This window comes from Onychostoma macrolepis, chromosome 04 (genome assembly GCF_012432095.1).
Source record: "Onychostoma macrolepis isolate SWU-2019 chromosome 04, ASM1243209v1, whole genome shotgun sequence".
In the NCBI taxonomy this organism is placed as follows: Eukaryota; Metazoa; Chordata; class Actinopteri; order Cypriniformes; family Cyprinidae; genus Onychostoma; species Onychostoma macrolepis.
The window spans coordinates 4,502,481-4,574,569 of record NC_081158.1 but is presented as its reverse complement, the minus strand read 5'-3'; the positions used below and the strand labels follow the sequence as shown (position 1 = coordinate 4,574,569).

General features: G+C 39.9%; 2 protein-coding genes across 3 annotated transcripts; one reads left to right on the top strand and one right to left on the bottom strand.

Moving 5' to 3' along the window:
• Window positions 1-18,821: 18,821 nt before the first annotated feature.
• Window positions 18,822-32,560, bottom strand: LOC131538373 (uncharacterized). Of its 2 annotated transcripts, XM_058772229.1 has the most exons (5): window positions 32,440-32,560; window positions 21,211-21,344; window positions 20,838-21,003; window positions 20,304-20,597; window positions 18,822-20,006 (listed from the first exon to the last, which is right to left on the bottom strand). In XM_058772229.1, the coding sequence occupies exons 2-5, from the start codon at window positions 21,332-21,334 to the stop codon at window positions 19,208-19,210; spliced, it is 1,383 nt and encodes a 460-aa protein (XP_058628212.1). In that variant the 5' UTR covers window positions 21,335-21,344; window positions 32,440-32,560; the 3' UTR covers window positions 18,822-19,207. The 2 variants fall into 2 exon arrangements, with proteins under 2 accessions (XP_058628212.1, XP_058628211.1); XM_058772228.1 differs by lacking the exon at window positions 32,440-32,560 and having other exon boundaries at window positions 21,211-21,570.
• A 740-nt stretch (window positions 32,561-33,300) lies between these two features.
• LOC131539246 (zinc finger protein 234-like) lies at window positions 33,301-66,506 on the top strand. Its single transcript, XM_058773687.1, has 6 exons — window positions 33,301-33,351; window positions 37,886-38,278; window positions 41,209-42,298; window positions 53,415-53,467; window positions 53,902-54,360; window positions 63,755-66,506. Exons 2-6 carry the CDS (start codon window positions 37,918-37,920, stop codon window positions 64,843-64,845), a joined length of 3,054 nt encoding a protein of 1,017 aa, XP_058629670.1. The 5' UTR covers window positions 33,301-33,351; window positions 37,886-37,917; the 3' UTR covers window positions 64,846-66,506.
• Window positions 66,507-72,089: the final 5,583 nt, after the last annotated feature.

Here is a 72,089-nt window from a genome sequence, read left to right as displayed (position 1 = left end):
GAAAGGATAAATTCACGTTGGTCTCGTCTTGTGTTCGACGGAGATGAAAAGAACTATGAACTGTGGGAGACAAAGTTTTTGGGCCATCTACGGTTGCAGAAATTGAAGGACACAATTTTGAATGGGCCCGCCGTGAGTGCGGATGCAGACGGACTGGCTGAGGATGCATCAAAGAATGCTGAAGCATATGCTGAACTGATCCAATTCCTTGATGACAAAAGTTTGTCCCTGGTCATGAGAGAGGCTGCGGATGACGGGCGTGGAGCACTTAAGATCTTGCGGGATTATTATGCTGGAAAGGGTAAGCCCCGCATTGTGAGTCTCTACACAGAATTGACTTCCCTGCAAAAGTTGAGTGGTGAGAGTGTGACTGACTATGTCATACGTGCCGAGACCTCAATCACAGCGCTGAGGAATGCTGGAGAAGTATTGAGTGATGGACTATTAGTTGCAATGGTTTTGAAGGGGCTGCCAGAATCATTCAAGCCTTTTTCCATTTTTGTCACTCAAAGGGATGAGACTCTTTCTTTTGCAGATTTTAAGACAAAATTGCGGAGTTACGAGAGCACTGAAGGTATGCGCACAGCTGTGGACGAAGACAATGTCATGGGGGCCCGGGCGCATTCAAGGAAGGCCAGTGCCCCAGCAGGCGTAAGGGTGCGAAGCACTGCTGAGCGCAATTGGAGAACCCTTTTTGATATGGCTAGATGTATGCTCTTAGAAAGTCAGTTACCCCAGGAGCTATGGCCGTATGCAGTCCAGACAGCAGCGGTGGTGAGGAATAGATGTTTTAATAACCGCACCAAACAAACACCTTATTTTACGCTGACAGGAAGGAGACCAAATATGTCCAGGATGCAGAAGTTTGGTACTGTGTGTTATACCTATAGACAGGACAAGAAGAAGCTAGACTCAAGGTCTGATAAAGGCATCTTCGTTGGTTATGATAAGAACAGCCCAGCATATATGGTCTACTATCCTGACAGTAGAAAGGTGATGAAACACAGACTGGTGAGGTTTATGTCCAATATTGAGGAACAGGAGACTGATGACGTGTCTGATGACGATGACGTTGATATGCGGTACAGCACAACCAGACCTGACCCTGATAATCAGTGTGACATTCCAGAGACTAGGCTAGGCCCAAGCCAGATAAGTCTACAGTCAGCTGAGGTCAAGCCAGAATCGTATTCTCCAGATACCCTGAGTAGAGAGAGGAGATATCCTGGTAGAGAGAGAAGGAGGCCAGATTTCTATGGGGTGGAAAGTGATCAGGTGCAGATCAGCATTGATTATTGCTATAAGATGGTTTCTAGTGTACCTCACACTTTCAGAGAAGTGGTGACTTCATCCAATTCAAGGGAGTGGGTAGATGCAATGGATGAAGAGATGAAATCACTGAGGGATAACACCACATTTACTTTGACCACCCTACCTGAGGGCAAGAAAGCAGTGGGGGGTAGATGGGTGTATGCTATCAAAACCAATGCTGATGGATAGGACAAGTATAAGGCTCGTTATGTTGCCAAGGGGTACAGTCAGGAGATGGGTGTAGATTATGGAGAGACTTTTTCTCCTACTGCCAACCTTACCAGTTCTTCTGCTTCCGGCTTCGCTACTGTTCGGACGCCCCTGCTTATTGCTCTGCGCTTCGCTCCATATTTATGCACTTTTCTCAGATTTCTCTAAGATTTTAACTTCAGCATATCAGCACAGTGCTCAAACAACACAGTTTTTAGAAAAGGAAGACTCTTTGCCTCCCACTGCCAGCAGTTTACATTCCGGAGACGGGAAAACACAGCTGCCTACATTCAAACAGACGGGAAAGAAAATGCCCCTTGTGGAATCTACTTGCTGCATGAACTGCCACAGACTTCTACAAAGGATTGCGGTTCTTGAAACAAAGTTACTTGCTGGACCGCCAAAACAGGTGGAACACACAGCAGATCGGCATCACAGACCCCCGCGGCATACAGCCGGTGAGTCCTATGAATCTAGTGAATCTCAACAGTTTATACAAAGTGTAGAAGAACAAGCTGATCGACAGACTAATCGATGGCACAAACAGGGAGCGAGACCCAAAGGCACTCGAGACATCAGATTGTCACGAGTATCTCGTATTGCTGCGGTAGCATCCTCTACCCCAGATACGGCTATGACAAGACTTGTAAACACTGGCATTTTACAACCCCCTATACATCTTGAGAACCGATTCGAAGCATTAATGAATGTGGGTGAGGAATCCCCAAATGTGACAAAACATGGATCGAATCAGCCAGCAGCTAACGTCGCTACTAACAGGCACTCGAGGTCGAGCAGACAGCGGCACTCAGCTCAGAGCGCAGCCGAGCCCAGGACTCTGATAGTGGGCGACTCTATTATCAGAAACATCAGTAGCAGGACTACAACTACATGCTGCTTTCCTCAAGCAACCATCTCTGATGTGAACAAGGAACTTCGGAACATTCTGATGAAGTACAAGACTGCAAATCGAATCATCATCCATGCGGGGAAGAACGATATTCGGAAAGAGCAGTCAGAACTGCTTAAGAAGGATTTCAGTGAACTCTTTGAAACACTTCAAAGACTTGAAGTTCAGTCGTTCATCAGTGGACCACTCCCAGCAAGGGGAACTAACATGTTTTCACGGCTGCTTGGGCTGAATACATGGCTACAAAGAACCTGCAGTACAAAAGGAGTCAACTTTATCGACAACTTCAATATTTTCTGGGGCCATAGACAACTGTTTAAACTGGACGGCTTCCACCCAAACAAACTTGGTGCGAGAGTGCTAAAGGACAATATCTATTTCTCCCTCCATCATCCTTCAGTGGTGTGTGCCAATCCACTCGGCCTCAATGGCACACACACACCTGGACAGAATATGAGTGACCACAGGACTTCATGTCAGCCTCAGAGTCATCTTATGGTTGACACATTCCACAAGGACACTGATAACACCACGCAGCCAAAACAAACTTTCCTCACAGAGACTATCCCGGCTGAGCCCTGCCCACACAGCTCATCACAAACAGACTGTGACGTACTACATCAGCTCCAAGACTCAGCACCCAAGGACAACTATCTGGAAAACAGCCAGGGAAGCCAGGACAACATATCACAGCCACCGGAAACACCAGAGCCAGAGCCCCGCTCGCCAGACACACTATCCCTCTCTCCAGAATCTCCACTTCTAAGCTTCTCACAGAAAATGGAGGAACTGGTGTATGCTGGGACCAAACTCTCCCACTCGTTCGCTGCAAGCCCCCAGATATCAACTAAAAAACGGCGGGCCCCACAACCACCAAAGACTTCATGCCCAGCTCTCCTCCTCCTCCTGTGAGAGCTCTCCGTCCGCTGCCACAACGCCAGGGCCCAAACCCTCCTCCATCGGCTGTAGGTGAACCAAAACAACTGATAACAGCTCTCAGTGATATGTGTCGGGTCCCGCTATATTAGCAGCAACACTCACAAATGTTCACAGAACAAGCGGGAACCCAGTGTGCCTGTAGCTTTTATATTTCTGTTTTATCACGTGATAGAAAGTCTAAGGCCTTCTCAAGCCGTCGGCTGACCCATCTAATCTGCGGCCTGTAATGCGTCAATCTAAGATTGCTGTAGAGACAAAATGTAATTCCATCAAGTTAGCATTTTTAAACATTCGCTCACTAAAAATAAATCATTTCTGATCAACGATTTTATAACCACAAACAACCTGGATTTTATGTTTCTAAATGAAACATGGCTTGAAGACAGCTGCAGTGCAACAGTCCTCAATGAAACAGACCCTCCTAACTTTAACTTTACAAGTGTCTGCAGGACTGTTAGGAGAGGTGGAGGTGTAGCTGCTCTATTTAAAGATGTTTATCAATGCAAGCAAGTGTCATTTGGTCAGTATTTGTCCTTTGAATATCTAGGTATTGTGCTGAAAGGTGCTCCACGCATTCTGTTTATCATTATTTACAGGCGTCCAAAATACTCTCCAGCCTTTGTTGAAGAGTTCACAGAACTGTTATCAATGATTTCCTCAGAGTTTGACTGTTTTACTATTGCAGGGGATTTTAATATTCACATAGATAATGCAGAAATCAAAACTGCAAAAGAAATTATTACTGTTTTAAACACTTTTGATCAGATCCAGCATGTGCATGAACCCACACACAATCGTGGACACACTCTAGATTTACTCATCAGTAAAGGTCTAAAAATTTAATCCATTGTTGTTAAGGATGTAGCACTATCTGATCACTTCTGTATTTTCTTTGATATATTGATCTCTGTTACCACTGAATCTAGATCTGTCTCTGTCAGAAAGAGATGCATTAATGAGAAAACTAGTGTGCTATTTATGAAGGCTATATCTTTAACACCAAGCATTTCTGCAGACTCTGTTGACCTTCTCCTGGATTCTTTTAACTCAAAAGTTAAGAATGTTATTGATGATATTGCTCCGACAAGGGTCTGCAAGAAGAATGGCAGACAAAAATCACCATGGAGAAAATCAACAGCAGTTCAGAGTATGAAAAGACAATGCAGAAAAGCTGAGCGGATGTGGCGGAAGACAAAACTTGAAATTCACTATAGCATCTATAAAGACAGCCTTCATGCTTTCAATGTGGAACTAGCCACAGCTAGACAGACCTACTTCTCAAACCTTATAAACAGTAACTTAAACAACTCTCGCACTCTTTTTGCTACTATTGAGAGACTAACAAACCCCCCAAGTCAGATTCCCAGTGAAATGCTCTCCGACAGTAAATGCAATGAGTTTGCTTCCTTCTTTTCTGAGAAGATCAATAATATCAGAAAGGAGATTGGCATATCTACTTTTGCAGAGGTCACACAGATTCGACCGCAATTTCAAAAAGAAGTGACTATGTCTGTTTTTGAAGCAATTGATTGCAAAATTTTGAAAGAAATAGTACAGCACCTTAAATCATCAACCTGCTATCTTGACACACTTCCCACATCTTTTTTCAAAAGTGTGCTTAACTGTTTAGAAGCAGATCTCTTAGAAGTGGTGAACGCCTCACTTCTTTCTGGGACTTTTCCAAACTCCTGAAAACTGCAGTTGTTAAGCCCCTTCTGAAAAAGTGCAATCTTGATAACACAATGTTGAACAACTATAGACCAATATCAAATCTTCCGTTCATAGGTAAGATTATTGAAAAGGTAGTTTTAATCAGCTGAACAACCACTTAAACTTAAATGGATACCTGGACAATTTTCAATCTGGTTTCCGAGCACATCATAGCACAGAGACAGCACTCATTAAGATAATAAATGATATTCGCTTCAATTCTGATTCAGGCAAAATATCAGTGCTGGTACTACTAGATCTTAGTGCTGCGTTTGACACTGTTGATCATAACATACTTCTAGAGAGACTGGAAAACTGGATCGGGCTTTCTGGGATGGTACTCAAATGGTTCAGGTCATACTTAGAAGGGAGAGGTTATTATGTGAGTATAGGAGAGCATAAGTCTAAGTGGACGTCCATGACATGCGGAGTCCCACAAGGCTCAATTCTGCATTTATTGAATGAGCACTGTGCTACGTCCGAACTGATTGCACTATGTATAATCACTTTCTATTCTTAAATGTTTTAAATTCTTTTAAAATCAATTTTTAAATCACTTTGTTTTTATTGTTGTGATTTTTATTATTTTTAATAATGACTATTTCACTTCCTTTTATGTAAAGCACTTTGAATTACCATTGTGTATGAAATGTGCTATATAAATAAACTTGCCTTGCCTTGCCTTGCCTTGCCTTACCAGTGTGAGAGTGTTAATGCAGAAAGCTGCTCAGGAGAATCTGATCCTCCATCAGATGGATGTTAAAACTGCTTACCTACATGCACCGATTGATTATGAAATTTACATGGAACAGCCAGAGGGGTATGAAGTAAAATCTCAGACAAATGAAAAAATGGTGTGTAAACTGGAGAAATCATTGTATGGGCTAAAGCAATCAGGTCGAAACTGGAACAAAATGTTACATAACTATCTGTGTGAAAATATCTTTGTACAAAATCCAGCTGATCATTGTGTTTACAAGAGAGAAACAGAACATGAGAAAGTGATAATATTGATATGGGTTGATGACTTGGTTATTGCTGCCAGTGATGAGAGAGCTTTAAAAACTGTCAAAGAGATGCTTACTGGGAAATTCCAGATGAAAGATTTGGGAAGACTGAAGAATTTTCTAGGTATCACTTTTGATCAGTGTGATGGGGGTGTGAATATGTCACAGCAGAGTTATGTTGGCAAACTGCTGGAAAGATTTGACATGCAAGATTGTAAACCCAGATCGACACCTTGTGAACCAAAGTTGAATTACACTGATAGCGATGAAAAGTTGATTGACCCCAGGAAATACAGAGAGGCAGTGGGTAGCCTAATCTACCTAGCCTCATGCACTAGACCTGATCTGAGTTATGTTGTTAGCAAATTGTCCCAGTATTTCAGTGAGTCAACAGAAGAGCAGTGGACAACTGTAAAGCATGTACTGAAATATCTGAAAGGTACAAATGACAAGATGCTCTGTTACAGGAAATGTGATGAAGGGTTAAGGTTGGTGACTTATAGTGATGCAGATTGGGCAGGTGATGCAAATGACCGACATAGTACATCTGGTTATTGTGTTAGCCTATGTAAGAATGGTCCTCTGATTTCTTGGAAGACTAAAAAGCAGCCAACTGTAGCATTATCAACATGTGAGGCTGAGTACATGGCATTAGCTGCCACTATACAAGAGTGTTTGTACTTGACACAATTGCTTGAACATCTTGATGATTATCAGTATGGTGTACCTATGATCTATGAAGACAACCAAGGTACAATTGCATTGGCAAAGAATCCTGTTAGCAGGCAGAGATGTAAGCATATTGAGATTAAATACCATTTTGTGAGATCAACTGTAAACAATGGTAAAGTGTGTTTGGAGTATTGCCCAACAGATCAGATGGTTGCTGACTTAATGACTAAACCAGCTACAAAAGTGAAGTTATTTGCCTTTTCCACGTTCTTGTTTGGGTTATAGCCAAGCCAAGATGTAATGTAGTTGTTTTCCATGATGTTTCTTTGTTTTTGTTTTCCTTTGTGAATAATGTGTGAGCAAGTGGGGGTCTTAATTGATTGATTGATTGAGTATGCTCCCAATTATTGTGGATTTCTTTCATGTGTGTTTGTCATGTGTCCATGTCATGTGATGTTCTATTTAAGCTGCACTTGTACTAATAAATAATTGATTCTTGTTTCCTCACTGTAACCTGTGTGAAGCATGTTTATTCTCTGTCTTTAACTGGTATCTAGTCAGCTCTGTTTAACATTGATTTAAAAGATTAACATTTTCTATTGCCATACTCTTTAACAAAAAAACACAAACAGAGTTTGACATTTACATGACTTTTCGTATGTTTTTATTAGACTGAATTGTTTTTCTCCAGAGTGAAATTTTTCCTTTTCTAAACCTCGTCACACTTCAGAAATAAGCAGTTTATTTCCAAAGTGAGTTTACACATGCCATTTCAGTTCTGTGTGATATGTGAAACTCTTTTCACACTGAAGACACTTGTAAGGTTTCTCTCCAGTGTGAACTTTAATGTGAATCTTGAGGTTTCCTTAAATTGTGAAGCTCTTTCCACACTTCGCAGGTGAAAGGTTTCTCTCCAGTGTGATTTCTCATGTGGGCATCGAGGTCTTTTTTCTGTTTAAAACTCTTTCCACACTGAGAGCAGATGAACAACTTCTCTCCAGCATGCATTTTAAAGTGGACTTTAAGGTTTTCTTTTCGACTGAAATGTTTTCCACACTGTTGACAGGTGAAAGGCTTCTCTCCAGTATGAATTCTCATGTGGACATTTAGGTTCGTCTTTTGACTGAAACTTTTTCCACACTGTTGGCAGGTGAAAGGGCTCTCTCGAGTGTGAACCTTCTCTTCCATTTCATCCAGTTCTTGACTCTCCTCTTTCAGAGGCATCAAGTCTAAGGTGAAACGAAACAAAAACAAGTTATCACTAGTTTAATGGCTCAAACCAACAAACATGAAAAAAAAAAGATGTAGAACATCATCAAATCCAACATGTATGCTAGATCCCATATCCTCAAACAAACTACAAAAGGTGTATCCTGTAATCTAAAAACCAAAACACAAGGTTATGAAACTGCATGTTAGATACAAACAATACTGGACAATCAATGAAATAAACTGAGAGACTTGCATACATAATGATAGCAAATACAGACAGCTGTGCTTGTTTTCTTAAGATTTGTTTTTGGCATTTTCACTTTTTTTATTGAGAGTTTAAAAAGGAAAGTAAGAAGTGGGACAGAAAGAAGGGAAAGGGATCGGGAAAGGTTCACGAGCCAAGACTCGAACTTTTGACACCCAAAGCGCAATAGCACTATATGTCAGTGTGCTGCCCATGAGGCTATCTGCGCCGACAGACAGCTGTGCTTGTTTAATAAATATCCATAACAACAGATTGGTGATGGGACACAAGAGCTAAGAAAGCAGGTAACTGAAGACAAACTAAACCTCCATGAAAATGAAACTAACACTGATAGAAGTGCCTCCAGGAAGGCACATCCAACTGAGGAGGGAGGGCAGATGCTCTGAAGGAGGATGAGGGCTTGGCCAAGAGATGGAGACTAGTGACGATGGTGAGAGGAACCAAGTTGATGATGATGATGGTGGGAGGAGCCAGGTGGTGACTCAGAGAGCAGCCAGAAACCTCACGGGGGAGATGAAAGAGGGAGGAGCCATGGTGGAGACTTGGCTGATAAGACTTGGCTGATGACACCCGGTGGATGACTGACAGAGATGGAGCCATCGGCAGATGGGACTAGGGTGCAGAGCTGATGGAACTGAACAACACTAGCTGCTTTGGCAAACAAGGCGAAGCCACCGCAATGAACATCTGAGGTGGAGGCAGAGTTGCAGAGCAATGAGGCAGAGTTGTTGTGACTGAGGACCAAGAGGGAGCCAGAGGGAGTGTGGAGATAAGAAGCTTAGCTGAAGGCCCATAACTCCATGACACTGGCAGGGTGATGTCTGACCAAGGTGGAGCCAGAGGAGCAGTAGGGATGAAGGTCTCTGGTGGAGCAGAGGGAGGGAGGAGCCAAGACAGAGCAGACCGGTCGAGATGGAATTATGGGCACAGAAGCTGGAGGCTGAGTCATGGGATCATCTCGACTGGGTGAAGCTGGATACTGGAAGACCTGAGGCTTATCACTCCCTATTACACATTCTGCACATTTTAAAATCTTGCTAATTACATATAAAGCCCTGAATGGTTTAGCTCCTCAGTACTTGAACGAGCTCTTATTGCATTATAGTCCCTCACGCCCGCTACGTTCTCAAAACTCTGACCATTTGATAATACCTAGAATATCAAAATCAACTGCGGGCGGCAGATCCTTTTCCTAATTAGCGCCCAATCTCTGGAACAATCTACCGAGCGATATTCGGGAGGCAGACACTCTGTTAGTTTAAATCTAGATTAAAGGATTGTTAGGCTGCATTAATTAGGTCAACCAGAACCAGGAACACTTTTCATAACACCCGATGTCCTTGTTACATCATAAGAAGAATGGCATCTATGCTAAAATTAGTCTATTTCGTTCTTATTCCGAGGTCACTGTAGCCACCTGGATCCAGTCCGTATCCAGATCACATGGTGGATCAGCATCTAGAGTTAACCTCTACAGCTCAATGTCAGAGGAGACCAGGACAACTAGATAAGCCCCAGAGACTGATCCCCAGTGAAGACCTCGTCGGTCATCGGCACAGACCACAGGAACCAGGCGAGTCCTCTGCTCAATTTGACCTGTGCTGCAGTCGGGAATTAAACCACATCATGCTCGTTTCGTCTGGCCAGAGGAGAACTGGCCCCTCGATTGAGCCTGGTTTCTCCAAAGGGTTTTTTTTCCCTCTCCATTTCTGTTTTGGTGGAGTATGATGGAGTTTTGGTTCCTTGCCAATGTCGCCTTTGGCTTGCTTAGTTGGGGACACTTAATTTCTGATTGCTTGATTGCACAGATCCTATTTGAACTGAACTATCTGAACGATGACATCACTGAATCATGACGAGCTGACTTTACGCTGTTACGCTGCTTTGACACAATCTGTATTGTATAACGTGCTATACAAAGGTGACTTGACTTAACACAGGATTGCATTGCAGGAAAAGTCCAGAGGTTGAAGGGAACCAGCGGCAGCAGGTCTGACGGAGATGCTGAATCTTGCAGTGGAGATGGGAGACAGGGGCTCAGAGGGAGTAGTGATGACACAAACTTGGTACAGGGCCAGGAAACCAGCTTAATGTATTTCTCATAGACTGGTTCGTTGCATTACAATTGCAAGCAGCATTGATTATGTCATGAATATGATGTGTAGTCAAATGTCTTTGTGTATGCTGTTTAAACAAGCATCCTCCCCAATACCCCTGTTGTGTTTAACAGGTTTGACGTGTTTTACAGACTCTGTATTAACATTGTGGTGACCATGTGCATCACAGGAAAATGTGACAAACAAAAACAGCATTCATTACATTTCTTTCTCAAAAGGAGAAAATGTTTTTGTTTTTCTTATTTTCTTTTAAAAGTTAGGATTTTGAGGAGTAAAGGCGTTTTATTCAGTATGTCTGGAAAGAAAGTAATGTTTACAAGACCCTGAATTAATAAAATCATTTTGAGAATGACAAAAAGAAAAATCGACTATACACAACAAATTTCACTCACGTTCACCGTTTGTTTTTTGCAAGTGTATTTGTAGATATTATCATGTTTATCATCATTAAATGTGTGACAGAATAATAACACAAATAACAGAGTTAAAGAGATTCATGACTAGGGATGGGTACCGAGAACCGGTATTATTTTGGACCGGTACGTGATTGGGTCAATACCGGACTACCGATAAGCTTCAGGATAAACGATACTGTTATCGATACTTGCGTTGTTTTATCTCAGTATACTTCAACGTTAATGACAAAATAGAAGCTGCCGCTTGTCATTTTCCTTCACTGAATGATGTGATTGGCGTTTGCTAGACGTGCGTGTGATATCCGTGCGCATGTGCGGTGTGTGTTTGCGTGCAATCAGTGGCGGCAAGTATGGAAAGCCAAATGGTTCAGAATTCGCCTACTTTTCACCGCCGTATCAATATTAAAACGCCGTTTTCATAACGCCGCCAGGCGTTAAATAAGCGCCATCAGGCGATAACTCTCGTCCTGCCCTGTCACGGCTATGGAGGCTGCCTGTGAATTCTCTGCATGTCCTGTCGCAAATAGAAGGGCTGTCACTGAACTTTTGCCCTGTCCTATCATGGCCAAGGAGGCCGTCTGTGAACTCTCGTCCTGTTCTGAATCAGGTTTTGAATTGTCTGTTGGTCCCATCTCCCCTAATGAGTCTGTTTTTGAACTGCCTGTCTTGCACGTTTCTGTCCCTAAACCGTCTGCTTCTGTCTCTGTCTATGCCCCAGATTTTGAGTTACCTATCAGTCCTGTCCCAGACTGCTCCACCTGTTCCATCTGCGCCGCCGTGGTGGTCTGCTGTCTGGCTCTGGTGGTCTTCTGCTCCGCCCTGGTGGGCTCCAGTCCCGTCGGCTCAGCCCTGGTGGGCTCCAGTTCCGTCGGCTCCGCCCTGGTGGGCTGCAGTCCCATCGGCTCCGCCCTGGTGGGCTTCAGTCCCGTCTGCGTCGCCCTGGTGGGCTCCTGCTCAGTCTGCTCTGCCCTGGAGGGCTCCTGTTCCGTCCTGGTCTCCGCCTGGGTTCTCTGCTTCGCCGGTTCTGCCTGGGTGTCCTGCTCTGCATCAGTCCCCGGTCTTCTCACTCCCACGTGGACCTGGCCCTCCGTCCCTCCCCCTGTTCCGCCTCCGCTCCACCACCCTCCTGGATTGGGTATGTTTGGAGCGTCTGGAAGCCGCTCCTTGGGGGGGTGCTCTGTCACGAATCTGGTCTGCACTTCCATTCACCCTCCACCAGAGGTCACTCGCTCACCACATTGACTCACACCATACATAACACTGGACTCCATTTCCCATCATTCATTGCACTGATTGCACACACGGCTGATTGCACTAATCACACGCACACCTGATCCCATGCACACACTGATCACACGCCTTATTATAAACCCTGGACTTTGTTTCCCTCTTGGCCGAGTATTGTATGCGTTTACCGCTCCCCTAGCCATAGCAACTCTACAGAGCCCCTGTTAGTTTTCCTAATTTTCCCCTGCCTGTCTTGGATTGTGTTTTCCCGTGTTTGTTCTAGCCCGTGTTCCCTGGATTATCTCTCTGCCTTGCCCACTGGATACTGTTCGCCGATCGTCGACCTTCGCTTGCCCTAGGATTACTATTTGTCTTGTCCCTGCCATACCTGTTTGCCATTGCTCGACCCTGCCTGTATTTATGACCATGCCTATAAATAAAAGCTTGCACTTGGATCCGCACGTCTCACATCTCGTCAGCCACGTTACAATATGTGAAGTAAATGCACATGAATTTTGTCCAATAAAATAAAACAAGAAAAAGTTGTATCTTAAGGTATGTCTTCCGGTGCACCACCGGATGTAGCGTCTGGCACGCTTTTCGATTATTATTATTAGGTCATTATTAATCTCTTTATCAACAAAGATGTCTGGAGTACCTAATCATTTTAGAAGACGTCTGAGTGGGATTAGGGATCGCATAAATGCCCAACTTGACAGTTTACTCGAATCATCACCACCAGAGCATGGAGAACAAAGTCTTGTAGACAGGTAAGGAACGGCGGTAAAGTTATTTTAATGTTGGGAATTTCGTGTTTAGAGCCCAGACCAACAAATGCCTTTTGCATAGCACAAAATGTAATTGAAAGAAAATATATTTATTAACCCATGACATATGACAATAAACTAATAGTAAAGTGTTCAGAAAAATATCCCTTTTATAGCATCAGGCTCTGTTTTTAAAATTAGCACTTTATACGTTCTTTAAACTAATAAACTTGTAGCGGTGGCGGGCCCTGAAAGAAATCCTACCAGATTAAGGAGAGAATATTAACTATTACAAAAAATTAATTTGTTAAATTTAACAGTCTATTCAGATAGTTCGGGCGCCAGACAAGCTCAGTCTTGTCAAATTTAACTGTTTTACCCAGAGTAGCTCTTTAAGCCACCGGTTACACAAATAATTTAAATGAAACTCCCACACCAAGTAAGTTCATGTTCTTAGTTTCAAAGTTGTATTTAACAAAAGATAAAAACAAAAAACAGGAAACAGAGAAAAACTTGGCATTCTGGCTTCAGTTTAAATGCATTTGCAGTTCACAGTGATATTTTCAACAAGCAATATGGAATCAAACAGAAAACTTAGTACTTTGGTTCAAGTTCAAATACATTCTTAGATTCACATTCATTTTTTCACCAAAGTCAAAAAACAAAAACACAAAACTAGCTTTATGGCCAAGTCCAATAAAGTTTCCTTTCTACTAATTGCGTAGTCCATCAAATGACAGAAAAAAATAAAACTTGAACGAAAATGGAAGAAGGTGCCTCTGAGGCAGCAGTTTCACTGATGCATGTAAACCTGCAGCAGATTCAACACCCCTTTGAGATCCCGCTCGCACTTGTCAGCATAAGAGACTTGCTTCGCTCTGCAGCGGGTGTTCGGAGGTGCAGCATGCACACTCAATCGCCTGGCAACTCACGCTCGTAGCGATCCACCCTGCCCAAACACAGCGAGGTCTCCGTAATGCAGCGACACCGTCTGATTCAATTCAAGTGATCTGCATCTCTCTGCTCAGTACTGCCGCGCTCTCCTGCAGCTCCACCCTAAATACACATTTCCTCACTTCCCGATAATTGATTTCCCTCCTCTGCTCGGCCATAACACTTTAAAAAATCCTTTTATATTTTCCCATACTGTCACAAACTAATAGTGAAATGTTCATAAAATTATGGCACACAGACTCAGTAGCCCCTCACTGCAGAACAAAAGATCCAGGGCGCGGAGTTGGATCCACATCCAGGGGGTGGAGATTGGTAGGTTTATGGGTGGAAATGGATTAGGTTTAGGGGTGGGGATGGGTGGGTTTATGGATCAGGGGGTGGAGACGGGTAGGTTTAGGTCTATGTAAGGTGGGAGGAGTTGGATCTAGATCCAACTCCACCCCCTGGATCTTGTCTTCTGCAGTGAGGACCATCTCCACAGACTGGCATAAAGTTGGCTTGACGTTGGACGTTCGATATTCACATGTTTAGGGACCGTCTCTAAAGTTACATGCCATATTGGGATACACTTTTCTAATTTCAATACCATATGAGCAGAATGACTTAAGAGTCATAAAGCAACTGTAAAGTGTTCATCTGGGTGTCAACTATAATGCACACCTTGTATATTTATATTTATTAAAATAAAATGTAAATCATTTGTTTTTATGACAGTAAGCCATTCTGCTCATGTGGTATTGGAAGTTAGAACAACCAATATTGCATGTAACTTTAGAGACGGTCCCTAAATATGCGAATATCGAATGCCATCAAGCCAACTTAATTTATACCATTGGCACATAGCTGTTTTTTTTAATTGGGTCCTCATATGTCTGTCTGTCTATCTATATGTAAATACTTTAAATAAAATATAGTAATTAGCTCTATATATGAATTGGATGAGTTAATTACACAATTTAAATCATGACATTATAAGTGATGTGATGTGACATATGGCCAAGTATGGTATTCCATACTCGGAATTTGTGCTCTGCATTTAACCATCCAAAGTGCACACACAAAGCAGCGAACACACACACACACACACACACCGTGAACATACACCCGGAGCAGTGGGAATAACAAATTATAATAAATTAATAGTACAATGTTCAGAAAAGAAATATCCCTGTTATAACACAGCTGATTTTTGAATTGGGACATATGTCTTTAATAGATTTACAATCACCTAAATTTAAAGCAGTAAAATTATTATAAGACATATGAAGTGCGGATTCAAAAAAATGTTTTTTTTTGTTGTTGTTTTTTTCAAATTAAGTCTTGTGCTATGCAAAAGGCATTATTTTATGTATATCTGAGTTGGTTTGGGCTCAAAACATGATGTTTAATAAGTATGACACTTACTTTATCTCAGATCATTAATTAGTTAATAACAAATTATTAATTTCGTAGTAGCCTAATGTGTAAATGTTCTCTGAAAGGTTTGAGATGTTCCGCAACGAACAGACGTTGCATGGTCCTGGTCGTCCCAGAAGGGCAAGGAGGAGAAATGTAACGTGCACATTTAGAGTAACTCTTCTCCGGACTGGTGTCGATCGATTAACATCTTTGAGAGGTAAGTCCTCTGCTTATAATGCTATTCATGAAATTGTCATGTTGGTTGTAAACAGTATGTATGTTGGCTACATTTAGATTAAACTGACTGCATTGCACACTGTTGCCCAATAGATGCCATTGCCAGTCAGAGACTTGTTGTACAGAGAGAGCAGAGTGAGACTCAGTTTGCAGAAATTCTCAGAAGCACGTTTTCACAGCTTCAAGGGAGGGAGTTTGAGCTGTGCAGTGTTGATGCACAGAGGCAGGTTTCACGTTTGAATCTGGAGTCAAAAATCCCAGCAGCCATAATTGCTAGTGGGCAGCTGGGAAGATCAGCACTTTATGTACTGGAGAAGGTAATCTAATATTCAAAGGCCTCTTTGTGTCTGCTGTATTGTGTAGAAACTGCGTTCCTAGTGTTTGATCTATTCCATATCAGTCTTCAAATGTTGGACAGCATCCTATTTATTGCTTCCAATGTATACAAACAATAGTGCTACAAGTATTGCATGAACAATAGTACATTTGCTCACTTGCACACTTGCACAAGTGAGCTCCTCTCCAGCTCCAGCTTTGGCTTCCTATCCAGTTCCAGCTCCAGCTCCAGCTCTATCCGTGGCCTCCTATCCAGCTCCAGCTTCAGCTCCAGCCGTGGCCTCCTATCCAGCTCCAGCTCCAGCCGTGGCCTCCTTTCCAGCTCCAGCTCCAGCTACAGCTGCACCCATTTCCAACCAAATCAATGCAACCCGATGCAACATCCTAGACAGTGGTATCAGAGCCTTCCGATGCCAACGTTTTAACCCTGAGGCAAAACTAGACGTTGTTTTCAGAGATGCTGATGGGATTGGTGAGGGAGCAGCTGATGAGGGTGGACCTACAAGAGAATTTTTAACTTTGCTGATGAGGGAAATCCACTCATGTGAAATATTTGATGGAGAGGACTGGAAAAAAACACTTGCCTGCAATTCCAAAGGTAACCTATTGTCTAATGTTTTTGTGTGTGTGTGTTTACATTAAGCATCGTGGAAAAAGTGTTTGCCTCATTTATAATTTTCTGTAATTCTACACATTTTCACATTTAATGTCATCAGGTCTTTAAACAAAGCATCTTTACTTATTAAAGTTAACACCTAGTGTCTATGAGAAAAAAGAGTGATTAATTTGTTTACAAAACATTAGAAGCACACAATGTTGTTTATAGACATAATAATGCATTTCCCATGTGTTACAGCACTGTACAATGGAATGTACAAGCTAGTTGGACGGATGATAGCTGTGTGCCTGGTGCATGGTGGTGTGGAGCCACATTTTTTTTTTCGGAAAGAATGTTTTGTCAGGTGTGCAACCTTCAGCCCCCAGTACCAGACCTTCAAGAGATTGTGGACTACGACTTCAGAACAAAGATGACCAAGGTTAGTTTATGTATTACAAATTTTCATTTAGGCCAGCTGTTGCTTTGTTAGTAATGGTAATTTGGTGATAGTTGTAATATCTTAGAATGTTGAAATTGTTAACCTTAACCTTAAAAAGCTCTTACTTAAGGCTTTGTGTGTGCATTACATTTTTTAAAGTATTTTGTTTCTCGTATTTAAAGGCTAATTTTGTGTTAAATTCATTGTCAATTTAGATCCATTCGGCACAGAATGTAAATGACGCACAGTGTGCTATAATGGAGGCATCTGACCAATTAAGTATGCTGGGGTCACATCCAGACGTTAGAGGACAGAGACAACTTGGTGGAATCGGCTACCAAGTTTTTCACTGAGAACAGGTTGAGGGATTCCTTGGAACAGTGAGTATAAAAATGTACAGATATTTTCACCTGACAAATTAACACTAATATTTTGTCATTGTTTCACATTGTGTACATGTTTTGTTTATCTAGATTTAAAGAGGGCCTGGAGTGTCTTGGGCTTTTGCCTTTGATGCAAAAGCATCCTGAGCTCTTCAAAGAGGTATTTATGTACGAGGAGAAGCCCCTTTTGGCCGAAGACATATCAGCTTTGTTTAAAGCAGAACTTTCTACAGTTGGCAGAAACAGGAGAGTAGTGGAGAGTAGAACGATCTGTTTCTGGAGGGACTGGCTCATAGAAGTGGAAGGTATGACATTAAAATGAAGCTATGTTGGATCTCTCTCACTCTCACTCTCTCACTCATCATCTGTCACTTCTGTCTCTATCTATCCATCCCTCCTTCCTCCCTCCCACTTATAAAACACTTGTATATTTGGTTTATTTTATCTGACTACACTTAAAATCAATTTATATTATGTGTACTTAAGTGGCACAGTTGGGAAAATGTACTTATAACTATTACATTAGTAAAATATTTTTAATAAAAGCAATTTAAATTTAGGATTACTATGTAAAAATTTACTAAGATTGAATTTTTAAAGCATTCAAAACAAACTTAATAAAACTAATAAAAGTCCTCTGTATATTTTTGTGATATGATACTTTATTTCAATGCACTGAAAATCAATTTAAGTACTCGTGGTATTTAGTATACTTTTTCAAGTGCACTGAAGTAGAAATATAATTTTAGTGTATTGGTGTTTAACTTACAATTTTATTTAGCACAAAAAATTAATGTACTACAAATGTACTTGCTTTCAAGTATTTTTTTTTAGTGCATTCAGGTATACTTTATTTTTATCTGGGATGAGGAAACTTATATGGGTTTGGAAGAACATGAGGTACAAAAAACTGTGACAAAACTACTTCACTGGCATTCTGTATTCTGTAAAATGGTCATTAACTTTTTCTTTTCCTGTTCATTTTTACTAGAAGGAACTGCATACCCCCTCACTTTAGAAAGGATTCTTGGATTCGTGTTGGGATCCACTGCTATTCCGAGGCTAGGGTTCCCAGTGGAACCCAAATTAGAATTCTTGCACCCTCAAGAGAATGAGCCCGCCAAAATTTTTCCAGAGGCAAATACCTGCAGCATTGTCTTGAGGCTGCCAGTCCATCAAAGCTATGAACTCTTTAGAGACTGCATGGAAAGTGGCATTTTGCAATCCCCCACTTTTGGAGTGATGTAGAATTACTGATTAAATAGTTTTAAATGTTTTACATTTTTTAACAACTTTTGATTGAATTTTCTTCCTGAAACAGCAGTAACAAACAAAAAACAACTGTGCAAATTCAGAACCCACCCCAACCCACTATATAACTTTAAAACACGAAGAGCAAAGTTGAACCACCACAGCTCCAAAAGTTGTAAATATTTATGTTCTCACCACAGGTGACGTTTTGAGCCTACAAGCTCTTCATCAGACAATGATCACATACAAAGTTCAGCCCTTAAATACAGCACAAACCTGAATCACATGATCACCCACATGATCCAAAAAAAAAGGGCAATCAGGAAATCACCTCACATAAGGATAATAAACAAACACATAAATATTTACAACTTTTGGAGCTGTGGTGGTTCAATTTTCCTCTTTGTGTTTTAAGTATTTTTGTGGTTGAGCACCCACTTTGAGCCTTTCGGCCTATTGGATGTGCGCACTCTGATTGTTATATAAAGTTATATTATGGACATTTTATTACACATTTTTACTACTGCTTTTTGATATTTGCAGGTGTTGCTGAATTTTGTCCTTTTCTCCAGTTCTGATCTGTCTTGTGATATCTGATTAGAATGCACATCTGAAAGTATTCAGATTACACTACAAATTAATGAAATTTACATCATAATTACAATAAATAGTTGTTTATTGATGTGACTTACAGTGTGATTTATTTATTTATTTTAATTTCTTTTGTATACATGTTTTTGTACTGAGAAGATGACTTAGCCCTCACATAAAATATAAATGAGACAGGAAAGCAGAGGGGGAGAAACCAATCAGAACATGACACATGCTAAGTGAAACACTATTAAATGTCAATTTACATTCTTAGGTTTTCCACAAAAGGAAAAATCTTTAAGGACATTTATTCCAAGATTTTCCCGGGGACCTCCAAGTGGATCAATTTGTTCTGCGAGTTGCTGCATCTCATCATCGGTCACAGTGAACTGGTTTGGAGGTACGGTAACTCGTTCAAGCCAATGCACATGAGATACCGCTCCTGATACAGAATGACTGCCACCACCAATTAGGTCTACTGGATTAGTCTCTCCTCCAATGGAGTCTGAGGGTCTTGATGCAAATATCTCCTGCATTGCAGTACTTAGCAGCCTCTGTTGTGCCAGGCAACCCTGGACAAAGATTTGTAGAGGTGACTGGTGTCTCTCGGTTCGCAAACCATGATTGTTCCACTGGTGTGTAAAATTTGTCAAGTCTTTGTTAATTCTTGGGATGTAGACATATTGCAGAGCCCACATGTGCATTTCATTATCTACATCCACAATGCCCTCACTCTCAAGAAAGTGGAAAAGGTCATAGTACACATTTGACACCCCACGCCACAGATCGACCCAAAGTCTTTCAATCCTCTGATTGTGTGTACTTCTTCCTCTAAGAGCACTCCCTCGCTCGGTGCCTCTGAACAGGTTCATGAACAAGCACACTGCACTGTTCTCTCCACCATGGTCAGTCCTTACTCTGGAAGGGACTCTATATTTGGAAATGGCATCCAAGAAGCAGTTCATGACAGTGCTGCTGCGATTGTTGTTAGATGCACGGAGAAAGGTGACGAGCCGACTGTAGACATCAATGGCACCATGAATTACTATCCTCCATCTAAATCAACACAAATAAATAATTACTTAGTTGAGCATAACACCTGCATTAGACAACAACAACAAAATATCTGTACTTTTATGTTCTACAAAAGCACTGTTACATCCATCTTAACCTATTTTTGCAGCCATATTAATTTGTTAATGAACTGCTCAATTCTAAAATTTAGACTTTTAAAAACTTATTTACTTCAAATTTTAAATACAAATTTAGTGACTTAGTGGCATTTTTTTAAGTAACAGAAGAATAGAGTGGTTTAGGCATAATGCAATGTTTAAGATTTAAAAATAAAATTACCGTATTAGTTTGTGATTTCCATCAAGATGCCATAAAGAATTAGGTCCTGCGACACGGTAGGACCTTCTACGTAGTCGCTGAGACATTGCTCTGAGAGCTGTAGCCCTTGGGTTGACACAATGCATACTGCTCCTCACTCTGCACCTCTGATCCCGAATTCCCTCTGTCCTCAGTTGTGCTCGAACTGCCTCTGGTCCAAGTTGGTCATTTCCAGCCACTAGATCCCTAATCTTTTCATCTAAGTCTGCATTAGATACGTCTGAGTATGAGGCAGACTGCAACAGATTGAAGCACCTGGGAAAATGGATCCAAGTATTTTAACATTTAATAGGAGCGCTAAAATAAATCAAAAGTTGCAATCAGCATTTCCCTCGGGGCGGGGGGTAATACAAATATGCTTCCATTGTCCTCATTTGTAAATTGCTTTAAAAATCAAATTAAATGTTACCATCATTGTATTAGTTTTCCATGACAAATACACCTGTGAACAGGGTATCGTTTGCAGTCAATGGATATATTTATTATATAACTTACCTTAAACGTCGCTTGACTGTAGATATGGAGGTGTGTAGAATATGTGCAATCTGTGTTTCAGTGAAGCCACAAGACAACAAAAACAACAATTGATCCTGAGTAATAACATAAGACGGTGCGCCTCTGGATCCACTACGACTCAGTGGAGGTCGATATCCAGTGCTGTCTGTAGAAAAATTACAATATACTGCTTTTATAAACACTTGGGAAACAAGCAGACTTCTTAATTTTTCCAGTAGTTTGTATGTCAGAGTATGTTATGCTTAGCAAAATTACTCAAAAGAAAATAATGTAGTCAAGTAACTAGCCATCAAAATCAGACAATCTAATTGGAGTTTACTGTGAATAATTAAGATAGTTTGACGGCATTTACCTTCCTGTGCTCTCGGTTCAGAAGTTTGAATCTCCTGAATAAAATCAGATACTTCATGGATTATCTCATCTGCTGCCTGAGTATGTAGAAGCCTCCCCTTTGCCCATTCCAGGCTCCTCAACATGGTTTGAAGTCTAAAAATTAAAAGTAAATAATAATAATAAATATTAGAGCATACTTTTTGTTTTAAAAAGTATATCATGTTATGTTTTTTAAAAAGGAAGAAAAAGTAGTTTAAAGTCATATAATTGTGTTAAATGACAAAAGCAAAGAATGAGAAAAAGCAAACAAAATGTTCCTTTAGAAAGAAATATCTAATTTAGAATGTATTACACAAACTATTAGGATACACTGACAATATTTTTTTTATAGAAGCTGCATCTGAATCAGTATTTACATGCAGTGTTGGGCACATTACTTAAAAAAAGTAATTAGTTATAGTTACTAGTTACTTCTCACAAATAGTAACTGAGTTAGTAACTGAGTTACATCATTATTAAAGTAACTAATTACCAGGGAAAGTAACTATTGCGTTACTTTTTAAAAATGTTCAAATGTCAAATAACTTTGGATGCCCCCAATATTAAATACCGGTATGTTAAATTAATGAAATGGACACTAAAAAGAATAAATTACTATTAAAAAACATTGTACATTAATCTACACTATTTATCTACTGACATTTAGTATCAGTCAGTCAAGCATTATAATATAATATTATGATAATTTAATATTATATGATGATAGAACTTTAGTAATTAGAATAACCAAGTATTAATGCATGTTTGTCATCAATATAAAACGCACTAAGGATTAATGAGCTGCTGGGTTCATGAATATTAATCACGCTTTCTGCGTTCGCTCGAATTGATTTGCTGAAATCAAAACAGGGATGATAATAGGTGAGCGCCAGCCAATGAGATTGTTGTTTGCACATTAGCTCCGCCCACTACAAGAAAACCCGGCAGTTCTTAAAAGCTGAAGAATTCCGAAGGAACTTCGTTATTTTGACAGGAAAATACAACAAAGAATATCGTTTACATGTAGCGCGTCAATCCTGCATGTTATGAAAGACTCACTTGCTTTGTATCTTTTTTTGCGTGCGTGTATGTGAGAGAAAGCGACGGCGAGTCGTGCGCCTTCACAGTAGAGTTTATGGGACGTCAAATACAGCTACACTGCGCATCCATTCAGATGAACTGAAAAATTTAATTCTAATAATATAATATAGTAACGCAACATTTTATTGCAAGTAACGGTAACGGCGTTGTAACGGGGGGAACAGTAATTTGTTTGATTACTCGTTACTGAAAAAAATAACGCCGTTAGTAACGCCGTTATTTATAACACCGTTATTCCCATCACTGTTTACATGTAGGCTATGTACAGACTAAAACAGTTTGGTTATCAGCATTCTTCAAAATATCTTATTTTCCTCAAAAGAAATAAAGACATTTAGGTTTGAAACAACATTGGGGTGGGTACATGTAAATAAACAGAATTAAAATGTTTGTGAAACTATCCCCAAAATATTTTTAAAACTGAAATGATACTCAAAAATGCATAAAAAAAAACGCCAGTAGGTGGCAGTAAATGTTTAAAAATCATTGAGTCCATTTGTTCAAACAGCAGATTCATTCAGTAATGAAGAAAGGAATGCGTCCCAATGTGCATACTATCCATCCTAAATTCTATGTGATATTAGTAAATTTCAATACTATTTAGGGCAGATAGGGTGGATAGTATGCACATTGGGACGCAGACAATTGATTCAAGTGATTCATTCCTCAAAACGTGAATTCATTTTGAAATGAAACCCTGCTGTGTGTTGCTACTAGACTCTGGGTTTATATGTAATATTTCGGTTGGAAAATTGAGCAAAAACACAATGTTATGTTTAAAATACAATATTGTGGCGAGTGGGGCGGGGCCGAGAGCCGTGGGAACGGAGCGAGGCCGGTGGAGTTAATGATAATGAGCGACACCTGCGCCACTCACTGGTCTCGAGTCCCACGGAGGAGCTCCAGAAGGATAAAAGGAGGAGTGACGACGTGGAAGACGAGAGAGGACCAGGCCTGGACTTTTATTTTGTATTTTATGTGCGGCAGTCGTCCGTGAGGGGCTGCCGCTTTACTTTGGTGTTTGTTTATTTTATTAAAAACTTTGTTTAAATGTTCGCCGGTTCCCGCCTCCTTCTTCCCGATCTACGAACTGTGTTACATTGGTGCCGAAACCCGGGAGGAAGGAGGGACATGCTGTCAGAAGAGCCCTCGCCGCTGAGGGAGATCGTGGTGCTGACAAGGTCGGGCAGCACGAAGGAGCAAAGACCGCTAGTGGCTGCCCGAGGCGGTGGTGCTGGAGCAATGGAAGAACAGGTGGGACGGAAGGCTCGCTACCGTGCTCCGAGGTCGAGGAGGGGTGGCTGCTGTCCAAGAGGGAGCGGAGGAGTCGGCGCCGTTCGCCAGGAGGCCGGAGCCTGCTGCCATCCGCCATGTTTGGGGAGGAGCAGGGAACGGGGGACTCGCTGCCGGCTGCCCTCGACCGGAGGAGCCATTGCCGTCCGCCAGGAGGCGGAGGAGCAGAGCCGTCCACCAAAGAGGTCCAGTACCATCGCATGGCACCGAGAGTGAAAGCCTCTGGTTGAGGACCGAGCGGCAGTGTGTCCGGGAACCGGACCGAGATTTTTTCTTTTTTTTTCTTTTCCTCTCTTCCCTCTCTCGTCTCTGTCTCTCCTCATCCTTCCGTCTCCTTTTCTCTCGTCTCATCGGTCCTTACCCCCAGGTACGCCGCGGCCGCCGTGATCGGCTCCCCCCAGGGAGGGGGGGGGGTGGAGTAGAGCGCAGTCTCGGGAGTACCCCCCGGCCTGCGAGGGGCGATGGGGGTATGTGGCGAGTGGGGCGGGGCCGAGAGCCGTGGGAACGGAGCGAGGCCGGTGGAGTTAATGATAATGAGCGACACCTGTGCCACTCACCGGTCTCGAGTCCCACGGAGGAGCTCCAGAAGGATAAAAGGAGGAGTGACGACAGTGGAAGACGAGAGAGGACCAGGCCTGGACTTTTATTTTGTATTTTATGTGCGGCAGTCGTCCGTGAGGGGCTGCCGCTTTACTTTGGTGTTCGTTTATTTTATTAAAAACTTTGTTTAAATGTTTGCCGGTTCCCGCCTCCTTCTTCCCGATCTACGAACTGTGTTACAAATATAATTTAAAAAAATTAAATACAATATTAATTTCTTATTTATTAATGCTAATCATGTCTATCTAAACTTGACCTTTAAAACTCAGGTAAATACTTTTGGAGAATATGGACACAATCTTTACCTGTTTAATGATGACTGAAAGACATCAGGCCCCGGATTATCAGACAGTAAAAGGCGAGTGCAGTCATTTACAGTGTGTTTACTTTGCAAAATAAACGCTCTCCTTGCCATCTTCGCACGCTAGCAAACTGGATGCTCAGACTTGCCGTAGATTCCTCGTAGCCATGAGAGGTGTGTCCATGTAGATGAGCGAATAAATCTGCATCTCAAGTGGCGTGTGGCGTTAACTTAACGTTGGTCGATGTGTGGCGTTATTTTAACGCGTGCTGGCGTCTGCCGTTAACTTATCGCCTGATGGCGGTTATTTAACGCCTGGCGGCGTTATGAAAACGGCGTTTTAATATTGATACGGCGGTGAAAAGTAGGCGAATTCTGAACCATTTGGCTTTCCATAGGCAAGTGTGAAGCGTTCGAAGGTGTGGGCTCACGTTACAAAACTAAGCGACACCAGTGTCAGATGCAATATATGCAGCAGTGTTATAGTGAACAAAGGAGGCAACACTAGTAATATAATGAAACATTTACTAACAAAACACAACATCTACCTCAAGCAATGCGCTGCATTTACTATGTCTCCCGGCTCCAGGTCCTACCGCAACTCACGAGACACATTCACATCAAATGTTGATTCAGCGGTAGAGTTACACTCACTAGACACTGCACTTATTCGCAATAACAAAAGTACATTATTTGCGTGTGCTTTAAAGCCTTGCCAGTTTAACATTTAATTTGCGTGCTGTTCTGACATGTGCTTATTCAGAGCGCGTACACTGAAGCGTGTGAACACTAAAAGGCCGGTCAAACAGCACATGATTATTTAGTTATTGTCTGATTGCGCTAATACTATCAAAAACACATATAAACGCAGCTATTATGGAGCAAATTTTGTGCCAATATTCATCAAACAAATCCAGTGTTTTGCAAATAAACACAATCTGCTTTGCAAAGCAAAACTCGACTTTCAAACAAATGCAAAATGATTTGCAAATACAAAACTCTATTTGAGAGAAAATGCAGAGGTATGGACAAATATATGTATTGAGTGTTACAACTGTGAGACTCATTTGCCTTTTTATGAGGAAACTTGGCTTGTTCAGCAGTGCACTAGTTCAGTAGCGCGCACTAGTTCAGCAGCGCACTAGTTCAGTAGCGCTCTAGTTCAGCAGCGCACTAGTTCAGTAGCACACACTAGTTCAGCAGCGCACTAGTTCAGTAGCACACACTAGTTCAGTAGCGTACTAGTTCAGCAGCACACTAGTTCAGTAGCACGCACTAGTTCAGCAGTGCACTAGTTCAGTAGCGCACTAGTTCAGCAGCACACGCACACTAGTTCAGTAGCACACACTAGTTCAGCAGCGCACTAGTTCAGCAGCGCACTAGTTCAGTAGCACACACTAGTTCAGCAGCGCACTAGTTCAGTAGCACACACTAGTTCAGCAGCACACTAGTTCAGTAGCACGCACTAGTTCAGCAGCGCATTAGTTCAGTAGCGCACTAGTTCAGCAGCACACGCACACTAGTTCAGTAGCACACACTAGTTCAGCAGCGCACTAGTTCAGCAGCGCACTAGTTCAGTAGCGCACTAGTTCAGTAGCACACACTAGTTTAGCAGCGCACTAGTTCAGCAGCGCACTAGTTCAGCAGCACACTAGTTCAGTAGCACACACTAGTTCAGCAGCGCACTAGTTCAGTAGCGCTCTAGTTCAGCAGCGCACTAGTTCAGTAGCACGCACTAGTTCAGCAGCGCATTAGTTCAGTAGCGCACTAGTTCAGCAGCACACGCCCACTAGTTCAGTAGCACACACTAGTTCAGTAGCGCACTAGTTCAGTAGCACACACTAGTTTAGCAGCGCACTAGTTCAGTAGCTCACACTAGTTCAGTAGCACACACTAGTTCAGCAGCACGCACTAGTTCAGTAGCTCACACTAGTTCAGCAGCACACACTAGTTTAGCAGCGCACTAGTTCAGCAGCGCACTAGTTCAGTAGCTCACACTAGTTCAGCAGCGCACTAGTTCAGTAGCACACACTAGTTCAGCAGCGCACTAGTTCAGTAGCGCACTAGTTCAGCAGCACACGCACACTAGTTCAGCAGCACACGCACACTAGTTCAGCAGCGCACTAGTTCAGTAGCGCACCAGTTCAGCAGCGCACCAGTTCAGCAGCACACACCAGTTCAGCAGCACACCAGTTCAGTAGCACGCACCAGTTCAGCAGCGCACCAGTTCAGTAGCGCACCAGTTCAGTAGCACGCACCAGTTCAGCAGCACGCACCAGTTCAGCAGCGCACCAGTTCAGTAGCACACACCAGTTCAGCAGCGCACTGGTTCAGTAGCGCACCAGTTCAGCAGCACACCAGTTCAGCAGCACACCAGTTCAGTAGCACACACCAGTTTAGAAGCGCACTAGTTCAGCAGCGCACTAGTTCAGTAGCACACACTAGTTCAGCAGTGCACTAGTTCAGTAGCGCACTAGTTCAGCAGCACACTAGTTCAGCAGCACACTAGTTCAGTAGCACACACTAGTTTAGAAGCGCACTAGTTCAGCAGCGCACTAGTTCAGTAGCACACACTTGTTCAGCAACGCACTAGTTCAGTAGCACACACTAGTTCAGCAGCGCACTAGTTCAGTAGCACACTAGTAAGAGAGTCAGTCAGAGTTAATGACCTGATTACACTAAAACACTCAAAACTAGCACATCAAAATAATAGAAGAATGCAAATTATGCAGAATCTTAATAACATGATGGACGCGCACCTAATTTGTGTTTGATTGTGTGTTTTTTTTTTAAATCTTTTTGCGAACTTTGAAAGGATTTGCTTCACGTTTATACGGAAACCCAGCTACTGTTGTGAGTTTCAGAAAGCTCTTGTTTATCACGACTCAGTTTGTGATGAACAGAGACTGAAATGAGACGCACGTTTTCTGTTCCTCGTGTTTACACACAAAAACCGTTCATTAGGCTATTGTTGTTAGAAGTATTACAGTGTTACATAACCATTAACTAATTTCACAGTTCTCTATTTAATTTTCAAAATGAGTCATTGTGATTTAAACACTTTAAATGATTAAAAACACACCTTTCTTCTGCAGAATCTCAGATGCAGGAGCGCGACGCAGCCTTATGACGTCACGTCACCACAATAAAATAAATGTCCCGTTCACATGCTAAAAATAATTAAAAGTTTCTGGTTTAAATCGAAATGCTCTAATCTAAATTTAAAGCTTAAATCTAAATTCACGCTCAACTCAGGAACAATCACACCAATTACACAAACCAGACACACACATCAACAGACAATGATTTTACATTTGTATTCACACACACACACATCAAGCAGAAGCAGAGATTTTACGTGACATTCATCCTTTGCTGACTTTCTAAAGCTATGATTTAGCATTGACTAAAATAATTGTCTTTTGTTGTTAAATTTAATTTCTATGAAAAATGTTAATCTTCTAAAAAGTGCACAATAAAATCCAGCTTAAAAATGTTAAAGCTAACTTTTCAAGTAATGCTATTGAAACGACAGATCTTTCCATGTCCAGTTTAAATTTACCAAGGAGGTCTTTGCATTAAAATTATATGCTTTTGTTAGAGATGAAACATATAGTATTTGGAAACATTAATGAGAATACAAATACTTCAAATTTTCATGATCCAACTAGTGCAGTCATGATTCCTCGATTCAAATCCAGTACTCGATTTAACCCTTTTGTGTCAATTAATAAAGTTACACATAGGTCCATAGAGAACAAAAATGTCCAGAAACTGTAATAAAAATATTATATATCAATTTTTTTTTTTTTTTTTTTTACCAGCATCAGATCTAATCATAACTACCAAACTTTCATTCATTTTCAGAATTTTAACCATTTACATGTCAGTTTGTTTACATAATGCCACTGGTGGGTTTTTTTTCTATGAAAAAAATTAATTATTATTATTATTTTCCATGTACTAAATGCTAGCCAATGTCTTGGATATATTATTGACTAACAATATTAATTTTGATATGTTCCTATTTTTTGCACCATGTCAAAAAAAAAAAAAAAAAAACTACCACTTGGGTCCGTAGAGGACAAAAATGTCCATGCCCAAAAACTGTCATAAAAATACTATATATTAAGATTTTTTCCACTTTCTCCCTGCTGTTTGATGGAGGCAGATGGTGTGCGGAGGACGTTCTGTCTCGGTTTCATTTGCGGTTTTGGTATATAAGACACCACTGCTTAGTGAAAGCACAGAGTGAAGACAGGAGTTCTCTGTGCATTGTCTGCATTAGTTGTGAGGAAGCTCTGGCTTGTTCTTGTCAACGTTACCGACTATAGGACCATCTTGCTCTTCAGTGGTTCCTCTGCCAGTGCATAGGAGGTGAAGACATCACCTCAGGTCCCAGTGTTCCCCTGTAGCCCCTTTGTCTCTTCCAGTACAACCCTTTCCCCTGGTTTACCTCCGCAGGACTTCCAGGAGACTTCCCACTAGGGATGGGCGATATGGCCTAAAAAATTTATCACGATAATTTCAGGTATTTATTGCGATAACGATACCAATGACGATAATTAATAAATATATATATATATATATACACACACTAACTGGGGAAAATCCGGTCCCGTTCCACTCCCGGAAGAATTACTCCCATTCCCTCCCACTCCCGTTTTTTTTTATTATTATTATTTTTTTTTTTATTAATTTATTTTTGGCGAAATCTGTCAGTTACAGTCACAGCGTGCCCACCTTAGTTGAATAAAACCCAAAATGTAGTTTTTGTTATTATATTGAACTGAAAGCCAGTTTATGCAAAGTGTAGGCTACGTTGCACACATTAAATTTTATGTAAATCATCCATGCTAACACACACGTTTTCTATTTGAATTTTGTTCTTTCATTTGAAAGTACACATTTCACTCTCTATAGATATATTTTTCAAAGACGGAAGTTTCTCGCTCAGAGACCTAAAGCGCACCCTGTTTGCTTTAAAGCGCAACGTTTCGTTGTTATTCTGAGTGTACACAAATAAACGTAGAGTCTTTACAGATTCGAAAGATGTATATTAGGCTACTTTTATCTGTATGACCAAAAATTACGGATATTTTAAGAGCAAGTGAGCGCTCCAGCGCCTGTCCTGCAGCGAGCGTGCTATTCAGCTCCACTCTCCACACAAACACTTCAATAATGCACATTTCTCTAGGTTAACATCATATTGAGTGGCCATGTAAAGTTGCTACTACATACATCTTTCAGATGAAAAGCCATATTTGAGGTCGATGAACGATAGTGTGTATTACCACACAGACCAGCCGTTAACGATCTGTCCGTCACGGACTGCGTCATTCACTTAACCAGCCACACCAAAGCAAACAGGAGGAGAGCGAGACAGGGCAACTAGTTCCGAATTAAAATATAAAGTTTATAGTTTATTTATATAAAAGGTATATTTGTGTATAAAGTTGGGTATCATTACTATTCCCGGTCCTGCCCACTCCCGATGACATTTTTTCCTGTCCCGTCCCAATCACGTGATTCGTAGCGATTTTGTTTCCCATCCTGCGGGATTCCCGAAAAAATGTCAGCCTCTACTCCGCATCTGATTTTCTAAACCAGTTCCAAATTGTGGAGGTAGCTCCTTGCTTAACAACAAGCTCCTCCTCAGCCTCACGTCCGCCTTCCGCCATGCTTGTTTTCACTCCGCACGTGAACAGTGGATCGGTCGCGCGCAAAACTACGTCATCAACTAGACTTATCGTTATTATCGCGAGGAGACACATTTTTATCATGAGGAGAATTTTCAATGGTATATCGCAAACGATAAGATATCGCCCATCCCTATTCCCACTGTAGATTTGCATCTCCCATGACATTGCAACATCGCAGGTGACCCAAGGCTTGTGCTGGTGAAATCCACAGCGACCTCTGAAAGGGACAAGCTGCCACATATTTTTAATTCAGTCTTAGTCTTAGTCCTGTCTCAAATGTGTGTTTTAATTATTATCATGTTTTGTTAACCTTGTCCTGTTTTTGTTTAGTCAAGTTTTAGTCAGCGAAATGTCTGAGCATTTTAGTCAGGTTTTAGCCAATGAAATCTTAGTCACATTTTCATCATGCTGTATAATGGTTAAACTGATCAAAAAATAATAATAATTATAATCGCAATGATTGTTTTCATTTGAGAAATTTACTTTTGCATTTTAGGTGTTGCACTTTCTCCAGTCAGCACAACTCAATAGAATGCCCTCTCATACATTTGGTTTATTTTAACTCCTCTAGTGTACTGATTTATTATAGGCTATTAATTATATAAAGGAGCTGGGTGATGTCTTCTGTAACGAGATCAAAGCAGGACTTCACTGTGTCTGACCCGGGGTCATACCTTTGGCAGGACAGTAGCGCAGCGTCTCAGTGTGAACAGAAGACCAAACAATTTGACCATTTTTTCTGTCTCCTCTGTGTCCTCTCTCTCACTGCTATCATCAGAAGAACACGAGCTATCTGAGCGGTCAGGCGCCAGTGCAAACTCGACTTCATCATCTGATTTAGATGCATCTGAGAGCTCACGGTCAGGGGGCACAAGAGCGTCTTCTACTGTGAAACGTCTCTTCATCTTGCAAGCTATGAAATGACCAGCCCTCAAGGATCACGTTTATAGATTTTATAGAGCACCTGTGCCTTTTGTCTAACTTTGTCTCAAATCTACCAGACAAAACAAGTTACATTTTCTATTGGTGAAAACAACTGAAGTACTACATAAAAATCAAGCGCACCTTTTATCTCTGTGCAAAAACAACAAATGAAAAAGTGCAAACCAGGAATAAAAAATGTGTTTGAATGAAAAACATCTTCACTAACCTTTTTTAACTTCCTTTTGAATATTGTGTGTGAAGAGTTTGAAAGAAAGGAATTCTACTGTATTGAAAATCACAAATCATACAATTTTATTACATATAAGTCCACATTTATGCTCCACTTCCAAACAGTTGTATCTGTATCTGATTTAGAACGAGCAGAAATCTGTGAGAAACATAACAAGCCAAAGATAAAAGAACTGATAAAAATGAGCTGTTGTAGGAGTAATATGGGCAGCGCTGTGTTCGAGTCTCAGCTCCAGGTTCAGGTTCAGGCTTGTTTGCTCATTAATGACGTCATCAGCGATTAGGTTACGTTGACTAGACGTTCTCCTTGTATAACGGCACTTCTCGTGTTTATTGCCATCTTATGGTAACTCACATAATGTGTTCCTTAACTGTAAGTCGCTTTGGATAAAAGCATCTATCAAATGAATAAATGTAAATGTGTCACAATTAACTGAAACAATGCACATTTTTTTCTTACGTTTTGTGAATCTGTTAGCGTGTAGGCTTTTAAATGTATTTTTATGTATATATTTTATTCTGTTTTCTCCGTTCACAGAAGCGCAGCAAGTGTGTGATGTGAGCTTGTGTGAATCCATGTTTTACTATCCTGCAATTTTCACTGTTTTCAAAACACACAACGAGCTGCATATTACCTGCCATTCATTTACACTTAAAAAAAAAAACTTTATTTTTCAAGTCAAGTTTAAGTGTGGACTTTTACCTTCTGAGTCATTGAATTTCGGTTTATTACGACAATGAATTATATTCAATTTTAAGTGAAATTTCAATACATTCTATTGTACACTATTATTTTCAAATACACTAAATTATTATAAAATAACATTAATCACACTAAAGTTTAGCTAATATACATTTGAAATGTCTTAGAATATAATTTCAAATCATAGGAAATTATGAATCTGACAACATTACATTCTATCAGAGGTGGGAGTAAGTCCATTTTTGTGAGAATCAAGCAAGTCACTGTCAAGTCATATGTTTGATGATTTAACTGAATTTATATATTAACCACAGCTTGTGTTCTGCAAATACATACGAGCATCATGCAGCGTGTTTGTGGTGTTCGGCCAATCACAATGCACTGGGTCAGCTGGCCAATCAGAGCAGACTGCATTCGTCGGAAGGAGGAGCTTTGTAGAAAACAATGCGTTTGAGAGAAGCGGGGCATAGAGGACCTACAATAATATACAGTATTTGAAAAAGAATGTGTTTTTTGAACATTAAAGCATGTCAACATATTCTGTTACACTAAGTACACAAAATAATGATCTTTAAAATAGCATCACATGACCCCTTTAATAAATTAAAGTGTAGATCTCTTTACAACCACAAATTAAATAATAAACTACAAATGAATGAGTTTGAAATATTTAACAGTTCTTTCTAATCCTTTATGATATGAAGATCAAGATACTTGACTTTATTCATGATGGAGAATATCACAAATGCTCAGTAGTTGGTGTTATAATTCTGATCACTTTTAGATATTAACCAGAAGCTTTTTAACAATATCAGTGGTATTTATAGCTTTGATTGATAACACAATATTTTAGGGTCTTTTAAATAGTTGCTTATTAGCATGCATATTACTAGAATATTAGTCATTTATTAGTAGCAATTACGCACATATTAATTCTGCATAACCTTATTCTACATCCCTAATCCTACCCAATACCTAAACTACTTTGTTAACTATTAATGAGCAGCAAATTAGGAATTTATAAAGGAAAAAGTCGTAGTTAATAGTGAATAAGTGTTCCCTATTCTAAAGTGTTACCCTTTGATTTATCTTTTAAATGAATCCATTATCTGATTGTTTGAATGTGTTTTCTGTATGTGAATTTCTATTATTATTTTTAGCGTGTGAACGGGACTTTTATTTTGGTGTGGTGACGTGACGTCATAAGGCTGCGTCGCGCTCCTGCATCCGTGTTTCTGCTGGAGAAAGGTTTGTTTTTAATCATTTAAGGTCTTTATATCAAAATAACTCTCTCTGACAATTAAATAGAGAACTGTGAAATGAGTTAATAATGAATGCAACACTGTAACACTTCTAACAACAATAATGAACGGTTTTTGTGAGTAAACATGAACAGAAACCTTTCAGTCTCTGTTCATCACAAACACACTGTTTGCTCACTGACCGGTCATGATAAACAAATAGAGCTTAAAACACTCAAACAAAAAAAAAAGCTTGATTTCAAGTTGGTAAGATTTTGCATAATTTGCATTCTTTTATTATTTTGATGTGCTAGTTTTGAGTGTTTTAGTGTAATCAGGTCATTAACTCTGACTCTGTCTGACTCTTACTAGTGTGCTGCTGAACTAGAGCTGATTGAGACGCACACATATGGAAGCAGAATAATGACAGTAGTTTTTGAAACATAAAGCATGCTGAATTCCACAAATGGAAAAAAATATGCATTGCAATTAACAGTCCTTGTATTTTTAGGTCCTGAAATTTAACACAGTTGTTTATTTAAGCTGTGAATATTTCAATTCAAAATATTTCACACATTTTCATAATTAAAAATTCAATTATTCATATTCACCTTCCAGAATTCACTTCCAAAATGTTCAATCTGTTTAAAAATACGATGTATAATATTCGACAGGCAAATTTCTGTCATTTTATTTCACTTTCCAAATTCGCTGCCATAAATTCAGTGGTTAAAATTAGGCAGAAAAATCAGCGTTGCACATCCTGGAACCGCAGGAATAGCACCGATGCATGATCTCCAGCTGCTGTCAGCCGCTCACCTGCAGGTGGCCATATGTGGATCAAGTCATTGATTTACAAAAACTGATTTGCAGAAATGGAGCAAGCCCTAAGTAGAAGTTTTGATTATCGGGGTCAGTATAAACATGTGGAATTAAACATACACACAATCAGCGTTTCCACATCTTCGCTGTTTCCCGTAGCCTAAATGCAAGCAGCTTTCTCGACCACAAATGAGATTATAATGCTCTTTTATCCATACAGAACTAACATTACATATAAGACCTCAGATCTCAGAATACACTTTATTGATGATTATGCAAACTATATACAGGCATGCAAATGAGGTCAGAAGAACGCAACACACTGCATTTTCGTTGCTTTCCCTTACCATTGATCTAGAGTCGACAGTCCTACAAAGATTTCAATATCACGATTAGATTTAACAGTAAGCAACCACTTTATATCGACATAAAAAATGAGTTCAAAAGTGCCTAGGTGTATTGCTGCAAATGTAAACCGGAGAAAAAGCATTGACGCGCTATCGCACCCAAGGGGCCGTCTGACAGTTCCACCGACTGGGTTAAAACGACCAATGTATTTAAATTAAAATTACTTTTAACATTTAAAATAACACACTGTCAAATTGTAAAGCTTGTATTGCTCATAGTGATTTACTACAGATGAGATTTTGACAATACCTCCCTTTATTTATATATATATATATATATATATATGTACAGTACACAATTATTTACTTATAAAAGATCCCTGGAAAGGGTTTTTTTTCATGTTCCAACGGTTGTAGTACGTTGCTAGATACAAAACTGACTTACTACAGGTTCGATTTTGCCAATATCTCCCTTACGGTATGTACAGTACACAAATATATATTTTTTAAAAACTACAGTAATTCACCAAAAGGGTTTTTCATGTTCCACAGGTTGTAGTAAGTCATGAAATTTTGCCAGTATCTCCCTTACTGTATGTACAATTCACAATTGACCTATCGGTAAGCCCCGCCCCCCTTAGTTACTGTTGCTCCCTCAGACAAACAAATGGAGTTGCTCACTTCTTACAATGACAGCTACAGTGTGAAAACCATGTCCCACGATGTTTTTGCACAATTTTGGACACAAAAGGCCACCAAATGGGAATTAAATATTCAATGGAGGGATTTATAAAATATTTTACGTTAGCTAGTTTTAGCCAGAGATACCTTGCTAAAGCGCAAGATAACATTAACGTTCTGCTTGAGCATATGAAAATTGTAACTTAATGAGTGTATGACAGCCAGAAAATGAACGTTTTTGTCTTCATTTATTTAAAAAAAAAAAAAAAAAAACTTTGTGAATTACAGTAATTTCTTAAGAATAATTATATACTGTATGTGCAGTGAGGAAGATGTTGGCAAAATTTGAACTGTAGTAAGTCAGTCTGGTCACTAGTAACATTTTGGTGAATTACTGTAATTTTTTTCTTAAAAATATTTGTGTAGTGTACATACTTAGGGAAATTATTGTCAAAGGCGAGTTATGGGTAATATATTTAGTCAGTTTGAGTAAATTATTCATTTACTGTAAACATTAATTTGAATAAATTATTGGAATTTAATAATTAAATTTAAATAATTTAATAAATTATTACTTCGTTTTGTACTGTGAGGTCCCTAAAGCAGCCTAGGCAAATATCAAACCTATCGCGCTTGGTTTTCTATAGCCAAGCCGACGCTCGACACCCGACGGCCAAGTAGCATGTCCGTTCTGCGGCTTTCTCACGCACTGGTTCGCCAGCTGAACAGCCAATCAGAATGATCAAATGGCCCGACTGACCGACGAGCTCCGACGCCGATTCAACATGTCGAATCGGCCGAAAAAAAGCTGACGAGGACCAACTTCAGCCGACGCCACAGAACACACTGAGAAAACTTAGTCGGCCGACGGCCGTCCGTCGGCTTGGTGTGTACCGGGCTTATGGGATAAAAAATGGTTTGGTGAAACTTGTTAGTTGTGGGCTCATATTCTGGGCTCATCTGCTTAAATGTACATAATATACAGTAATATATTTTATTAATTAGATGCTTAATTTAATCATTTATTATCACTGAGGCAACAAACCATGTTATGTGTTTTCTTTATGGGAAATGTTTAACGTGCGCGTTCCTTAACTTGCGTTCATATCCTCCTCTGTTTGCATCATCAGTAAGATCTGAGTTTGGTCTTTTAATAGGCTTGTTGGAGATGAGCAAAATCTGCGCAGAACCGATCACTGCGAGATGCATGCCTGATTTCTTGATGCCAATCTGATTTCATGTGATTGTGTATTTAAATTATGCTTGAATATTCCCAAACACTAGGACTGTGCGATCTCTGTGAGATATGTGATTGTTGTCATATTTCTGTAAAAATCTAAAATGCATGTTTATATTAAAGTAGAAATGGATGGTAAGTATGCCTTTCGTATTAAATAGCAAGCACTTTGGGTGTCTTGTTCATCATATTTATATTTATATAAAAGCAACAGAACTGAAATTATATCACATTTATTAGCAGCACAGCACATGAGTGAGAATAACGCGATATCCGCCTTTGATCTCGTTGGTATCTGTTCTACTTCGAGAGGTCAGAACTGTCCATCTTGACTGCGCTTATTTCACTCCTCCCCTCACTGCAGCCGCCTACTCTTCAGGCGAGGCGCATCTCAAACAAGTCTAATAGCTGTTATTGTGTTAGTGCACTACTGAGCCGCGAAATGTGTTTTCTTTAACCGATTTCTGAGGGAAACAGCGTGAAACCTTTCGCGTTCATTCATATTTTACATCTGCTTAACTGTCGATATAGTTTGCATAATCATCAATAAAGTGTATTCTGAGATCTGAGGTCTTATATCACTGTATTAGCTCACTGAGGCCTGTTGTTGGGGAATCCTGGAGTGTGAGGTATGAGGGGAACCCCAGTATTACAGCACAGCGTCACACAAGCCATGATACAAAGTTGCAGAAACTAAACAACCGAAAGCAATATATGTCTTCCTCAGATGTAATGTTAGTTCTGTACTTCAGCGTTGGGTAAAAGAGCATTATAATCTCCTTCGTGGTAGAGAAAGCTGCTTGCATGTAGGCTACAGGAAACAGCTAAGATGTTGATTTAAACATACACACAATCAGCTTTTCCACATGTTTATACTGACCCCGATAATCAAAACTTCTACTTAGGGCTTGCTCCATTTCTGCAAATCAGTTTTTGTAAATCAATGACTTGATCCACATATGGCCACCTGCTGGTGAACGGCTGACAGCAGCTGGAGATCATGCATCGGTGCTCTACTGCTATTCCTGCGGTTCCCGGATGTGCAACGCTGAATTTTAACCACTGAATTTGTGGCAGTGAATTTGGAAAGTGAAATAAAGTGACCAAAATTTGCCTGTCAAATATTATACATCGTATTTTTAAACAGATTGAATATTTTGGAAGTGAATTCCGGAAGGTGAATATGAATTGTTGAATTTTTAATTATGAAAATGTGTGTGAAATATTTTTAATTGAAATATTCACAGCTTAAATAAACAACTGTTAAATTTCAGGACCTAAAAGTGCAAGCCCTGGAAATACAAGGCATTAAAATGCAAGCACTATTAATTGCAATGCATCTTTTTTCGATTTGTGGAATTCAGCATGCTTTGTGTTTCAAAAACTATTGTCATTATTCTGCTTCCATACACACAGAGATCTGTCTGTTAATTATTCTCCTCTTAAACACACAGAGAAACTCCTGCTGAAGCACACTGTTATAAAGATGGAGTTTATTAAAGAGGAGAGAGAAGACCTGAAGATTGAAGAAGATTTCAGAGTCAAACATGAAGATACTGAGCAACAACAAACAGAGATGATGTTTATTATAGAGGAGAGTGAAAACGTGATAATTGAAGAAAATACTGAGCAACAAACAGAGATGATGTTTATTATAGAAGAGAGTGGAGAGGTGATGATTGAAGAAAATACTGAGCAACAAACAGAGATGATGTTTATTATAGAGGAGACGATTGAAGTCAAACATGAAGATACTGAGGAACAACAAACAGAGATGATGTTTATTAAAGAGGAGAGTGAAGACGTGAAGAATGAAGTCAAACATGAAGATACTGAGGAACAAACAGGTCAGTTTCATCAGTCATTCTGTATAATATCTCTCTTTATCTCACACATTAAATGATGATAAACAGTAAATAGCCAAAACAAAACAAGTATTTTGTGTAACATTAAGCCCAGTATCTACTTCTGAATTAAAAACAATGAAAACCATTATTTCTATCGCTTAGTTTCGCAACAGTATCTGAGTCAATGACGTGACGCTAATTTTTTGTCCATATGGTTTAATTAAATTTAAAAGTAGGGATGTTCGTTTTAACCGTTAACCGACCGTTAAGAATTTTGACCGATTAATACAATCAGTTAAACGGTTTAAAGTCACTTATTTTATTTATTTATTTTTTTCAGTAATTTATCAAGTTATTTTAAAAGGTTTAATGCATGGTTAAAATGAGCTACGCATATAAAAAAATGTTTTTTAGAGAGAAAGAAAAAAAAAAAAAACATAAGTCGCCTATAAGACGCATTTTATTATTTCATTCAGAAATAGGCCGACGCGAATTACAAATATTATAATAAACACTGTAAACATAGCTATGCTATTTTAGTTCCCCTCACTCCACAACAGATCCTTTCAATTAACAGTAGGCTATTTAGAAAAGAACAAGAATTAAATTATATTATATAGCGCTATAGCGACAAACCAAAACGAATTAAGGCTAAAACGAAACTGAAACCAATGTTGGGTCTCTCGTTCGACACAAAATCAAATGTTTCCGTATCCGCGATGTATTTGAATGCCAAAATATTATTTACCTTTTATGTAGCTATAGGCCTACTTCACTCGCGTTCCAATATCCACGTAAAACAAAATGTTTTGCATAACTTCACGGCGGTACGGTGATCACGCTTAACGGCACAGATTTTACTACATATTTAAACTGAGCAGTGTTTTTTTTTTTTTTTCTTCATATGTTTGACTGATTGTTTTTTTTATAATGATAATGAACAGGCTGCATTGTCAAGGTAGAATGCTAAACTGTGTGCGTCGCTGGAGATTTTATTTTTTTTTTTTCCTTCTAACAGTGGAAGCACTCCTTTTAGTCATGAAGATAATCGGAATTGTAAAAGGGTTAGGGTTGTTTGCTGCTTTTTGTGCATGTAAAATTAATCCCCGGAAAACAAATGTTAGTATTTTTAAAGGGTCACAGACACTTATTCTTTCTAATTAAATTTTAGTTCTAATTTAAAATAATCTTGTTGGTTAACGGTTAATAATCGGTTAACGAGCGTCGGTTGTCGGTTAGGAAAAATAACCGAAATGAACATCCCTATTTAAAAGGGTTAAAATTTCAAAATAAATGTGCAAATTAATTGCATACATTCTCTTTCTTTGTGGACCAAGTCTAAAATTTCTGGTTTTAATTCATTTTGAGGGAATATTTTGGGGATAATTGCAAAAAATGTCAATGCGGTGTAACCGTAAAAACTTTGTACCAAATAATTGATCTTTTTTTAAAAAAAGGTGAAATTCTCAATAAAACACCAGATCAGACAGTTTGGCTTAATCTTACATTAGTACTATTTAATAGTAAATAAAAGTAAATGCAGCACCATTGTTCTGAATATTCTAATTAATTTGGGGAATTATGGGAGTCAAGTCAAATTCCTTGAGTGTCAAGGCGGTGTAACCATCATTCAAGGAGCCGTTTTGTTAATATTTTGCAAGAAGGTCATGTGACAGGAAATTATATCACAGAGAAGGACCTCTGGTGATACTAACTGCTGTATGCCAAGGTTAACAACTCTCTTTAAAGTGTGAGATAATTTGACATTTTTAGGGTACGGTTAGGTATTCTTAGGAATACATTAATTCATCATTATTATGAAAATGAGTTAACTTTAAAAATTACATTTGAAATATTCCCACCAAGGCCATGGACAACCCTCTACAATGCAAGTAAATCACTCGCATATGCAACTAAATTTCACACTGAGCGACTAAATGATGTCTGATATTAGCCACTGGCTAATAAATTCTCAGATTTCACTCGCCAGTGTGCGAGTTGGAGGCTAAGTATATAAATTTAGCACAGATATGTTATAACTCGCCGAACACTCTGACTGAGCGCTTCAGAGTTTCACTCTCAGTCAAGCGATCTTCCCTAACCTCTGCAGGGAAGGGACCAGACTCAAGAGGAAGAGCTCATCCTCTGAGCGTGGAGGCGGCGCTGGAGCTACAGGTTCGGAGTGCTTCTAGGAGCTGCTGCTCCACCTCCGATGGCTGCTCCCTAGGCCTAATCGCGTCACTACTAGAGCAAGCTACTGATTGGTTAATGCTGCGTGAATATTTGCCGAAATTCAGATTTTTCAACTCGCGCAAATCACGCGTTATGCACGTCAAACGCTCAATTCGTGCAGCAGGATGTCTATCGCATCTTTGCATTGCATTGAAAAATCAAGCTTAACGCTTCATTCGCGTCTGGTGTGAATGCGCCATTACGGCTCCGACACGGCCACTCAAGTCAATGCCTGGGTTTATACCAGCCGCACCACGCACGTTTCTGAAGAAAGAAGTGGCTCTCTGCGCTGCTTCGCTAAAGATTAGCGCCTAGCCCTATTTTTGATGGATTATAATAATAATCGCCTTGCTATCATCGTAGGCATCAGCAGCAGGCGATATCTCTGACTATCATTGATACACGATACTATCGGCACAACCCTAGTGCTGTTGCGCTTTGGGCATCCTAAGTTCGAGTCTTGCCTCGTGAATCTTTCCCAATCCTGTCCCCTTTCCTTCTGTCCCATGTCTCTTCCTTTCGTTTTTAAACTTTCAATAAAGTAAAAATGCCTTGAAAATCTTTATATCTAACATGCTGTTTCATAACCTTGTCTTTTGGTAGGATATAGGACCTAGCATACATGTTGGATTTTTTCATGTCTGTTGCTTTGTACAAATAAATGAGTGTTAACTTGTTTTTGTTTATTTTCACGTTAGACCTGATGCCACTGAAAGAGGAGAGTCGAGACCTGAATGAAATGGAAGAAAACAATCAGGATGAGAAATGCCATGATATCATGACTGGGGGAAAATCTTTGAGTGACTCGCAGACTCATGAAACAGAAACTAGGAGCCTTAAAGGCCAGAAGAGAGTACATGCTAAAGAGAAACCCCATGCCTGCCAACAGTGTGGGAAGAGTTTTACAGCAAAAGGAAGTCTTAACATTCACATGAGAGTTCACACTGGAGAGAGGCCTTACTCCTGTCAAGAGTGTGGGAGGAGTTTTGCACTAAAAAAAGATCTTAAATGTCACTTGAGAGTTCACACTGGAGAGAAGCCTTACTCCTGTCAACAGTGTGGGAAGAGTTTTGCACAAAAAGGAACTCTGAATACCCACATGAGAATTCACACGAAAGAGCGCCCTTTCACCTGCCAACAGTGTGGGAAAAGTTTCAGTCAAAAAGAAAGCCTTGAAATCCACTTAAAAATCCATGCTGGAGAGAAGCCGTTCAACTGCCCTGAGTGTGGAAAGAGTTTTGAACTGAGAAATACCCTTAATGTCCACATGAGGACTCACACTGGAGAGAAACCTTACTCCTGCGACCTGTGTGGGAAGAGCTTCACACGAAACGAAACATTTAAGGGTCACATGGCAATTCACAAGGGAGAGAATCCTTTTGATTGTGATGAGTGTGGAAAGAGTTTCCGATATAAAAGAAACCTTAAGCAGCACATGAGGATTCACTCTGGAGATACATGTTTCATTGAAAGGAATCGCCTTAAGAATCGTGTACGACGTCACATTGCAGAGAAGCTTCACACATGCCCTCACTGTGAAAAGGGTTTCACAAAACGAGCAAAGCTGGAGGAGCACATAAGAATTCACACTGGAGAGAAACCTTTCACCTGCCCTCAGTGTGGAAAGAGCTTCACGATTAAAGGAAACCTTAGGATTCACATTAGAGTTCACACTGGAGAGAAGCCTTACAAGTGTCCTCAGTGTGAAAAGAGTTTCAAAAATAACACAAGCCTGAAACGACATTTGCAAACTCATTCTGTAAAGATAATTCTGATTTCCATAGTATGACCAAGAGGTTTAGAAAAAGGAGGCAATAGAAAATGTTTATCTTTTAGAAAACAATGTTACTTTCACACACCACAGCTGAAAGTGAACTTCATCTGATTTAACTTTTTGACTACTATTTTTTTTTTTTTTTTTTATTATATTTTTTTATATCCTTTATCTTTTTATTCTTCACCTGACTATCTTCTTTGCTATGGTTTCAAATATTAAGCAGACACCCTTTAATTTAGTCCAGGGGATGGCAACCAATAGAGAAAACTGCATACCAATGTTCGTTTTGAGGTCCTCTGCACAATCTGACCTGTGTTGCAGCCTGGAATTGAACTGCTGGTTCAGCTATTGTCCTTTTGCATTATTACACACTATTTTACCTATTTAATACTGTAAAGTTGCTTGTACACAATCTGTATTGTAGCATTTGGACTAATCCAACACACAATTGTTCATTAGATTTAACAAATAAATTTTTCATTAGATTAACAAATAATCACAGACCCCTCACCCAATAAACATACTGAGTGCCAGGATGTCTGTGAAGGACTCCAGGCCCCTGGTTACCATGGCAAGCCAGATCAGATAAACTTTTATGACCTAAAAGTATGTAGAGAGAATCTTCCCCCCTACCCAATTCTCTCTAAAACAGATGCATACTGCTATAGAAAACGACTTATTTCATTAATTCATGGACAAAGTTTCCTATGACCTTACTATCTTGCATATCACCAGGTCATTGTGTATGATTAATACCTTCTTGTATATGGTCTTTTGTATTGTATACTGTTTTATGCATGCTTATGATAGAACCACTCGTTCATGTAATCTTATCTATGCCATGTTTAGTATCTATGAATTCATCTTCTGATGATCTAAATGAGAGAGTATATTATATATTGGTATATATGCAACACATTAGTGTTCTAAGAATCTTTAGTAGTTTTTGCATTGACACGAAGTTGAATAACATACGCAAATTACAATGTTCGGAGACAAAGAGTCTTAAATTTTCCCTCCTGTAGTGCAAGTCACCATTGGCTCTTTGACCCCTGAGAGGTGTGACCTCCACATAACATAAAAGGCCTCACTTCAGTGATCCATCTAGCTTTTGGTCTCTTCACTCGTCTCTCATCACCTTCTCGTCTTCTAGTGACACAGTCCCAGAGCCGGCGCAACCACACCTGGCTGGCCTTGACACCGAGTTTTAGCTTCTTTTATATTCTGAGAAGATGAGGATATGAGCTAGAACTCTCCTGGAACCCTTAAGTGTGCCAGGCTTCGGCCTCGACTTTCCATTCAACCAAAGATCCTCGGATCTCAGCAGATGTCTCTCTTAGCTCTTCTTCACTTCCTACCTGGGAAGAAACTCCCAATCACCATCGAGTCAGGACATCTTTGGAATACATCACTCTTCAAACCCGGCAGAACCTGATCGCAAGTCCAAAACCTTGACACCATCAAGACTTTCATCACTCACTCAGTCAACGACCAAGGCAATGCAAGTATCGTACATTTAACTAAACAAACAGAGGTTTAGTATGAGCTATAGACCCTGTTATAAACGGCGCTGATGGTTTTACTCCGGTGGTTAACTGACTCGTTTCATAGCTTCATTCTCTGGTTTCCTGATGGTTTCATCCATCAAGTCTCATCTGCTCTTTCCCCATGTATGAGTGATTGTATGTTTGTTTGCTTAGATTAGTTATATGTGTTGGTGTTTAGTTAATAAAACTTTTGTGCACAAATTACATGAGTTTCTGGTCCTGCTTGTGAATGTCAATGTCAAGTTTATTTCTGTAGCACAACTAAACACAACATGTTTGTGCTTTACACCAATACAAAAGACAGTAGAAATATCAAATTATAAATCATAAAAACAAATGAACACACAGTGCACTACATTTCATCATTGACCATATACCAGTTCAAACAAGTACGTTTTTAACCTAGATTTAAAAACAGATACAGATGGAGCAAATCTAATACTGGAGGGTAGTGCATTCCACAATCTGGGAGCCGCTACTGAGAAAGCACGATCACCCCTACTTTTCAGCTTTGATTTTGGAATACGTAGCAATCTCTGATTAGACGACCGGAGAGACACAACTGGACAATGTTCAGACAGTAAATCCGAAAGGTAAGGAGGAGCCAAACCATTTAAAGATTTGAATACTAAGAAAATAAGGGTTACGTGTAAAAGAGCATTATAGTTATTTTGTTGGGGCCCCGTACCTGAAATTTGCTTTGGGCCCCCAAATCACTAAGTCCGCCCCTGCTCAAGGACCAAGGCAGGAAACACAAAAACCTCATAAATGTTCTCCCTGGTGACAACTGAATGAGCAAAAAGTTCATCATTGGAATCATTGGCAAAGACTGGTTGAGTTCACAACTAGATTCATTGACTGAAACCGGACAGAGTTCAAAATCTGGCTCATTTACGTAAACTGGAGAGACAGACAGTTCATAAACCGTTCCTTTAGCACTGACAGGGGTAATGGTACAGACATGGAGTGCATCTGTAGTTTCTGAGCTCACGACAGGCAGGGTTTAGAGTTCAAAGGTGGGTCTTTGGGCTGTGACAGGGCTACTCAGGTAAGGTTTCTGGGGTCGTAACTGGACTAGTGGGGCAAATAAGTTCATAGATTGAAACTGGACAGGAAGATGGTTCAAAAACAGACTCGTTAACTGAAATCAGATAAGCAGACAGCTAAACACAGGATGTATTGACTGGTATAGGGTGAACAGACTGTTCAAAATCAGATTCATTTGTAAGGATCCACCCGCCAGTCCAAAAAGTGGAATGGTCGAAGGTTTAATGCATACTCGCTCTTTTACTAGAGCTTCTGAATTTATCAGGATTTAGTTTAAATTTTAGTCTAGCTCCGTATTCAATTTGACTCCAATTTTAAGTGATCACTAAGTTTAGGCACAAGTTTAGGACAAGGATTTGCAGACGGCCTCTATAGCCGTGACAGGACAGGACAGACGAGGAGTTCATTAATCTCGAAGATCTGGGTGCAACAGACAGGACGTGACGAGACTCTGGACGATCAACTGAGAGATCAAGCCTCCAGACCCCCTACAAAGTTTATATTCCGCACTATGTCACCTTTTTGATCTCTTGTGAGTTTTTAAGTATGGATATACCTGTTGAGCTGTATTTCATTACTATTTAGAGGAAATTATTTTAACCATTTTTATGTAAGTTTTTCATTCAGACAAAATAAATAGTTTCAAACCCATCAGTGTAATTGTCACGAATCTGGTCTGCACTCCCGGTCATTCACCACTAGAGGTCACCACATGGACTTTCACACCACACATCACATGGACTGCATTTCCCATCAGCCATCTCACCAATCACACGCACACAGCTGTCACCAATCACTCATTGCACTAATCACACAGCATCACTATCACACACACTATTTCTACCCTGGACTTTCTCTCCCTCGTGGCCAAGGATTGTATGCATTGTCGCTGCCCTACAGAGCCCCGTTAGTTTTCCTTGCCTTGCCTAGCCTTGCCTTTGTTGTTTTATCGTGTTTTCCCCTGCCTGGACTATCGCAGACGTTTTGGACTACCTCTCCTGTCTCGCCCCTCTTGATACTGTTCGCTGTCGCCTGACCCACGCCTGTTTCAGTTTACTCTTTGCATTGCCTTTATATACCTGTTTGCCATTGTTTGACCCTGCCTGTTTGACCACGTCTCTGTTGCCAATAAAGTCTGCAAATGGATCCGCACGCCTCTTGTCTCGTCAGCCCCGTAACAGAATACTCGGCCGCACAAGGATCCAGCGGCTTTTCACGTGGACATTGGCCAGGTATGGACACTGCGAGACAATTATTACCCCTCGAGCAGGGCTTGCGATCGCTCGAGGATTACATACAAGAGTACTTAGATTTAGCCTATTTTTCTGATCTGCCGGACTGTGTACTCATAGACTTCTTCTGCGAGGGCATTAACCAGCCGCTCAAATCGCAACTAATTCGCGAGGGTCCCCGTTTGTCTTTAAGTGATTTTATGGACTATGCTCTATTAACTGTGGGTTCTTCGTTCACTGTGGGTGTCGCGGAGGAACGTGACACCGCACTCAATTGTGTGATCTCAACCGCGCATGAGCACGCTCACAAAATGGCGGTGACAGCGGAGCCCGTTCACAAAATGGCGGCCACAACAACACCCTGTCATGTTCCTGCTGCCAGCCATGAGCCCAGTCAAGTCACAGTTGATGCCAGTAATGAGTCAAGCCAAGTCACAGCTTCTCTTCGTGAGTCAAGCCAAGTCACAGATTCTCTTCGTGAGTCAAGCCAAGTCACAGCTTATTTTCATGTATCAAGCCAAGTCACCGTTGATCATCATGAATCAAGCCAGGTCAAAGCTGATCTTCACGAGTCAAGCCAAGTCAAAGCTGATCTTCACAAGCTAAGTCAAGTCACCGTTGATCGTCACGAATCAAGACAAGTCAGAGCTGATCTTCATGAGCTAAGTCAAGTCACCGTTAATCGTCATGAATCAAGCCAAGTCAGAGCTGATCTTCACAAGCTAAGTCAAGTCAAAGCTGATCGTCACGAACCAAGCCAAGTCAAAGCTGATCTTCACAAACTAAGTCAAGTCACCATAGATCGTCACGAATCAAGTAAAGTCAAAGCTGATCTTCAAGAACCAAGTCAAGTCACGGTTGATGTCAGAGAGTCAAGCCAAGTCACAGTTGGTCGTCATCAACCGAGTCACGTCTCAGCTGATCTCCTAATGTCAAGTCACGCCACGGCTGTCCGTCCAGAGTCACAGCAGCACGTCACGGCTGTCCGTCCAGAGTCACAGCAGCACGTCACAGCTGTCCGTCCAGAGTCACAGCAGCACGACACAGCTGCTCGTCCAGAGTCACTTCACGTCTCAGCTGATCTCCTAAAGTCAAGTCGCGTCACAGCTGCTCGTCCAGAGTCACAGCAGCACGTCACAGCTGCTCGTCCAGAGTCACAGCAGCACGTCACAGCTGCTCGTCCAGAGTCACAGCACTTCACAGCTGGTCTCCTAAAGTCAAGTCACGTCTCCGCTGCTCGTCCAGAGTCACAGCGTCACGTCTCCGCTGCTCGTCCAGAGTCACAGCACTTCACAGCCGATCTCCTAAAGTCAAGTCACGTCTCCGCTGCTTGTCCAGAGTCACAGCGTCACGTCTCCGCTGCTCGTCCAGAGTCACAGCGTCACGTCTCTGCTGACCTTCCAGAGTCGGGTCACGTCCGGGCTGACACACTCAGATCACCAAGGTCAGTCTTTCATTATCCCAGTCTGATATCCAGTGTGAGGGATTCACCGCTGGTGTCTGCACGCACAACTGTTATCCCCAAACCCACTCACTCTAGCCCTCCTGTTCCTGAACTGATTCCCCTGTCTGAAACGCTTCCCCTGATGGGGATTGCATTTTGGTGTGTTTGGGCTGCATACACCACCACAGAACTCCCAGAGGTGGTGGCGTCCACTATGGTGTCTCTAGAGGTGGCGGCTGACGCTGCAGAACCTCCTGAGGTAGTGGCGCTCACTGCTGTGTTCCCTGAAGTGATGGTGCCCGCTGCAGTGTCTCCAGAGGTGGCGGTACATGCTGCAGAACCTCCCGACGCGGCGGTGCTCACTTCAGCTCCTCGTATGGTGGTGGCGTCCAGCAATGAACTCTCCCTGTGTCCTGTGTTTACCACTGCAGAACCTCCAGAGGTGTCAGCGGTATCTGTCAATGAACACTCATTCTGTTGTGTTACGGTCGAAGAGACCATTACTGAACTCTCCCTGTGTCCTGTGTTTACCACTGTAGAACCTCCAGAGGTGGCGGCGGTATCAGTCAATGAACTCTCGTTCTGTCCTGTCACGGCTATGGAGGCTGTCAATGAACTCTCGTTCTGTCCTGTCACGGCTATGGAGGCCGTCAATGAACTCTCGTTCTGTCCTGTCACGGCTATGGAGGCCGTCAATGAACTCTCGTTCTGTCCTGTCATGGCTATGGAGGCCGTCAATGAACTCTCGTTCTGTTCTGTCACTGCTATCAGAACTAACTATGAACTTCCTGTGTTCCCTACCTCAGTCCTTGTGTCTGTGCATGTTCTGTCTTCTCCCTGTGTCTCCGTCCTCCCTAGGTCCCAGGCTCTGCTGTGGGTTCCTGATCCGTCGTGGTGGGCTCAAGTCCCGTTTGGTCCGCCCTGGTGGGCTCAAGTCCCGTCTGGTCCGCCCTGGCGGGCTCAAGTCCCGTCTGGTCCGCCCTGGTGGGCTCAAGTCCCGTCTGGTCCGCCCTGGTGGGCTCAAGTCCCGTCTGGTCCGCCCTGGTGGGCTCAAGTCCCGTCTGGTCCGCCCTGGTGGGCTCGTGTTCTGTTGGCTCTGCCCTGGTGGGCCCCAGTCCAGCCTGCTCCGCCCTGGTGGGCTCCAGTCCCGTCCACTCTGCCCTGGTTTCCTGCTCTGCCGGCTCTACCTCGGTCCCAGATCACTCCCCTGCCACAAGGACCTGGCCCTCCATCCCTCCCCCTGTTCCGCCTCCGCTCCACCTCCCTCCTGGATTATAGACTGTGTGGAGCGTCTGGAAGCCGCTCTTTGGGGGGGGGCTCTGTCACGAATCTGGTCTGCACTCCCGGTCATTCACCACTAGAGGTCACCACATGGACTTTCACACCACACATCACATGGACTGCATTTCCCATCAGCCATCTCACCAATCACACGCACACAGCTGTCACCAATCACTCATTGCACTAATCACACGCACACCTGATCACACAGCATCACTATCACACACACTATTTCTACCCTGGACTTTCTCTCCCTCGTGGCCGAGTATTGTATGCATTGTCGCTGCCCTACAGAGCCCCGTTAGTTTTCCTTGCCTTGCCTAGCCTTGCCTTTGTTGTTTTATCGTGTTTAACGTTTTGGACTACCTCTCCTGTCTCGCCCCTCTTGATACTGTTCGCTGTCGCCTGACCCAAGCCTGTTTCAGTTTACTCTTTGCATTGCCTTTATATACCTGTTTGCCATTGTTTGACCCTGCCTGTTTGACCACGTCTCTGTTGCCAATAAAGTCTGCAAATGGATCCGCACGCCTCTCGTCTCGTCAGCCCCGTAACAGTAATTATTTACAGTCACTGCCTCTTTAAACAAAACAAAGAGAAATTTGATTTTATTTATTGCCTTTATATTCTATGGAGAAAGTATGGATATTTATTCATCATAATAAGGATCAAGTTTTAGTTAACAAATTAAAGTGTAAATCTCTTTACAACCACAAATTAAATAATAAACTACAAATGAATGAGTTTGAAATATTTAACAGTTCTTTCTAATCCTTTATAATATGAAGATCAAGATACTTGACTTTATTCATGATGGAGAATATCACAAATGCTCAGTAGTTGGTGTTATAATTCTGATCACTTTTAGATATTAACCAGAAGCTTTTTAACAATATCAGTGGTATTTATAGCTTTGATTAATAACACAATATTTTAGGGTCTTTTAAATAGTTGCTTATTAGCATGCATATTACTAGAATATTAGCCATGTATTAGTAGCAATTACACACATAGTACATGACCTTATTCTACATCCCTAATCCTACCCAATACCTAAACTTAACAACTACCTTACTAACTATTAATAAGCAGCAAATTAGGAATTTATAGAGGGAAAAGTCATACTTAATAGTGAATAAATGTTCCCTACTCTAAAGTGTTACCCTTTGATTTATCCTTCAAATGAATCCATTAGCTGATTGTTTGAATGTGTTTTCTGTATGTGAATTTCTGAGTCATTCCACGAAACCGGTACGATTTGAGTCCCTCTGACCTTTTTAAGTGTATTTTATCTACTGGGTCACCAAAATCTATTTTTAGAATATTTTTGTATTAATTGAAATGTCTCCTTTAATAAGGTTTAAAAACATGACATACATTTTATCTATATATTAGAAATAATCTTGTTTTTTTTTCAGTTGACACCACCTATTTTGTCATGTCCCTCATGGCCTTCTATGAAAGTGTGCTTGGGATATGAATAATAAAATTAGAAAAAAGTCCATACATTTTGCTATTCTCATGAATATCTATCTGTGCTTTTTTGCTGGTAATGTTTTTTTTCTAAGTAAATTCATGATTATTCAATAAAATCATATTATTTAGTTCCGTACCTCAGTAACCCCTCAACCCCGTTACACAAATCATTCTCCCCCCATAAAAATAATGAACTGATCCTTATGTGACATCATTAACAGAGAGTGACATCATATAACTCTTCTGAACAACATTGTGAGAAGACATAGGCAAGTTACTACCTTCTTTTATAACTATAACATTATTAATATTGTGATAGTCAAGCTTAACGACTCAACCCCGTTACATCAAATAAAGATAGAAAACAATTACTTGTGAAAACAATCTTTGTTATTTTAACAATATACATGATTTCTTAATATCATGCATACCATGTACTCTCCTGTTATTCACTACGTTTATGGAAGGGGCCGTTTTGAGCAAAAAATCACAACCCCGTCACATTCAACCCCGTTATTTATTTGATCATAACGGGGTTGTGAGATTGTGATGGGGTTGTGTTTTTAACACTTTGGTTCTGAAGTTATCCAGTAATTTAAATGAATTATTATATTTGATCAAGAATCTTATACCACATGCATATGTTGAATGTAGTAATGTTCATGTCAAAGCTATGTGTGTGTACGTGTGTTCTGCCTAGATTTTCACATCTCAGTGTTAAGTAAATTCTACAAACAATACCTCATAATGACAACGTGAACGAAGTTTATTTGAAATCTTTGCAAATTTATAAAAAAAAAAGAGAAAAACACACAACACGTGCATAAGTATTCACAGCCTTTGCTCAATACTTTGTTGAAGCACCTCTGGCAGCAATTACAGCCTCAAGTCTTTTTGAGTATGATGCTACAAGCTTGGCACATCTATTTTTGGACCGTTTCTCCCATTCTCCTTTGCAAGACCTCTCAAGCTCCATCAGGTTGGATGGAGAGCGTCGGTTTTCAGATCTCTCCAGAGTTGTTCAGTCGGGTTCAAGTCTGGGCTCTGGCTGGGCCACTCAAGGACATTCACAGAGTTGTCCCGTAGCCACTCCTTTGTTGTCTTGGCTGTGTGCTTAGTGTTATTGTCCTGTTGGAAGGTGAACCTTCTGTCCAGTCTGAGATTCTAAATCATTATCATTAATGCGATCTCAATATTTTGGTGCACTGAGCTTTTCTTCTACTCTGACAAGTTCCTCAGTCCCTGTCGCTGAAAAACAGCCCCACAGTATGAGATTGTTTCCAGCACACTTTACTTTTTGGATGGTACTTTGCAGGTGATGAGCAGAGCTGGTTTCCTTCAAACATGATGCTTGAAATTGAGACCAGAAATTTATCAGACCAGAAAATCTTGCCAGAGGGTTCTTTAGGTGCTTTTTTGCAAATGCCAGGTGTGTTTTCATGCGTCTTCACTGAGGAGAGGATTGAGTCCTTCCACATTGTCATAAAGCCCAGATCGTTGGAGTGTTGCAGTGATGATTGTCCTTCTGTAGGTTTCTCCTATCTCCACATATGATCATGGAGGTGGAGGATGATCAGGTTCTTGGTCACCAGTCTAACCAAGGCCCTTCTCCATCAGTTGCTCAGTTTGGCCAGGAGCTCAGCTCTAGGAAGAGTCCTGGTTGTTTCAAACTTCTTCCATTAAGGGTAACAGAGACTACATGCTTCTGTGAACTTTCAATGCCACAGAATTTTTTCTGTACCCTTCGCCAGATCTGTGCCTCGATACAATCCTGTCTCAGAGGTCTACAGACAATTCCTTGGACTTCATGGCTTGTTTTGTGCTCTGACATGGACTGTTCCTTTCCAAATCATGTCCAATCAACTCAATTTACCACAGGTGGACTCCAATCAAGTTGGATGATCATTGGAAACAGGATGCACCTGAGCTCTATTTTGAGTGTCATAGCAAAGGCTGTGAGTACTTATGTACATGTAATTTTTTTTTTCTTTCCTTTTTTTTTTTTTTAAATAAATTAGCAAAGATTTCAAAAAACTTCTTTCACATTATCATTATGGGGTATTGTTTTTAGAATTTTGTGGAAAATAACTGAATCCATTTTGGAACAAGTTTGTAACATAAAATGTGGAAAAAGTGAAGCACTGTGGATATTTTCCGGATGCACTGTACAGGGGTGTTGTATGTTGGTGGAAAACCAGAGCCTGTGTGCTTCAGCACCATCTACATGTGGAGATCTTGAAAGAGGTGTGGGCCAGATATTGAATGCCACACAAGTTATTTGTTTTATTTTGATGACCTATTCAGTCTGCAGTCTGTTTTTTCTGCAGTCGGGTTAATAAAACTCAGTTCAGTTGCAATTTATATCTGTTGTTTTTCTTGGTCACATAATTAAATATAGTGTTTATAGAAAATCTTACAGTGAATTTGAGTAAAAAACAACTATTTATATGTTAAGCTGTATTCGTCTCTTCAACTCCGTTGCCATCTTCAACCCCGTTACCCTAGTCTCAACCCCGTCACACCTACATTTTTTTAAATTATTTTTTTAAGTTTATGAAAAAGTAATTTAATGTTTGTTGAACTCAGTCTGAAATGTTCAGAGCAATCATAAGAATACTGATTTTAGTTCAAATTCTGAAGTTAACCCACTTCTTTTATCAAAAATGATGAGGTTGCTGTCACATAAAATTCAATTTCAGGCTTTAGTATAGCAAAAGTGTGAGATTTTATGTAACTTTTATATTTGCAAATACTGAATTAGTGTGAGGGACATCTGATTAATAGGAAAATGTTGATTTCATTACAAATACATTTTATAATCATATTCAGAGAGCTCCTATAGTGTCCGTAACGGGGTTGAAGATTAATAGTGCCCATATCTTAAAATAATGACCAATAATAATAGGGATTTGATGCCTGAGATGGGAAAATATTTTTTCAGGAAGTTAAATATGCCATTAATGCTGTGGGGTGTTCAGAAAAGTAATATTTTTTGGTAAAAAATCTAAAAATGTGTGAGTCCAAATCGTACCGGTTTCGTGGAATGACTCTTCTATTATTATTTTTAGCGTGTGAACGGGACTTTTATTTTGGTGTGGTGAAGTGACGTCATAAGGCTGCGTCATGCTCCTGCAACCGTGTTTCTGCTGGAGAAAGGTTTGTTTTTAATCATTTAAGGTCTTTATATCAAAATAACTCTGACAATTAAATAGAGAACTGTGAAATGAATTAATAATGAATGCAACACTTCTAACAACAATAATGAACGGTTTTTGTGAGTAAACATGAACAGAAACCTTTCAGTCACTGTTCATCACAAACACACTGTTTGCTCACTGACCGGTCATGATAAACAAATAGAGCTTAAAACACTCAAACAAAAAAAAAGCTTGATTTCAAGTTGGTAAGATTTTGCATAATTTGCATTCTTTTATTAATTTGCAGTGCTAGTTTATTATTTTGTAGTGCTAGTTTTGAGTGTTTTAGTGTAATCAGGTCATTAACTCTGACTCTTACTAGTGTGCTGCTGAACTAGAGCTGATTGAGACACAGAGATCTTTCTGTTAATTATTCTCCTCTTAAACACACAGAGAAACTCCTGCTGAAGCACACTGTTATAAAGATGGCGTTTATTAAAGAGGAGAGTGAAGACCTGAAGATTGAAGAAGATTTCAGAGTCAAACATGAAGATACTGAGACACAACAAACAGAGATGATGTTTATTATAGAGGAGAGTGAAAACGTGATAATTGAAGAAAATACTGAGCAACAAACAGAGATGATGTTTATTATAGAAGAGAGTGGAGAGGTGATGATTGAAGAAAATACTGAGCAACAAACAGAGATGATGTTTATTAAAGAGGAGAGTGAAAACGTGATAATTGAAGAAAATACTGAGCAACAAACAGAGATGATGTTTATTATAGAGGAGACGATTGAAGTCAAACATGAAGATACTGAGGAACAACAAACAGAGATGATGTTTATTAAAGAGGAGAGAGAAGACCTGAAGAATGAAGTCAAACATGAAGATACTGAGGAACAAACAGGTTGGTTTCATCAGTCATTTATCTCACACATTAAACGATGATAAACAGTAAATAGCCAAAACAAAACAAGTTTTGCAACGGTATCTGAATCAATGACGTGATGCAATTTTTTTGTGTCCATGTGGTTTAATTAAATTTAAAAGCGTTAAAATTTCAAAATAAATGTGCAAATTAATTGCATACATTCTCTTTTTGTGGACCAAGTCTAAAATTTCTGGTTTTAATTTATTTTGAGATAATATTTGGGGGGATGATTGCAAAAAATGTCAATGTGGTGTAACCGTAAAAACTTTGTACCAAATAACTGAAAGGTGAAATTCTCAATAAAACACCAGATCAGATAGTTTGGCTTAATCTTACATTAGTACTATTTAATAGTAAATAAAAGTAAATGGAGAACCATTGTTCTGAATATTCTAATTAATTTGGGGAATTATGGGAGTCAAGTCAAATTCCTTGAGTGTCAAGGCGATGTAACCATCATTCAAGGAGCTGTTTTGTTAATATTTTGCAAGAAGGTCATGTGACAGGAAATTATATCACAGAGAAGGACCTCTGGTGATACTAACTGCTGTATGCAAATGTTAGTAACTCTCTTTAAAATGTGAGATAATTTGACATTTTTAGGGTACGGTCAGGTATTCTTAGGTATACATGTCAAATGGTGTGACCTCAGGAATACATTATTATAAAAACGAGTATTAACTTTAAAAATATAATTTTTAACAATGGAAATGTCAAGCGGTGTAACCAGTTACACCATTTGACTCCTATTACAAGCCTTTATGTTAGGGGCCAGTTTAGTCAAATATCACTAGTTTATGATGCTGATTAAAGATGTAATATAAACTAAACTACTATTTGAAACTATTGTCAAGTGTTTAATGTTATATTTTTTGAGAAAGTGTTTTTTTATCTATAACTTTATTATTAAATCTCTGTAAGTCTAGGATAAAATAATGATGTTGCACAACATTAGTGTTTTTGAAATGTTTAGCTTTAATGCATATTTCTATTCCATTCGCTTAACATTTTAAAGGGATAGTTCACCCAAGAATGAAAATTACCACCTGATTTACTCACCTTCAAGCCATCCAAGGTGCATATGACTTTCGTCTTTCAGACAAATACAATCAGCCTTATATTCAAAAAATGTCCTTGCTCTTCCAAGCATTATAATGGCAGTGAATGGGTGATATTCAGTAGTCCAATAGAAGTCCAATAAACTGCATCCATCCATCATAAAAAAGTACTCCAGATGGCTCCGGGGGTTAATAAAGGCCTCCTGAATGTGCTTTTGTAAGCAAAATATCCATATTTAAAACTTTCAAAACGGGGTGGTCATGGGGTAATTTTTATTTTTGGGTGAACTATCCCTTTAAGCAATATATAGTATCATATAATATAATGTAATTCGTATATACATAACTGATTCAATAATGTGGCTGAAGGAAGTGGGTGTCTACATCTGAAAATAAATTCACTGATAAAAAATGTTAACCAAAGTAACAGTCTGCAAAATACAATTCATTAAATTTCTGATATTTTATAATTAATATTATATAACAGAGCCCCTTTTTCCCCAATAGATGCCACAATACAGTACGAAATTACAATAAGAAAATTTAAATTACAATACAAGACATGAGTTCACTGTTCATCACTGATCATTTTGAGTTGCCAGATTTAGTTTTTTTTAGCATTGAAAAAAAGCACTTCAGCTGAACTTGTTGAGTCATGCTTGATTTTCAGTGTCAATTTCTTCAACAAACAATGGCCTTTGGCTGTAGAAGCAACATGGTCAAGTGGTGTAATTGGTTTGTATCAATTGGCGTAACCAGTATTTTTCATAAAAATATAATTATATACAGGAAAATGAATGTTTAATAAAATGTAATCATCTAGTTTAGTATAATAATATGGTTTTTAATATTTTTTACATAATTTGTCAAAGATTATTTAGAAAACAGATGTGTGTTCTGCATATGACCTGCCATATATTGCAAAAAAGCATTAAAATTTACATTTAGAGATTAAATTGATTTTTGTGTGATATTTTAAAAAGTAAGCTTATATACCATCTAGGTGGATAAAATATTTAATATTTCTCATTCTTTGGCAGATACACCATTTGACATTTTTATGTACATTCAGTCTTAACTTTTGTTAAAAAAAAAAAAATGGTGCATGTGTTTCGGTCATTTTTTATTACATGAAATCAACAAACACGCCGTGTACATTTTAAAATACCTGATGCATGCTTTTAAAACAAGTTTTTAAAAGATTTTTGAATTTCTCATCTTGCCAACCCCTTTTTGTCACCGACCCATCTACCAGTACACTTGCAAAAAGCAAAAGTGTGAATGTGAGTGAGATTTGTTGTCTATAATTGATTTTTTTTTTTTGTTATCCTCACAATCACTTTATTAATTCAGGGTCATGTAAACATTACTTTCTCTCCAGACATGAATAACTCTTGATTAAAACACCTTTACTCTTCAAAATCCTAATATTTAAAAAGAAATGAGACTGAAAAAGATTCTTTTTTGAGAAAGAAATGAATAAACACTGTTTTTGTTTGTCACATTTTCCTGTGATGCACATGGAAGCTGACAACATTCAAAACTTCACAGCACAGCTGAGATGAGAGGACAGTGTTTGTCGAGTATGTTATTGATGAATGGCAGGTTTGAGGTCAGTCTGTGGGTTATAGTCCTGCACAAGACAGTTTTCTGGATCCCGCTCGTGCTCAATTTCTCACCGTTGCCCATCACGCTCAAGAGTAGAGCCGTAATGTAATTGTTTGCAGTTACAAGTTTAACGGGTGTTTTTGAAGTAAAATCAATTTCTCCTTAAGATTACTTCCTCTTTTTGGCCGGGTTACGTTTCTCTCTGTCATAAACTCCAGGGGAAGGCTTCTAAACATGTTCATTCGTTTGTTGCGTATACAAATAAAAGGATTACATGCCAAGATACTAGAAATCTTCTTTTATTCTTATAAAGTGCAAAAAAGCGCTCAGTGCATGTTAAAATCAACATACTGTATGTTTCGGTCACGCAGGACCTTCCTCAGTGTTCACATACTGTTGAAATGGTTAATTTTCCAATTCATTTTTCACATCTCAACACACGTGTATCTAATCAATTAATGAATCAGTAACAGACCATTTAGCCTACTTCATTGGCAATTTACAAATATATCCAGAGGATATCTAGAAAGATACAAAATCAAAGAAATATCAATCAAAATTTCCATACAATCCAATATAATATAATTGACCAACATGTGAACAAAAAAACCCCAAATACATTATAAAAAAAAATCTAGACAAATTGAAATCTTCATTCAAACTATTTGGTTGTACAGTGTTAAGACAAAAAATCCAATTACTTTCAGTTTGTAATAATTTACGTTCCAAATTAGTATGACAACGCTTTGGAAGTACCATATCTATTCCACAAAATGGAAATTCATTAACTGAATGATTTAACTCTGTGAAATGTCAGGCAACAGGTGATTTACTGTTGGCTCTATTTATGTCACTTCTGTATTCATAAATAAGAAATCTTAATTGTCGATTGGTCTTCCCCACATATTGAAGATCACAAGGACAGGAAAGTTAAATATATTACATTGGTTGGACGACAAGAAATAAAATGTCTAATTTCAAATTCTTGATGTCTAGAATAACTCACAAATTTATTCACTTTTTTAGTTTAAGACATGCCAAACAATGTCTACATTGAAAAAACCCCAATGGCCCTTTGATTGTTTTTGGATGCATTTCAGAGGTAGCTCTATCAAAATAAAATTTCATTTTGAAGAATAGCTAGGGTATTTGTTATGTTCGTATGTTTCTTATGACGAAAATTCATTAAAATTCATTAGAAGTTCATTTAAAGTTCTTCATAATAAATTTTAAGAAGTTAAAAGTTAAGAATCGAATTAGCCTGTAGTCTAGATATATAGGCTAATTCTATTTTCTTAACCTTTATTAGACTGCAGATTGAAAAAAATAAGAATTCTTGATAATCTTTAAAATGTGAGAAATCACTGACATAATTTAGGCTATACTTTCTTCGACTGCAGAAAAAAACAAAACCATTTAATTTGCATTGAATACCTGCTGGACACTGAAAGAGTACACCAAGTTTGCATTGTGGGTAGATGGAGCTTCTTTTACCGTGGGTGAAGCGGAAGAAGCCCCACCTTGCACTTGTCACGCAGCCAACTCCAGAGCCAAGCTAGTGTACCCCCCACTACATGGTTATGATGCCAGAGCCGATAGGGAACTCATGCCCACCATGAACACTGAGCCAGAGCCGATGCCCCAATGGAGCCAGAGCCTATAGCCACCTCTGGCCCAGAGCCCAAGCCCCACAGTGAGTCTGACCATCCTGTGCCACCATGGGAGCACAGATTGTCAAAGCAGCTTTACAGTATTAAACAGAAAAATAGTATGTTGATGATGGTTAACACTCAATTTTCCAGATCAAGTCAGTTCATCATTGATTCCATGATGTCATTGTCCAGCTTATCTCAGTTTAAATAGATGTACAATCGGTGTGCAAGCAAGTCAACAATAATGCCAGAAATTACGTGTCCCCAACTAAGAAAGCCAGAGGCGACAGTGGCAAGGAAACAAGATTAAACCAGCATGGCATGTTTTAATTTCAGAGTACAAGAAGTCAGAATTGAGCAGATGACTCTTTGGGTTCTCGTGGTCTGTGCCGATGGCCGTCAAGTCAGCATCTGATCTGGATACAGACTGGATCTGGTGGCTACGGTGAGCTCGGAATAAGAAAGGAACAGACTAATAATATAGCTGCAAGCAGCGATGACGGACCCAAGCCATCAGTGCAACTGCCACCCCAGTGGCATCAAGAAAAAGGGGCACAGCGGACATATGCATTCACAGTAACCCTCTGGCAGTCTGGTTTTAAGGGATACAGCAATTAAAGTGTTAATCCAAACCATCAAGCCTATGAAAGACTGTTACTTTAATAAATCGCCACGGCAACACCGTTCAATATATCCAAAATCTGTTCACAATTTATGTTCCTCAGTGTTTTGCAATCTTGTTGACAAAGTTTGGTGTGAATTCAATGATTTTCATAAGACTAGTGTGCAATAATTCACGGCCATATTTTTGCAAAAATTCAAATCAAAATAGCAGACTCCCTGTTGGTCGTAGCTAAAATTATAAAGTTGTCCGGCTTAATGTCACACCTATGTACCAGTCTCTGCCTGGCCCTAATGGCTGCAGATTCCAAGGTGTGTGCCAAGTTTCGAGAGTTTTTGAGCATGTTAAGGGCCCCAAAAACCTTGAAGAAAAATTAGAGGAATAATAATAAGAAGAATAATAATCCTAAGGAAAACAATATGGCCCTTCGCCCCTTTGGGCTTGGCCGCTAATTAGCGTAGATGCCATTCTTCTTACGATGTAACAAGTACATTGTGTTATGGGAAGTATTCCTGTTTCTGGCTGACCTAATTATTGCAGCCTAACAATCCTTTAACGGATTTGATTTATAGAAATGTGTGTAAACTGGGTTAAAGAGACGGTTCTTTAATCTAGATTTAAACCGACAGAATGCGTCTGCCTCCCGAACGACGCTAGGTAGATTGTTCCAGAATTTGGGCACTAAATAGGAAAAGGGTCTGCCGCGCGCAGTTGATTTTGATTTTCTAAGTATTATCAAATGGCCAGAGTTTTAAGATTGCAGGGGACGTGAAGAACTATTAGAGTTCTTCTCAAAGAGCTCGCTCAAGTACTGAGGAGCTAAACCATTCAGGGCTTTTTAAGTTATTAGCAATATTTTAAAATGTATACGATGTGTAATAGGGAGTCAGTGCCTTGATAAGCCTCAGGTTTTCCGGTCTCCAGCTTCATCCAGTCAAGATGATCCCATGACTCTGCCTCCAGCTTCTGCGCCCATTAGGGGCGTAGAATTAGGAGGACGTTAGGACTTATCCCTAACATAGGCTAAGCAATAATTTTGATCAAACAATTAAATGTATGTTTTTGTAATTTAGGACACATCTGAAATATGTCATAGCATTGATATTACCTAAGAAGCTAAGGTAAATACGTTAGAAAACAGCTCACTTTCAAGGACCCACATTTAATACATGGGCGGGGTAAGAACGTAAGGTAGTTGCACACTGGACGAGAAGCATAGCTGAGCTAGACAATGACATCTCTGAATTCAATAATGAAATTGAAAATTGAGTGTTTAATCTTATCATTAGACATTACTGACACTCTATCCTCTAATTTGATACTGTTAAGTGCTTTGACACAATCTGTATTGTTAAAAGCGCTATATAAATAAAGGTGACTTGACTTGACTTGACTTGACATAGCGCCAACTCACAGGTATTGCATCTAGTTCAAGACTGCAATCCAAAACTGTTAACATAAAAGTTCACTTCTGGAATTATCTATGTATATTAATAGCTCTATATATAGCTATATATATAAAGCATATGGATAGAAAGACAAATGATGTCCTGAAAGATGCAAAATACACAATCTTCCAGCCTAGGATGAAGTTAAGTTAAGTTAAGTCAAGTCATTATGTACATTAACAATAATTTGGGAGTCCCAAATTGGGACAAATATAATGTGATTTATGGAAGGCAGTGGCTATTTGCACTAAGTGCAAAAAGCATATTTTCTTAAAGGGGTCCTATTATGTTCTTTTACAAAGTCTTGATTTTGTTTTGGGGTTGTACTAGAACATGCTCTCATGCTTGGTGGTTCGAAAATCCCATTATTTTTCATATAATTTACATTATTACAATACCTTTCTCCCCAGCCTGGCACAAACGGCTCGATTAGTTCCGGGTTTGATGAAGGCCCGCCTTCCGAAAAACGAGATGTGCTGTGATTGGATGGATTAGATGTCCCAGTGCGTTGTGATTGGTGAACAGCTTCGATGGCGTTTCAATACTGCCCCACCCCTCGCCAAAACAGCAAGTTCGTCAATATTGCCATATCAGTTCAGACCCCAAGAATATTGAACAAGAGGATCATGCAGAACCTTTGCACGCACGGATATTACAAGACATATTAAAGTGGTAACGTTATTTGTTTTGATTTTGGCTAAATTATGTTTTAGATAGGATAATTCTAGCATTATAACATGAATTGCAGTGAAACTGTTATACAGTTGAATTTATTTATACCATAGTCCCACAGACTTACACTGTTTGTGGCGGCATATATATGCAAATTCATTCTCTGCCAGCGGGAGGCGCTGTTGGAGTGGTAGAGATCGAGGTTTCCCCGGTAACGCTGTACACAAAGCAGAGCTCCGCTCACAAACACTGCTTTATCAGACATTACGTGCAAGATGAAATAAAAATGACATCCAAATTTTCTGAAGACAGTCGGTTTCCTTCAGAAATACAGTGATATAAAAACACCCACACCAGGTTTTGATTTTGAAACGTGCAGTGCTCAACTAAGCGTTCTCCCCACCCAACCATTCGAATTTCCGTAGGCGGGATTTATTTCACCAAAAATCAACGTTGTAGTCCAAACGAGCCGTTCGTTGTAGTTCTTGAAAAGGGATTTTTTAAAAACGAAACATCTTCCTTTGGAGTGGGCTTAGAGATTTGTAACTTTGTAGATCTTTTTATGCCCAAACATACACACTACACACTGACTAAAATTCAAAAAGTGAAAAAGCATAATAGGACCCCTTTAACGAAAGATGCTATTTACACTAAGTGCAAATAGCTATAGATTCTATTTTCACTATGTTGAAATAGCAGGATTTTCTGCTATTTGTAATACTTACTGCAATTATCTGCACCTCAGTATTGTAGTTCATTAAAACAGTATGCAGTAATTACGTATTGAGTGTAAATTATAGTTTTAATTCAATTTATTAAATGTACTGTATGCTGCTTTATTGGGACAATAAGCCCTCCCTATACCTACCCTAACCCTAACCGATACTTTATTTTCAACTTTTCAGTTATTTCTGTAATTTTTATTGAAAATAAATGCCTTTCCTATATGATATGATATGATATGATATTTGAAAAGGGAGAAAAAAGTTCGCCAGAAGGCAGATTCGAACCCGGGTCGATTGCGTCAAAAAGAGTAGAACACGCGCTGTATTCTCTGCGACCATTGGAGCTGACAATCAACAGCCATCTTTTATAGTGTTGACTAGCCCAATCACACATTGGTGGGCGGAGTTAGTGTAAATAGCCTCTGCCAACAAGTTTATGGAAAACTATGTGAGTGGTCCTCTGTGGCGTGGCAGGATTTGGAACAGCGTCCTGAGTCGCCGCGGGCAGTCTTTAACTTAATGGCCCAGCGTTTCCCAAACCCAGTCAACCACCCCACCTACTTAGTTTGTTCTAAGTGCCCTACAAAGTGGACGTCACAGGATATTCCACCATGATTCCAGTTCAAAACAAGTGTATATGTTCCTTTCAAAGTGCATTAAAGTGTGCGAGATGTCAATTGTATTTATTTACAGAGGTATATGATGTCCACTCGTCTGTGTGTGAAGATGCTGCAGGCAGAGGCGCAGCGCAAATCCATGAATGAATGTTCCGAAGTGAAGTAAACTTCAACAGATTTCCCCTGCTCAGGGAATAGGGAGCAATGAACACAGTGTAGGGATCATATCAATCGGAACACAATTAATGCACGTAGCTCTCTTGAATCAGGTGTGTTATATATGCAGAACAGGGGGGCACGAGGACTGGGATTTGGAACCGCTGTAATAGCCTATGTTGTTAAACTGAATCTACAAAGCAAACTAGCTGGAAATATCCACAAATTAAAAAAAACAGTACTTAAATAAGAGTGTGTGGTTTATCTGTCAATCAGATGCGCGTTAAAGTTGTGTTTGTTACTGCAGCAACAGCACACGTCTGCTGTGCGTTACGGCTCCGATGCGGCCACCGGAGCTGATCGCGGCCACTCAAGTCAATGCCTGTGTTTATACCAGCCGCACCGCGCACTTTTCTGAAGCATCCCAGAAGTGGCTCTCCGTGCTGCTTCGCTAAAGATTAGCGCCTAGCCCTATTTTTGATGGATTATAATAATAATCGTCTTGCTATCATCATAGGCATCAGCAACAGGCGATATCTCTGACTATCGTTAATAATATACACGATACTATCGGCACAACCCTAGTGCTGTTGCGCTTTGGGCATCCTAAGTTCGAGTCTTGCCTCGTGGATCTTTCCCAATCCTGTCCCCTTCTTTCTGTCCCATGTCTCTTCCTTTCCTTTTCAAACTTTCAATAAAAAAGATATAGGACCTAGCATACATGTTGGATATGATGGTTTACATCTTTTTCATGTCTGTTGCTTTGTACAAATAAACTGGCGTTAACTTGTTTTTGTTTATTTTCACGTTAGACCTGATGCCACTGAAAGAGGAGAGTCGAGACCTGAATGAAATGGAAGAGAACAATGAGGATGAGAAATGCCATGATATCATGACTGGGGAAAAATCTTTGAGTGACTCGCAGACTCATGAAACAGAAACTAGGAACCTTAAAGGCCAGATGAGAGTACATACTATAGAGAAGCCTTACTCCTGCCAACAGTGTGGGAAGAGTTTTGCACTAAAAGGAAGTCTTAACATTCACATGAGAGTTCACACTGGAGAGAGGCCTTACTCCTGTCAAGAGTGTGGGAAAAGTTTTGCACTAAAAGGAGATCTTAAATGTCACTTGAGAGTTCACACTGGAGAGAAGCCTTACTCCTGTCAAGAGTGTGAGAGGAGTTTTGCACTAAAAGGAAATCTGAATAGCCACATGAGAGTTCACACGAGAGAGCGCCCTTTCACCTGCCAACAGTGTGGGAAAAGTTTCAGTCAAAAAGAAAGCCTTGAAATCCACTTAAAAATCCATGCTGGAGAGAAGCCGTTCAACTGCCCTGAGTGTGGAAAGAGTTTTGAACTGAAAAAAAACCTTAATGTCCACATGAGGACTCACACTGGAGAGAAACCTTACTCCTGCGACCTGTGTGGGAAGAGCTTCACACGAAACGAAACATTTAAGGGTCACATGGCAATTCACAAGGGAGAGAATCCTTTTGATTGTGATGAGTGTGGAAAGAGTTTCAGATATAAAAGAAACCTTAAGCAGCACATGAAGATTCACTCTGGAGATACATGTTTCATTGAGAGGAATCGCCTTAAGAATCGTGTACGACATCACATTGTAGAGAAGCTTCACACATGCCCTCACTGTGAAAAGGGTTTCACAAAACGAGCAAAGCTGGAGGAGCACATAAGAATTCACACTGGAGAGAAACCTTTCACCTGCCCTCAGTGTGGAAAGAGCTTCACGATTAAAGGAAACCTTAGGATTCACATTAGAGTTCACACTGGAGAGAAGCCTTACAAGTGTCCTCAGTGTGAAAAGAGTTTCACATATCACACAGACCTGAAACGACATTTGCAAACTCATTCTGTAAAGATAATTCTGATTTCCATCGTGTGACCAAGAGGTTTAGAAAAAGGAGGCAATAGAAAATGTTTATCTTTTAGAAAACAATGTTACATTCACACACCACAGCTGAAAGTGAGCTTCATCTGATTCAACTTTGACTACTTTTTTATTTATTTGTATTATATTTTTATATCTTTTACCTTTTTATTCTTCACCTGACCATCTTCTTTGCTATGGTTTCACCCTTTAATTTAGACCAGGGGATGGCAACCAATAGAGAAAACTGCATACCAATGTTTGTTTTGAGGTCCTCTGCACAATCTGACCTGTGTTGCAGCCTGGAATTGAACTGCTGGTTCAGCTATTGTCCTTTTGCATTATTACACACTATTTTACCTATTTAATACTGTAAAGTTGCTTTTACACAATCTGTATTGTAGCATTTGGACTAATCCGACACAAAATTGTTCATTAGATTTAACAAATAAATTTTTCATTAGATTAACAAATAATCACAGACCCCTCACCCAATAAACATACTGAGTGCCAGGATGTCTGTGAAGGACCCCAGGCCCCTGGTTACCATGGCAACCACGGCACCTCAGCCAGATAAGATAAACTTTACGACCTAAAAGTATGTAGAGAGAATCTTCCCCCCTACTCGATTCTCTCTAAAACAGACACATACTGCTATAGGAAATGACTTCTTTCATTAATTCATGGACAAACTTTTCTATGGCCTTAATTGCATATCTCCAGGTCATTGTGTATGATTACTACCTTCTTGTATGTGGTCTTTTGTATTGTATACTGTTTTATGCATGCTTATGATAGAACCACTCATTCATGTAATCTTATCTATGCCATGTTTAGTATCTATGAATTCGTCTTCTGATGATCTAAATGAGAGAGTATATTATATGTTGGTATATATGCAACCTGTTAGTGATCTAAGAATCTTTAGTTATTTTTGCATCAACACCCAGTTGAATTACATATGCAAATTACTATCCTGTGAAAACAGAGAGTCGTAAAGACTTTCCCTTCGAAAGTGCAAGTCACCATTGGCTCTTTGACCCCCGAGAGGTGTAACCTCCACAGAACTTAAAAGGCCTCACTTCAGTGACTCGCCTAGCTTTTAGTCTCTTCACTCGTCTCTCATCACCTTCTCGTCTTCTAGTGACTAAGTCCCAGAGCCGGCGCAACCGCGCCTGGCAGGTCTTGACACAGATTTTTAGATTCTTTTATATTCTGAGAAGATGAGGATGTGAGCTAGAACTCTCCTGGAACCCTTAAGTGTGCCGGGCTTCGCCCTTGACTTTCCATTCAACAAAGATCCTCAGATCTTAGCTCTTCTTCACTTCCTACCTGGGAAGAAACTCCCAATCACCATCGAGTCAGGACATCTTTGGAATTCATCACTCTTCAAACCTGGCAGAACGTGATCGCAAGTCCAAAACCTTGAAACCATCAAGACTTTCATCACTCACTCGTCAACGACCAAGGCAATGCAAGTATCGTACATTCAACTAAACGAGACAGAGGTTTAGTATAAGCTATAGACCCTGTTATAAACTCTTTTCATAGCTTCATTGTCTGGTTTTCCTGATGATTTCATCCATCAAATCTTATTTGCCCTTTCCCCATGTATGAGTGATTGTATGTTTGTTTATTTAGATTAGTTATGCGTGTTAGTGTTTAGTTAATAAAACTTTTGTGCACAAATTACATGAGTTTCTGGTCCTGCTTGTGAATAATGTCCCTTTACGATTTAGACCCTTGCTACATGCTCTAATGCATTAATACTGTGGCCACGAATATATCCTTTCTTAGAGTTGATATGAACTTACACTGAATGTTCGCTGGACGAACAAATTAGTTGATGGCAATTTAATTCTGCTACAGTTACTACTGGCAGCTGATATAAATAATTGTAATTAATCATAATTAATTGTAATTATATATACATTTCCCTATTGAGCTAATTTGCTACAGTATTGTTAAAAGCGCCATATAAATAAAGGTGTCAAAATAATTCAGATGGCCAATCAAATTAAAGTAGCCGATGTTTTCTGTTCACAGAAGCAGAGCGTGAATGCTAGCGCAAAGTGTAAATTTAACCTTGAAAAAGAGTGAGGCAAAATGGAAATTTCCAAAACGCAAATCATTTAATATTAGTTAGTTCACCCGAAAATGAAAATGCTGTCATTAATTACACACCCTCATGTCGTTCCAAACCCACAAGACCTTCGTTCATCTTCAAAACACAAATTAAGATATTTTTGATTGTAATAATAACTTTATTTTTATATAGTGCCGTTAAAAGTTTCTAAATGCGCTTTACATAATAAAACAAGTAAAAATACAACACGCGACAACCAGTTAAAAACAAACTAAAATATGAAAATCAAGACAGTCAAGAAAAAGCTAACCTAAAAAAATGAGTTTTTAAGTAAGATTTAAAAATACTTAAATTCTGTGCATTTATAATTTGTAGAGGGAGTAATTTCCAAGGCCTAGGAGCGTAGGAAGAGAAAGCCCTGTCCCCTACAGAGCGTAACCGTGTCTGTGGAACTACCAATAAACCAGCTTGTGAGGATCATAAATGACGCTTGGGTGTATATAAAGCTAAAAGTGCAGATATTGAGGGGCCAGACCATGCAGTGCCTTACATGTGAGCGTAAGGATTTTAAAATCAACTCTGAACCTGACTGGGAGCCAGTGCAAAGACTTTAGAATTGGTATAATATGCTCATTTTTCCTGGCACCAGTCAGGATCCTAGCAGCTGAGTTTTGCACACATTGCAATTTGTTAAGTGTGGTTTTAGGAACCCCAACAAGAAGTGCATTGCAGTAGTCAATGCAAGGAAGAACGAAGGTATTAATAAGCCTTTCAGTCACAGAGAAGGATAGCATAGAACTGAGTCTAGCAATATTTCTGAGATGGAAAATGGAGTTCTTAACAGTGTACTGCACATGATAGTCAAAAGACACACTTGAATCAAATATAACTCATCAAATATTTTCTTATTTAGTTTGTGACTCCAAAACAGAGACATCAATGTTTAAAATTAATGAACCAGCTTTACAAAGCTGATGGGAGGAGCCAATAAGCTAGACCTCAGTCTTATTATTAAGACACAAGAAGTTTTTGGACATCCATATTTTTATTTCAGAAATACAGTGTGTTAAAAAAGGAATATCCAAATTTTGACCAGGCCTAGAATGAATATAAATTTGAGTGTAGTCTGCATAAAAATGATAATTAAGCCCAAGTGATCTTAAAAGCAGTCCAAGTGGAAATATGTAAATGCTAAAAAGTAAGGGGCCTAAAATTGAGCCTTGAGGAACACCTGTACGGACAGAGCCCATCTCAGACCGTGAACCACTCATATAAACAAACTGTTGTCGATCAGTGAGGTAAGATTTAAACCAGGTTAAAACAGTCTCAGAAACACCAAAGACAGTTTCCAGACGACTGAGTAAAAGGTTTTTTGTTCAAGCTCTTTGTAGGAGCACCTGGTAATTGTATATTGAATCCTGTAACTGTTATGCACCAATATACCACAAGCACATTCCTTCAAGGCATAGCATACACAGCAATAAACCACTTCTGATATTCAGGCAGGGTACATGACTCCAGGATCCTCAGGAAATCCACCTTCTTCGTAGCCTGGTAATACCAAACTCTGCTACTTTGCTTTGCTTCGTAGACAGAGTCTGGAAGGGCATAATTGACAAGCGTTTACTTTCTCGTGGGCGGGCGCTTGTCTGAAGTGTAAAATCATTGGTGTACCCATAAGCCAATCACATAACATTTGGTTATGACGTATGTTATGTGCCGGCTCAGCCGCCTCGAACTTCTGCTGTAAACACAGGTATGCGGCTAAAACAAAACCATCGAGCGAAATACCGGAGAGAAGATGGCTGTGAATGACTTTTGCAGATTATGTGAAGTAAATCTACGCATCCACGGTAAATTAAATTCCCACCCTGGGAATCTGTCTCTTATCTTAAGGTACATGCTACTCTGCGACAGCGCCTACATCATCGCGAATACCCGTTTATTATCACGCTAAAGCGGGACAATGGTGCCCTGACCATCCAGGACCAGCAGAGGAACACGCAGATCTGCAAAGGACGTGTTGTGGTGGAACAAGATTTTGGCAGGTAAGTAACTGCCCATAGGGCAGAGCCTATCTCCCGTTTTATGGTGGGTGAGCTGACTTCGTGTACTGTAATTTTTGGCAGGGTCAAATGCAAGTGGAGGAGAATGAGAGATCTGCAGAACACCAGGCTGGATGTGGTGGTCATGCTGATCGAGCGAAATACCGGAGTGAAGATGGCTGCGAACGACTTTTGCAGATTATGTGAAGTAAATCTACGCATCCACAATTATCGCCTTGCTGAACTTTGGCCTCCCCAGTTTCTCGCTGATGATCAATAGCAGTTGATAAATAAAACTTTTCCCAAAACCTGTCGGGAGTAGGGCCACAACATCACCTCCATTCAAAATGTGAACCAAACACTCTTCTTGTTCGGGCTTCATTTGGCAAATGCCGGGAATATTCTCCACAACAGCGGCATCCCGTGTCTCCATGTCTGCTGTTGTTTTGGATTTCCCTCACCTAAACTACAATCTTAAATTCGGCGCTTAGCGTCTACGTCACGGCTCTCAGCCCGCCCTCTGTTCGCTGATTGGCCCGGCTGCTGCGGAGCCAGAGATAAACCGGGAGATAGTCTGCTATGTCAGACTGAGTACAGAAGCGAAATGAAATTGAGTGGAAGTACAAAGTCTGACGTAGTCAGGCTAGCGATTATATCCACCCAGATCAAATTAAGTTGATGATTTTGTCCCTTTTTGATATAAATGGCTGACTACTATAGCCAAATTCAAGTATTTATATAGGAATGATTCTGTCCCAAGCTTTTGGATCACTATAAACTGTGACCACTTTAAGCAGGTACCACTGTAATTTCAAGTCCTTGACAAAACATACCAGGTGGAAGATGTAGAAGTACCCTTACAGTCTGGCCTTCATCCAGAAAGTATAACCCCTGGGGGGACTGGTATAAGGGAGCCAAGAGGGGTTGGGTTCTGTCCACATCGAGAAATCCCCGCATCTCCTCATCTAAATACGCTGTGTTCGAATGGAAGCTGATTTCAGTACAGCAGATGTACATGGATTATACTTTTAATGATAAAAACACGAGATCAGGCACACTGTGAGATGGCTAGCTATACATGGTATGCCTAATTTCGCTATGCTGAGAAATTGTACATTACATAATTATTTTTTATAAGCATGATCGTTTGCATGGTCAAGTTCAGGTTTACCTAACGTTAGCTATGCCCAACATTTCCATGTGGCGATATACTTTTTTTTTGTGTGTGTATTATTTATTATCATTATATTATTATTAATTTGATTGCAACGTTGTATTGTCCTAAAGTCTATTTCTCACCGTGTACCACTTGCATAAACACCACATCTGTAGGGGCTGCCATTGTTGTTTCGCAGGCTATGTGACGTCAGAGCGTGGAACTGGAAGTATGAATTCACGGGTGGGAAGTCACGGGTTTGTCTGCCGTTCCAGTGCACTTTCACGGGTAGAAGGTTGGAAAAACACGGGTTACGGGTTGCCTAGAATGCAGCATTACACCTTTTGTATATAGACCAGGGATGGGCAACTTCGGTCCTGGAGGGTCACTGTCCTGCAGGGTTTAGCTCCAACCCTAATCAAACACATCTGAACAAGCTAATCAATGTCTTCAAGGTCACTAGAAATACAGGTGCTGGTCATATAATTAGAATATCCTCAAAAAGTTGATTTATTTCACTAATTCCATTTAAAAAGTGAAACTTGTATATTATATTCATTCATTACACACAGACTGATATATTTCAAATGTTTATTTCTTTTAATTTTGATGATTAGAGCTTACAGCTCATGAAAGTCAAAAATCAGTATCTCAAAATATTAGAATATTACTTAAGACCAATACAAAGAAAGGATTTTTAGAAATCTTGGCCAACTGAAAAGTATGAAAATGAAAAGTATGAGCATGTACAGCACTCAATACTTAGTTGGGGCTCCTTTTGCCTGAATTACTGCAGCAATGCGGCGTGGCATGGAGTCGATCAGTCTGTGGCACTGCTCAGGTGTTATGAGAGCCCAGGTTGCTCTGATAGTGGCCTTCAGCTCATCTGCATTGTTGGGTCTGGTGTCTCTCATCTTCCTCTTGACAATACCCCATAGATTCTCTATGGGGTTCAGGTCAGGCGAGTTTGCTGGCCAATCAAGCACAGTAACACTATGGTCATTGAACCAGCTTTTGGTACCTTTGGCAGTGTGGGCAGGTGCCAAGTCCTGCTGGAAAATGAAATCAGCATCTCCATAAAGCTTGTCAACAGAAGGAAGCATGAAGTGCTCTAAAATTTCCTGGTAGATGGCTGCGTTGACTGTGGACATCAGAAAACACAGTGGACCAACACCAGCAGATGACATGGCAGCCCAAATCATCACTGACTGTGGAAACTTCACACTGGACTTCAAGCAACATGGATTCTGTGCCTCTCCACTCTTCCTTCAGACTCTGGGACCTTGATTTCCAAATGAAATGTAAAATTTACTTTCATCTGAAAAGAGGACTTTGGACCACTGAGCAACAGTCCAGTTCTTTTCTCCACAGCCCAGTTAAGATGCTTCTGGCGTTGTCTCTGGTTCAGAAGTGGCTTGGTAGCCCTTTTCCTGAAGGCGTCTGGCGTGGTGACTCTTGATGCACTGACTCCAGCTTCAGTTCTCTCCTTGTGAAGCTCTCACAAGTGTTTGAATCGGCTTTGCTTGACTGTATTCTCAAGCTTGCGGTCATACCTGTTGCTTGTGCACCTTTTCCTACCCAAATTCTTCCTTCCAGTCAACTTTGCATTTAATATGCTTTGATACAGCACTCTGTAAACAGCCACACCTTTCAGTAATGACCTTCTGTGACTTACCCTCTTTGTGGAGGGTGTCAATGTTCATCTTCTGGATCATTTCCAAGTCAGCAGTCGTCTCCATTATTGTGGTTTCAAAGAATAAGAGATACACAATTTATACTGTAGGGATGGTCAGTTATTCAAACTCAAATGTAAATATTCTAATATTTTGAGATACTGATTTTTGACTTTCATGAGCTGTAAGCTCTAATCATCAAAATTAAAAGAAATAAACATTTGAAATATATCAATCTGTGTGTAATGAATGAATATAATATACAAGTTTCACTTTTTGAATGGAATTAGTGAAATAAA

Coding starts and splice junctions, on each gene's coding strand:
- LOC131538373 (XM_058772228.1), bottom strand. CDS start 21,454: ATGACTTTAAACTACTTTTTCTTCCTTTTTAAAAAACATAACATGATA. Junction 21,004..21,210: donor TGAACCGAGAGCACAGGAAG/GTAAATGCCGTC, acceptor ATTTTTCTACAG/ACAGCACTGGATATCGACCT. Junction 20,598..20,837: donor ACAGTCAAGCGACGTTTAAG/GTAAGTTATATA, acceptor CCATTTTCCCAG/GTGCTTCAATCTGTTGCAGT.
- LOC131539246 (XM_058773687.1), top strand. CDS start 37,918: ATGGAGTTTATTAAAGAGGAGAGAGAAGACCTGAAGATTGAAGAAGAT. Junction 38,279..41,208: donor AGATACTGAGGAACAAACAG/GTCAGTTTCATC, acceptor TTTTCACGTTAG/ACCTGATGCCACTGAAAGAG. Junction 53,468..53,901: donor CGTGTTTCTGCTGGAGAAAG/GTTTGTTTTTAA, acceptor TTAAACACACAG/AGAAACTCCTGCTGAAGCAC.